Source organism: Scyliorhinus canicula, chromosome 5, assembly GCF_902713615.1.
Source record: "Scyliorhinus canicula chromosome 5, sScyCan1.1, whole genome shotgun sequence".
Lineage (NCBI taxonomy): Eukaryota > Metazoa > Chordata > Chondrichthyes > Carcharhiniformes > Scyliorhinidae > Scyliorhinus > Scyliorhinus canicula.
Window position 1 is genome coordinate 196,238,622 of NC_052150.1, and position 72,089 is coordinate 196,310,710.

The following is a 72,089-nucleotide window of genomic DNA, read 5'->3' on the forward strand; positions in this document are numbered from 1 at the left end:
GTAGTGCCTTGACATGTTTTACTCTGGTAAAAGTGCTATATCAATGCAAGTTATTGTTGGTGTTTCTATGGATGCTGTTGTTCCCTGAAATGCAGAATGACACACGAACTGACTTGACTTGGTTGCCTGATTAACTATGCCTTGATTTTAAACTTCACACCCTCGCGTTCAAATTGCTTTAAGGACGCACCCCTACCTATTGCTGCAACTTCCTCTAACACTACAACCCTTCAAGATCATAGAAGTTACAGTGCAGAAGGAGACCATTGAAAGAACACCCTACTTAAGCCAGTAACTCCACCTAATCTTTGGACACTAAGGGCCAATTTAGTATGGCCAATCCACCTAACCTGCACATCGTTGAACTGTGGGAGGAAACCCGGTGGAAACCCACGTAGACAGTCATCCGAGGCTGGAATTGAACCCGGGTCCCTGGCGCAAGTGCTAAACACTGTGCCACCTTGCCTTACACACCCTCAATTTTAATCATTCCAGAACTTAAGGCTATGCTGTCAACTGCATAAACCACAAGCACTGGAACTCCCTCCCTAAACCACTTTGATTTTTTTCTGTCACTGATCCTTTACGGCATTCCTTAAAACCTACTTCTTTGACCAGGCCTTTGGTCAAATCCTCTCGTATGATTCAAGAACAAATTTTGTTCAATAAACCAGTTGAACACCTTATCATATTTTACTACATGAACTTATAAATGCTCGATATAAATGCAACTTATTATTTTCAATGGTAAGTAGATGGACCATCACTGGTATCACTCTTTGGTGTTCCAATATCCAGCCAGTGTTAAAAGTCTCTACCTTAGAACCAGCAAAAGACCAAATTTGGTGACAGGGTGATAGGACAGGATTGGGCAGCTTGCTTCATCTGTAGGGTTGAATAAAGGAGGTGAGTAACTCATGATTCGGGCTATTGACTGGACAGTCAGATTTAAGGAATTCTGAAGAAGTTATTGGCTGTGAGGTATTTGGCAAGAGGTGGTCTTGGGGAGGAAATAATAAAATCGCTTACATCTCAAATTTCACACTTCTGCAGCGAAATGGTATCTGTTCGGCCTGTATAATTAAGCAGCACAAAGGTTGGTGAGATTTTGGTATCATGTCAGTCATATGATTTATTGCTTTAAGTATATGTAATGCGTTTCAGAGTTAGTTAATTGTTATAACCTGCATGGATCCTATTGGCTGGGGACAATTGGTTACCCCTAGTTACTTGGCGAATATAAGCTCCCCCAATGCACAGTAGCATAGTGATCAGCACAGTTGCTTCACAGCTCCAGGGCCCCAGGTTCGAGTCCCAGCTTGGGTGACTGTCTGTGTGGAGTTTTCACTTTCTCCCCGTGTCCGCGTGGGTTTCCTCCGGGTGCTCCGGTTTCTTCCCACAGTCCAAAAATGTGCAGGTTAGGTGGATTGGCCATGCTAAATTGCCCTTAAGTGTCCGTAAATGTTGGGTTGGGTGGGGTTACTGGGTTACAGGGATGGAGTGGGTGTGTGGGCTTAGGTAGGGTGCTCGCTCCAAGGGCTGGTGCAGACTTGATGGGCTGAATAGCCTCCTTCTGCACTGTAAATTCTAGGTTTCTATGAATGGGGGGGAGCAATCATTAACAGTGCAGCTGTATAAATAGAGTTGGCCAGTGTTGTACTGACTGGAGAGGGAACTAGTTGTGAAGTACTGACCCTGTGCACATATTATTATAAATAAAGTTACTTTCTGTTTGCCCCTGCAAACTTGTGCTTGATTCTTTGTGGGGCCTCACAAAATTGATGTACTGTTATATTTATGCTACCTGAGGACTTGACTCTGACACTGATATGGACATTGTGGGCAAATGAAGACTTTAGCAACATACTTAATGAAGTGCTTTGAGAGGTTGATCATGAAGCGCATCACCTCCATACTCCCAGAACGCCTTGATCTACTGCAATTCGCATACCATCACAACCGGTCCACAGCAGACGCCATTTCCCTGCCCCTACACTCATCCCTAGAGCATCGTGAAAACAAGGACTCCTACATCAGACTCCTATTTATTGACTACAGCTCGCCTTCAACACCATAATCCCAGCCACGCTCATATCAAAGCACCGAAACCTAGGACTTGGCTCTCCACTCTGCAACTGGCTCCTCGACTTTCTGACCAACAGACCACAATCAGTAGGAATGAACAACAACGCCTCCTGCACAATAGTCCTCAATACCGGGGCCCCGCATGGCTGCGTACTTAGCCCCTACTCTACTCCCTGTACACACACGACTGCGCGGCACAACTTGGTTCCAACTCCATCTACAAGTTTGCTGACGATACGAGCATAGTGGGCCGGATCTCGAATAATGACGAGTCAGAATACAGGAGGGAGATAGAGAACCTAGTGGAGTGGTGTAGCGACAACAACCTCTCCCTCAATTCCAGCAAAACTAAAGAGCTGGTCATTGACTTCAGGAAGCAAAGTACTGTACACACCCCGGTCAGCATCAACGGGGCCGAGGTGGAGATGGTTAGCAGTTTCAAATTCCTCAGGGTGCACATCACCAAAAATCTGTCCTGGTCGACCCACGTCGACGCTACCACCAGGAAAGCACAACAGCGCCTTTACTTCCTCAGGAAACTAAGGAAATTTGGCATGTCCACATTAACCCTTACCAGCTTTTACAGGTGCACCATAGAAAGCATCCTATCGGGCTGCATCACAGCCTGGTATGGCAACTGCTCAGCCCAGGACCGCAAGGAACTTCAGAGAGTCGTGAATACTGCCCAGTCCATGACATGAACCTGCCTCCCATCCATTGATTCCATCTACACCTCCTGCTGCCTGGGGAAAGTGGGCAGCATAATCAAAGATCCCTCCCAGCCTGCCCACTCACTCTTCCAACTTCTTCCATCGGGCAGGACATACAGAAGTTTGAGAACATGCACGAACAGACTCAAAAACAGCTTCTTCCCCACTGTCACCAGACTCCTAAATGACCTTCTGATGGACAGACCTCATTAACACTACACCCTGTGTGCTTCATCCGATGCCGAGGCTTATGTAGTTACACTGTATATCTTGTGTTACCCGATAATGCATTTTCTTGTATTTTCTTGAATTTTGTTTAATTCCCATATACTTAATGAACTGTTGAGCTTCTCGAGGAAAAATATGTTTCACTGTACCTCGGTACACGTGACAATAAACAAATCCAATTCAATCCAATACTAAAAGTTGTGTCACTTTATGGGTGGCATGGTAGCACAGTGGTTAGCTCCGTTGCACAGGGGGTTTCTTCTCTGTGCCGGCCATGGTGGAGGGAAAGAGTGCCCCCACAGCCCAGGCCCGCCCGAAGATCAGTGGGCCCTGATCACGAGCCAGGCCACCGTGGCCCCCCCCTCTCCCGGGCCGGATCCCCCCGCGCCCATCCGAGGACTCCGCTAGCCGCCCTCCAAGCCAGGTCCCGCTGGGATGGACCATGTCTATTTCACGCCGGTGGGACTGGCCGAAATCGGATGGCCGCTCGGCACATCGGGGACCCAGAGAATTTCCAGGGGTGCCGTTGCCAAAGGCCCCCGAACGGCGCAGCGTGATCCCCATCCCCGCCTGAAAACTGGCGCCGGAGAATTCGGCAGCCAGCATCGAAGTGGCGGGGCCGGATTAACGCGCCCCAGGTGATTCTCTGGTCAGGCGGGCGGTCGGAGAATCCCGCCTGTGGTCAAAATGGATACTTTTGCATATCAGTATTACCACAGCAAATGAAGCATAGAAACAAATCCATGAATTGTTGCGTCAGTCCAATTAAATTTTGCATAATATTCAATGTTAACCAGTTTCATTATTTCATAATGACCAGAATGCTAGAATGGAAAAGGAGCCAGCACCTAATCTCAATTCCTGAAAATATACCTGCAGCTATAATTGATGCACAAGGATGGAGTTTCACTATGAACTAGTATTACACATTACTTCCTTTGGTCGATCAGCATTGCATCTGAATTATAATAAACAGCAACACTAAATTAATCAGTTTCATTCTATTTTCTTCTCTTTGAATTTCAATCGTTTATTTTCCCTGGGTCAAACTTGTCCATTTTACATTTTATGTCAGCATATTCGAAAGCCTTGGGAAGTGTACTGCTAAATAAGCTTAGTTTGAAAAAGGTTCAGCACAGTTGCTGTGCCAGGAATTCTCAGGTGAAGTGACCATATTCACAAAGCACCTCATGATCAGTGTACCATCATTTGGGGTGGCACGGTAGCACACTGGTTAGCACAACTGCTTCACAGCTCCAGGGTTCCAGGTTCAATTCCTGACTTTGGTCACAGTCTGTGTGGAGTCTCCATGTTCTCTCTGTGTCTGCGTGGGCTTCCTCCGGGTGTTCTAGTTTCCTCCCACAGTCCAAAGTTGTGCAGGTTAGGTGGATTGGCCATGCTAAATTGCCCTTAAGTGTCCAAAAAGGTTGGGTGGGTTGCTTGGTTAGGGGGAAAGAGTGAAGTTAATGGCTTGGGTGGAGTACTCTGTCCAAGGGTCAGTGCAGGCTTGATGGACCAAGTGGCCTCCTTCTGCACTGTTGAGAGACAAAAATGAATATATATATTAGTGTGGAATTTGACATAAATTTTTACATATATTGGGAGGTAGTGGCATAGCAGTAATATCAGTAGACTGTTAATCCAGAGGCCCACGTTAATGGTCTGCAGACAAGGATTTAAGTCCCACTGTTTAAATAAATTAATTTATGGAATGTGGGCTTCACTGGCAAGTCAGTATTAATTGCCCATCCCTAGTTGCACTTGAGAAGGTGGTGGTGAGCTGCTTTCTTGCACCACTGAAATCCATGGGTTATAGGTACACTCACCATGGCAGCTAGTAGAACTTAAATTCAATTAATAAAAATTTGGAATTGAAAAAAATCTAGCTCCAATAATGGTTGCCATGAAATTGTCATTGATTGTCATAAAAGCCTCTCCGGTTCACTCGTCCTTTATGGAGGAAATCTGCCACCCTGACACAGTCTGACCTAGATGTGACCCCAGACCATGTAGTTGACTCTGAACTGCCCTCTGAAATGGCCTAATAAGCCACTGGGTTAGAACATAGAACAGTACAGCACAGAACAGGCCCTTCGGCCCTCGATGTTGTGCCGAGCAATGATCACCCTACTTAAACCCACGTAACCCGTATACCCGTAACCCAACAATCCCCCCATTAACCTTACACTACGGGCAATTTAGCATGGCCAATCCACCTAACCCGCACATCTTTGGACTGTGGGAGGAAACCGGAGCACCCGGAGGAAACCCACGCACACACGGGGAGGACGTGCAGACTCCACACAGACAGTGACCCAGCCGGGAATCGAACCTGGGACCCTGGAGCTGTGAAGCATTGATGCTAACCACCATGCTACCGTGAGGGTTGTACCAAAAGGCACAAAAAGTCTGCGATGTGGTGATCCTCAGGTTAAATCACCACCAGTCAGCTCTCACTCTCAAAGCGGAAAGCAGCCTGTGGTCACATGGGAGTACGGCGATTTTACTTACTTTGCAAAAAGTCAGAAATACCTAGGACACCAGATGATGGCTGCCATTGTTTGGGGCCAATCATCTCAATCCCAAGACATTGTTGCAGTAGCTCCTTAAGGCAGTGTCCGAGTCACAACCATCTTCAGCTGCCGTATTAGTGACCATCGCTCCATTAATCAGGTCAGATGTGGAGATGTTCACTGATGATTGCACAATGTATTTCGAAGAATGAGGGGGGATCTTACAGAAATATATAAAATTATGAAGGGAATAGTGCAGATAGAAGCAGGGAGGCTGGCTGGCGAAACTAGAACTCGGGGGCATAGCCTCAAAATAAGGGGGAGCAGATTTAGGACTGAGTTGAGGAGGAATTTCTTCATCCAAAGGGTTGTAAATCTATGGAATTCCCTGCCCAGTGAACCAGTTGAGGCTACCTCGTTGGATGTGTTTAAGGCAAAGGTCGCTAGATCTTTGAACAGTAAAGGGATTAAGGGTTATAGTGAGCGGATGGTTAAGTGGAGCTGAGTCCACAGAAAGATCAGCCATGCTCTTGTTGAATGGCAGACAAGCTCGAGGAGGCAGATGACCTACTCCTGCTCCTAGTTCTTATGTTCAGCACCATTTGTGACTTTTCAGATACGGAAACAGTCAGTGTCAAGACCCGGTCAATAATTGAGCTTTAGTCACACATTTGCCAAGCAATAACCATCTCCAACAAGAGAGAATCACAACATTTCCCTTTGACATTAAATGACACTGTGATTGCTGAATCCCCCCCACTATAAATTTCCCAGTGGATACCATTAACCAGAAACTTACCAGGGCTAACCGTATGAATACTGTAGCTACAAGAGCATGTCGGAGTTACTCACCCCCTGACTCCCAAAACCTGTCCACCATCTACAAGACACAAGGCAGGAGAGCGGTGGCATACTCTCCCTTTGCCTGAATGATTGGTGCGCAAACCATAATCAAACGTTCCACACCATCCAGGGCAATGCAGCCTGTTCAGTTCCCATCCACCACCATCACCATTCACTTCCTTCATCACTGATGCATAGTAGTAGCAGCGTGTACCACCTACAAGATGCACTGCAGCAAGTGACTAAGGCTCATTTATCAGCACTGTCCGAACCCACAATTTCTATCACGTAGAAGGACAAGGGCAGTAGATGCATGGGAACACCACTACCTACACATTCCCCTCCAAGCCACACACCACCATCCTGACTTGTAAATATATCACCGTCATTTCAATGTTACTGTGTTAAATTCCTGGGACTTCCTCCCCCCCCCCAACAGCACTGTGGGTACACCTACAACACATGGACTGCAGCGGATCAAGATGGCCACTCGCCACCATCTTCTCAAGGGCAATTAGGATTGGGCAACAATTGCTGACCTAGGCAATGACACCTACATCACAAGAAAGAAATAAACAAATAAAAAAATATTTTGCACACCAGTCCGGCAAACAATAAATGATTCACAGACATCTTCTTTGGACATATTTTGATAAAAACATCAAATTACAAAGTACTCAGAATTGATACTTAGAATAGCTAGGTCTCCTTATTGTACTGCTACATGGGTTCTGCTGAATAGCTGAAAATAGAAACAGAAAGCAAGGAATTCCCATTTCAGGCACACAGCAATGTTGCTGTTTTACTTTAAATGGGTGTTGCTTTAAATTTACCATCATTAGATCACCAAGTTGCGTCAGCTCAGCCTTTAACTTCCTGCAGGGCAGTTAACGTTTGCAATGAGTGAAAGTTTATTCTCTGACAACCCAGTTGCGGGTAAAGCAATTGTAAAACATCCCGACACGCTGTAACCTGCATGAAAATGTGCGAGTACATTGCACAAGCAGAGAACAGAAGTTTGGTGAGGAGATCATTTGGTTTGCAGAGACATAACTGAAATTTCTCCGCAACCTGAACATTCTTTTTTTTCCTGAAAAACATTTTATTAAAGGTGTTTTAAATATATATATAATCACAAAAAATATAAAAGCTAACCTCGGCAGCAGGTAACAAACCCCAACCAACGCCACCCAGTCAGCTCGCTGCAAAAAGTAAAATAACAACATACTTCCCCACCCCCGCTGATGACTCAATACCTCAATACCCCTTAAAGAAATCGCTACACAGCTTCCACCTTTAGGTGACCAGCCCCCCCCCCCCCCCCCCCCCCCACCCCCTCCCCCCCCCTCCCCCCGCCCGCCGAATGGCGAACATTATCTTTTTTAAATGCAGGAACTCTGCCAAATCGCTCACCCATACCGCTGCCTTCAGCGGCTCTGAGTCCCATCAATACAACAGAATCCATCTCCGGCATATTAGGGAGGCAAAGGCCAAGATGGCGGCCTCTCTCCCCACCTTTACTCCGGGATCCCCTTACACTCCAAATATCGGCACCTCCAAACTCGGAGCTATCTCTACCCCCAAAACCTTTGACATTACATCTGAAAATCCCTTCCAAAACCCCCTCAACCTCTCACACGCCCAAGACGCATGTACATGGATCACCTGCTGCTCCCCCCACGCCCGCAAAGCACCTGCACCAATCCTCCACCCCCGAAAAGAGCCGACTCACCTGGAAATACAATGTTCTTTGAAAATAAATACTCATACTTAACTTTGCTTATTTTAATAGTAATTACTGTTGGTTAAATAGACCACATGATGATGATTGATAGGCATATGCAAAGAATGGGAAAGTGACTATGTTACTGAACTAGCAACCAGAATCCTGGACTAAAGATTTCCCCATGGACTCATAGTCACAAAAAAGGTCCTTCAGCCCATCCTCCCTGCGTTGGCCATCAAGCACCATGGTAACTTAGAAATATAAGTTCAGTTAATTAAATAAATCTGGAATTAAAATGGTTAGCATCAGTAATAGTGACCATGAGACTATCAAGCTGTTGTAAAAATCCAAATGGTTTACCAATGTCCTTTAGGAAGGAATTCTGCCATCCTTCTCCAGTCTGGCCCAAATGTTACTGAAAGCGCACGGCAATATGGTTGACTCTTAAGTATCTTCGGAAGTGGCATACAGAGTCACCCAGACATCAAAAAGCTGAACACCACTCTCTACTCAAAGGTACAGGAATGGGCAATACATTCTGACATGCCATTCACATTCTGTGGATGAACAACAGAAATAAAGTTACAAATTGATCACACACAAGGTGGACCTCAATTACTCTCAGCTTCATTCCTTAGATGTGTCAGATCAATCCATCCCCAATAAATGCCCCTGTGTTCCTTATGATGATGAGAAAGGTATTTGAAAAATTATTACCAAACTATTTTATTACTGATTCATTGCTGATTTTTCAAACTATCCCCCAAAAGGGGCTGGTTTAGCACACTGGGCTAAATCGCTGGCTTTTAAAGCAGACCAAGGCAGGCCAGCAGCACGGTTCAATTCCCGTACCAGCCTCCCCGAACAGGCGCCGGAATGTGGCGACTAGGGGCTTTTCACAGTAACTTCATTGAAGCCTACTCAAGGTGACTTTCTTTCAAATTAAAATTCAAAAGCACAATTGAGTGTTTTCATTATTGAAATAATAAATACCAATGCCAAAGACTTTTAAAAAATCTTCAATTCATTCCTAGTAGACCAGACATGCTCCTGCTTAGAATCTATATAAAACATATATACGAGCAGCTCAGGAATAAATCACCTGTCTGTTGCATGCACAGAGTCAGTCAGTTGCTCGTACAGACACCATTCCAGGGTAAGGTCCCTGGGAACGTTAATTTTTAATGTCAGCAGCCAGCTGATAGATAGACCAATCTCCTCTTTACAAAGATTTAAACAAGCAGACTTTAGGATGCTTTCGAACCATTGGGAGCGGGGGGAGGTGGCGCAAAATTGAATTTGGGCAATAGTGCAAAATGAACAATATCAGCCACCCATTATACATTTCTTTCAATTTTCAGGGATTGATCTATATTGTCTGTTTTACGCAATTTTCCAAAGCCAATACAGTATTATTCCCAGTGTGTGTAAACTCTAAGCTAGTGTCACTGAATTTGGGGCCACTGTCTCTAAATCAATCTATGTGTAGCAATGCATTCAAGAGGGACTCATTGAGTTAGAGTGAGCTGAAAGTCCGGTCTGTTGACTTTACAATCTGCAGGTAGAGTTTTTGGAAGTAAAGGTTGAGTATGGATGTGGTGACATTGAGTGGTGGAGTGATAATATGTTTCGGGTAATGCTGCATTCTAGATTCATGTATCGAATGGGTGCCTGAGCTACCACTGAATTGTGTCTAAATCAGGAGGGTTAATCTTGGGGGGAAAAAAATCAGTTTCATAAGAAAGTTTGAGACAAGATATCGTAATGCTTACCAGGCCATGAATAAATGCCCAACAACTCAACATGACAACCATTACAAAATTGTGGTGCAACAGTTGAAGTTGATTGATGGGCTAAAATTAGGTAGATCCTGGCCAAATGTGATTGTCTATAATTGCCGTGAGAGAGCAGACAGCCCACTCAACAGTTCTGCGGCCTTTTATTTCTATAAATGTTGAAAATTGCAAATGCACACCATGGGTGGAAACCTAATCCGCCAATTTCTGAGTATTTTCCGCTGATTTTGGGTGGAAAATCCAGGCTCTTTTCCTGTTGGTGCCAGTTACAATGTTTACTTCCTTGACACAAATCATAAACATGTGCCAGTTTTGCATTATGTGCAACCATAATGCAATCCAAATTGGATGAACATAAAGTAGTACTGAACATGTTCTGCTTGAATCATATGAAACCTCTCTAAATTCACCATTCCATTAATAAGCAGTGACAGAAAATCTTTAGCTATTCAAAGGTATGTTTAAACTGCAGTGCCAACTTTAATGTTAAGTGTGATTACCATTGGCAACTACCTCAGCGCCCTCCCTCTTCCCCAACCCCCACCATCAACATCCTGGGGCCACCATTGAGCAGAAACTTAACTGGATCAGCCACATAAATCCATGGCTATAAGCATAGGTCAGAGGCTGGGTATTCTATGTGAGTAGCTCCAATCCAGCATCACGCCACCACGTATTGCACCCAAGGGGGCAAAGTGATGGAATTCTGCCACTTACCTGGGTGGGTCAAACTGCAACAACTCTAATGAAGCTCAACTTTATTCAGGGCAAATCAGATTGCCTGATCATCACTGCCTGAAACACCAAATTCCCTCCATCATCGGCTAAGCATGACTCAAATATGTGCAGATTATAAAACGTGATGCAGCAACTTCCCAAAGTTGCTTCAACAGCACCTTCCAAACCCACAACCTTCACTACTGACAATGACAAGAGCTGCAGCTTCATGGGGATATCAGCAAATCCATGTTCCCTCCCAAGTCACACAACATCATGACTGAGCCACACAGTGTTGTTCCTTCATTGCCACTGGTGCTTTGCAGCATTTGGAGTACCGTCATCAAATGGATTACAGTGGTTCAAGAGGAAGCCTCATCTCAGGAGCAATTAAGGGTGGACACCTGATCATTTTTGAGTGTCAGCAGTGGCTTTGTTGGCAGCACTCTGAGTCACAAGATTCTGGGTTCAAACCTCACTCTAAAGCTTGAGTACAAAAAAAATCTAAGATCACACTGCAATGCAGTAGTGACAGAGTGCTGTGCCATTGTAAGTGCTGTGTTTCCTTTGAAATTTAAACTGAGGCCCCATCTGACTTATTGGGTGAATGTAAAAAATCCTATTATATTGATTCATAGAAGAGCAGGGGAGGTTGAGATGGATAAAATGCTGGTTGGCAGACAGGAAGCAAAAAGTTGGAATAAATGGGTCTTTTTCTGATTGGCAGGCAGTGACTAATGGGGAACCGTTAGGACACCAACTGTTCGCATTATATATTAATGATTTAGATGAGGGAACTAAATGTATTACCTCTAAATTTGCAGATGATACAAAGTTAGGTAGGAGGGTGAGCTGTGAGAAAGATGCAGAGAGGCTTCAGCAGGATTTGGACAGGCTGAATGAGTGGGCACATGCATGGCAAATGCAGTATAACTTCGGTAGCAAAAATAGGAAGGCAGATTATTATTTGAATGGGTGTAAATTGAGAGAGGTAGAAACTCAGCAAGACCTTTGTGTCCTTGTGCATCAGTCGCTGATAGTAATCCTGTCGGTGCAGCGGGCAGTAAAGAAGGCATATGGTATGTTGGCCTTCATAGCGTGAGGATTTGCATATAGGAATAGAGATGTTTTACTGCAATTGTATAGGGCTTTGGTGAGGCCGCACCTGGAGTATTGTGTGCAGTTTTGGTGTCCTTATCTGAGGAACGATTTTCTTGTTTTGGAGGGAATGTGGCAAAGGTTTACCAGGCTAATTCCAGGGATGGTGGGACTGTCATATGAGGAGAGACCAATTTGATTAGTATTATACTCATTAGAGTTTAGAAGAGTGAGAGGGGATCTTATAGAAACTTACAGGATTAGACAGGGTAGATTCAGAAAGAATGTTCCGATAGCGGGGGAGTCCAGAACTAGAGGTCATAGTTTGTGGATAATGGGTAAACATTTTAGTACTGAGGTGAGGAGAAATTTCTTCACCCAGAGAGTGGTGAATCTGTGGAATTTGCTACCACAGAGAGTAGTTGAGGCCAAAGGTTGTGTAATTTGAAGAAGGAATTAATATAGCTCTTGGGGCTCAAGGGATATGGGGGAAGACAGGATCTATGTGATCCTTGGTGGTCTGGTCAAAGTTTGTCGCTCAATAATTGTCTGGAGTTCATTGTAATTGCCCTAACAGTGGTTCAATCAGGGAGTTAAAGCTGCTCAGGCACTTGTACATGCATACAGCAGTCTGGATAGCAATGGCAGAAGATCCGACATTCTTTCTTTCAAATGGGTGACCAGGAATCTCTTCCCCTCTTACTGCCGTGGGCAGGTATCCAATGAATTTTGCAGGCTGATTGTCAAACTGTTGGGTCGCACAACGAACACATCTTCCTTGGTCATCAAGTCCAGGGGTGGGATTTGAACATGGAGCTGTTGGTTCAGAGGCAGGACACTACCTACTGTGCTACAAGACCTTTGTGCAATGAAGACTGACTTCAAAAATTCAAGGCCCTGATGTGCTTTGAGCTGTAGGGTGGCCATGAAATGCGCTATATAAATGCAAGTCTGTTTTCCTTTGACGGTAAACTTTGATCACAAAAATGAATTTAGATTAAGCAAAAACAATCTCCCTATATTCGCAGTAGCATTGAAGGACTGTAACAGAACAAATCCCTGTAACAGGATTTCTAAAACCCACTGCAAAATAACAAATCTTTAATTTCAGCACAATTCCAATTCGATCTAAAGGACAGCAAAAATGAATGACAGCAAGGGTGGCATTGTAGCACAGTGGTTAGCACCGTCGTTTCACAGATCCAGGGTCCCAGATTTGATTCCCGGCTTGGGTCTCTGCGGAGTCTGCACGTTCTCCCCGTGTCTGCGTAGGTTTCCTCCCGATGCGCCGGGTTCCTCCCACAGCCCAAAGATGTGCAGTTAGGTGCATTGGCCATGATCAATTGCCCTTAGTGTCCAAAGAGGTTAGATGGGGTTACAGGGATAGGGTGGAGGTGTGGGGTTAAGTAGGGTGCTCTTTCCAAGGGCCGGTGCAGACTCCATGGGATGAATGGCCTCCTTCTGCACTGTAAATTCTATGATTCTGTGATCAACTTTCCTCCTTATTCACATTGTCACTTTCAAATATTGGCTGAAGCCTTACAAAATCACCTGCAGTCTCTGGCAGCAAATCCCATTTTACATTACAACTCTCTTCAGGGATTTGTTTCAGTTGGGTGTGACCCAGAATTGTGGTTTGGCACAAGCTCAGGACTTGGTTCGAAATTCCACCAGGGAAGGTGAGTGAAAACGGAAAGGGACAACGCCAATAGGTGGAGCCCTGTTTCATTTGATGGGAAAGCGTTCACGGTTCTGTCCACCCCATCGTCCATTAATCCCGGAATATTTTCTGTGCATTCAGAATTCTTAAAAAGAAACCCGTTAGTTTCGTTCTTAATAGTCGGCAGTGTGCGGGGGAGAAGTGTATAAAAAAGACAGCAGTCGTTATGGGTGATACAGCTCAAGAACCGACTGCCTCTCAGCACCAATTTGCAACAGGTAAGAGAGACTCCACATCGAACAATACACAAGGGCAAACTTCGGGTTCAGTTCCGTTAAATATTCAGGCTTATTTCACTTTGCTGAATATATATTTTGCAGACTCTGTAAGATGATGATGTCCTGGATGAAACTCGGCTTCCCTCTGGCTCTTCTCTACCTGTGCTCACCAAGTGCCAGTGGACATCACTCTGACCATCTCTGCATGAGGAGGACTTTCTGGCAGGAACTGATGCAAGGATTGGAAAATATAGTAAGTAGGTTGTAGAACCAAAACCTTCACGGGTATACAACCCCTCTTGCGATTCAATTCTGCAGTCACCCTGCAAAGAAATCTCTGAGTTATCAATTGGTGAATGGGCTACGATTTCAGACGTGATGTAGGATTTGGGGCTGGGATTAGAACTAGAAATTGGAACTGGGATTTGAGTGTAGGTCTAGGTCAGTAATTTGGAATATGGGGATTGGGATTTGATCTGGAGTTATTCTTGAGCGGGGACAAATCCTCTGGGGATTCCAGGTATAAGTGAAGTTATGGGGGGTCAGTTGGAGATCATTCAGAATGAGTTTGGTTCCTCTCAGAGTGACTACTTTTCTATAACTTCCAACTGATCTTAAACCTTGATTTTCTTTTCCAACAGAATCCAGTTTTTTCAGCGGAATGTCGAACTGAATATGATTTCAGCCTGAAACTTCCAACGCTTGTAAAACCGGTGAGTGAGGCAGAAACAAATGGAACAATTTCATCACATGTAAAATAACCCAAGATAAACCACCCTCCATCCACCCTTTCGTATGTTCAAATCTTGCTCTTTTCCCCCCACTTTTGGTCCAGGCGAAGCATGACAGAGGGGCAGCTATGGTTGCAATCCTGAAGGGGATTCAGAAGCTTTTCAGTCAACCCAAAGCACCTATCCCCAGAAAAGAGCGGCGGATCTTCCTCAACACTGTATCTGAAGTTCTCTCTCAACTACAGTCATGTGTAAGTACACCTCACTGTAGGCCACCTGTTTTATTCAACAGGATAGTTCACAATTCCTTTGGAAGTTAACAGAAAATGCATCAGCCTCAGAAAATAGAACAAAAAGGACCTGTTACTTTTTTATGCCGACATATTTGCTGCGTATTTCCAGCATTTATAGATTTTTATTTTAGATTTCTAGCACTAAAATTGACCTTGTTCCTTACCTGACTCTGTTCTTTTACAGGTAACATCTCCACAATCCGATTATGTTCACCAATCAAACGTACAGGAAAGATTCCAGAAACTAGAGACATTTGTCAAACACAAGGTAAAATGTTTCTGTAGAAACATATATCAGATAATAATAAATATTGATAGCAATAATAATTCCAAATAGTCTATAAGAACAATGATGCACGAGTGAATGACTTGCTTGGCCATTTCGGAGGGAACTTTGTTGTTGGTCTGTTGTTACATATAGGTCAAGCCAGGAAAGGACAACAGATTTCCTTCCCAAAAGGATATCTGTGAGCCAGATGGATTTTTTTTACAACAATTGTGCTCACCGTTATTAATTCTAGCTTTTCATTTACATTCAAATCCCTCAGCCACCGTAGTGGGATTTGAACTCATGTTCAGATCACTCGTCCAGGCTGTGCAGTCTCGATGGGCCAAAAGGCCTTTTCTGCACTATATTTTTCTGTGATTACCAGTCCAACTAACACAGTACTTCAGCTTCTCCAAAAGTAGCTGTTTTCTATGGGGACTGGTTTAGCTCAGTTGGCTGGATAGCTGGTTTGTAACGCAGAGCACGGGCAACAGCATGGGTTCAATTCCTGTACTGGCATGAGGTTATTCTCTTCCTCACCTGAGGTGTGGTGATCCTCAGGTTAAATCGCCATCAGTCAGCTCTCCCCCTCAAAGGGGAAAGCAGCCTATGGTCATCTGGGAGTATGGCAACTTTACCTTTATTGAAGTATTACATGAAATGTAAGAATAATTTAAGAATTCCACGTTCTTGAAAAATTGTATTTTAATTTTGCTTAACAATAACAGGGAAGCTTTACACTGAGAACTAATTTCTCTTTTCTCTTCACAGGGAAACAGTGGCTGTTCTTGGGAGATTGTTCATGCAATATGCAGAGACATTCTTCAAGAGTTTGCAATGCACCATGCAAGAAAATAGGGGGGAAAAGAAGAGTATAATCTTAAATTAATATATTTATAAAGAAACCAGTTTGGATTAAGTTTTAAGTATCTTCTTGTTGTATTACCTTCATTTCCGATTTTATCTCCATATTTTAAACTTGTGAAATCTCACTGCCTATTAAATTAGAATGTGTGTTCAGCGTGTAAAATTAAATAAGATGAAAACTCGTTATTTATTGTAAACTGTATTGTCTAAAGATGAAATAAAAAACTTTAAAAATTACAAATCCAATCTTCTTGCTTAATTTAGTTTCATTTCAGCTCATTGAATGCAAATTTGTGTAAAATGAATTGGCAATGCATAGAATTACATAAAATCCAAAACATAGAAACAGGTTTTTCAGCCCAACTGCTCTACGCCAGTGTTTATACTCCATATGAGCCTCCTTCCAATCTAATTACACCTTCCTACCCTATCCCTGGATCTTTTTATTCACTTTGCCATAGGTATATATCAAGTTTCCCCTTAGGTGCTGTGAGGCAGCTGTGCTAACCACTGTGCCACTGTGACATCCCATTCTACTCAATCGAAGGCTTTCTCAGCGTCCAGGGAGACAATCACCTCTGGTGTCCTCTCCCTGGATGGGATCATTATTACATTCAGCAGACCTATTGTCGAAGTCAATATTTTTCCCGCTTCTGGACTGTGATAGAAAGATTCAACAACGCTCGTTAAGAAAGCAAAAAGCTTTATTTACGAATTACAGCTGCATGCAGAAATGGCTGAAACTTGAAGTCAGAGAGCAGTCAGTAAAAACTGCTGTTTCCTTCTCAAGTCCGCGCTTTCACAGAGAGTCCGCTCAATATTTATACATTACCAGAATCAGGATTACGTGACTACAGCTTGGTCAGGAATTCGATCAGAAGTAAAAACATAAGCAATATCATAAAACAGGCATCACCTTGCTGACCTTTCAGGACTCTGGGTCTCATACCATTATCTTGTCATTTAAAAAAAAAAAATTTTTATTGGAATTTTTTACAGAAAATATAAAACATAACGACAAACAATGAAATGCAACAAAATAACCCATAATAACTGTAACACCCCCCAGACCATATCGACGCATGTATCACATCCCCCCACCCCCCCACCCCAATGAACAACAAAATAACTTAAAAATAAATTAAAATTAAATAAACAAACATAGTCATCGTTCCCCCCCCCCCCCCTTTTCCCTCCCCCTTCACCCCCTCCCCCCCGGATTGCTGCTGCTACTGTCCCCGTACCCTATCGTTGAGCCAGAAAGTCGAGGAAAGGTTGCCACCGCCTAAAGAAGCCTTGTACCGACCCTCTCAGGGTGAATTTGACCTTCTCTAGCTTAATGAAACCCGCCATGTCATTGATCCAGGTCTCCACGCTTGGGGGCCTCGCATCATTCCATTGTAGCAAGATCCTTCGCTGGGCTACTAGGGACGCAAAGGCCAGCACACCGGCCTTTTTCGCCTCCTGCACTCCCGGCTCCACCCCAACCCCAAAAATCGCGAGTCCCTATCCTGGCTTGACCCTGGATCCCACCACCCTCGACACCGTCCTCGCCACCCCCCTCCAGAATTCCTCCAGTGCCGGGCATGCCCAGAACATATGGGCATGGTTTGCTGGACTCCCCGAGCACCTGACACACCTGTCTTCACCCCCAAAGAACCTACTCATCCTCGTCCCAGTCATGTGGGCCCGGTGCAGCACCTTGAATTGGATGAGGCTAAGCCGCGCACACGAGGAGGAAGAATTAACCCTCTCCAGGGCATCAGCCCATGTCCCATCTTCGATCTGTTCCCCCAGTTCGCCCTCCCACTTAGCTTTCAGCTCCTCTAATGATGCCTCCTCCGCCTCCTGCATAACCTTGTAGAAATCAGATATCTTCCCTTTTCCGACCCAGACCCCCGAAAGCACCCTGTCACTCACCCCCCTCGCGGGAAGCGAAGGGAATCCCTCCACCTGCCGTCTAGCAAATGCCTTTACCTGCAGATACCTGAACATGTTTCCCGGGGGGAGCCCAAATTTCTCCTCCAACTCCCCCAGGCTCGCAAACCTCCCATCAATAAACAGGTCCCTCAGCTGTCTGATGCCCGCTCTGTGCCAACAATGAAATCCCCCATCAATGTTCCCTGGGACGAACCTATGGTTCCCCCTTAACGGAGCCTTCATCGAGCCCCCCACTTCTCCCCTATGTCGCCTCCACTGCCCCCAAATCTTGAGGGTAGCTGCCACCACCAGACTCGTGATATACCTCGTAGGAGGGAGCGGCCACGGCGCCGTTACCAGGGCCCCCAGGCTTGAATCTCCACAGGACGCCCTCTCCATCCGTTTCCATGCTGCCCCCTCCCCCTCCATTACCCACTTGCGCACCATCGACACATTGGCCGCCCAATAATACCCCGAGAGACTGGGTAACGCCAGCCCCCCCCATCTCTACCCCGCTCCAAGAAGACCCTCTTCACCCTCGGGGTCCCATGCGCCCAAACAAAGCTCATGATGCTGCTAGTCACCCTTCTAAAAAAGGCCCTAGGGATAAAGATAGGCAAACACTGAAAAAGGAACAAGAACCTCGGGAGAACCGTCATTTTGACGGACTGCACTCTACCCGCCAACGATAGCGGCACCATGTCCCACCTTTTAAATTCCTCCTCCATCTGCTCCACCAGCCTGGTAAAATTAAGCTTATGGAGAGTCCCCCAACTCCTGGCGACCTGCACCCCCAGGTATCTGAAACTCTTCACTGCCCTCTTAAATGGGAGTCTCCCAATTCCCTCCTCCTGATCACCCGGGTGTACTACAAATACCTCGCTCTTGCCTAAATTTAACTTATAGCCCGAGAAGCCCCCAAATTCCGCTAACAGCTCCATCACCCCCGGCATTCCCCCTTCTGGATCTGCCACATACAACAGCAGGTCGTCCGCATACAGCGATACACGATGTTCCTCCCCACCCCGCACCAGACCCCTCCATCTCCCTGACTCCCTCAATGCCATAGACAAAGGTTCAATCGCCAGTGCAAAGAGCAAGGGGGGCAGGGGGCACCCCTGCCTGGTCCCACGGTAGAGCCTAAAGTACTCCGATCTCCTTCCATTGGTAACTACACTTGCCATCGGAGCCGCGTAGAGCAGCCTCACCCATTTGATGAATCCCTCCCCGAATCCGAAACCGCTCCAGCACCTCCCACAGGTACCCCCACTCAACTCTATCAAACGCTTTCTCCGCATCCAGCGCCACCACTATCTCCGCCTCCCCCTCCACTGCCGGCATCATAATAACATTTAGCAGTCTCCGCACATTCGTGTTGAGCTGCCGTCCCTTGACAAATCCTGTCTGATCCTCGTGTATCACCCCTGGCACACAGTCCTCTATCCTGGTGGCCAGGATCTTCACCAGCAACTTAGTGTCAACATTGAGGAGCGAGATAGGCCTGTATGATCCACACTGCAAGGGGGTCCTTATCCCGCTTCAGGATCAGAGAGATCAGTGCCCGCGACATTGTCGGGGGCAAAGCCCCCACCCCCCCCCCCCATGCCTCATTGAAGGCTCGCACCAACAGGGGGCCCACCAGATCCGCATACTTTTTATAAAATTCCACCGGGAACCCGTCCGGCCCCGGCACCTTACCTGGCTGCATTTGTCCAATCCCCCTGACTAGCTCCTCCAACTCTATCGGCGCCCCCAGCCCCTCTACCAGCTCCTCTTGAACCCTTGGGAAACATAGCCTGTTCATGAAGCTCTCCATCCCCCCTCTCCCCATCGGAGGTTCCGACCGGTACAGTTCCTCGCAGAAGTCCCTAAAGACCCCATTTACTTTTGTCCCCTTCTGCACTACATTCCCACACCTATCCGTCACTCCACCAATTTCCCTAGCCGCATCTCGACTGCGGAGCTGATGCGCCAACATCCTGCTCGCCTTCTCCCCATACTCATATACCGCGCCCTGCGCCCTCCTCCACTGTGTCTCCGCCTTTCTGGTGGTCAACAAGTCAAATTTGGCCTGCAAACTACGCCGTTCCCCCAGCAACCCCTCCTCCGGTGCCTCCGCGTATCTCCTGTCCACATCCAGGAGCTCCCCCGCCAGTCTCTCCCTCTCCTTCCTCTCCCTCCTTTCCCTATGGGCCCGGATGGAGATCAGCTCCCCCCGGATCACTGCTTCAGAGCCTCCCAGACCATCCCCACCCGGACCTCCCCCGTGTCGTTGGTATCAAGATACCCCTCAATACTTCCCCGGACCCTCCTACACACCTCCTCATCAGTCAGCATCCCCACATCCAGGCGCCAGAGCGGGCGCTGGTCCCGCGCCTCCCCCATCTCCAGATCAACCCAGTGCGGGGCATGGTTTGAAATCGCTATGGCCGAATACTCGGCATCCTGCACCTTCGGGATCAATCCCCTGCTCAGGACGAAATAATCTATTCGGGAATAGACCCAATGGACATGGGAGAAAAAGGAATACTCCTGCGCTCTCGGCCTCCCAAACCTCCAGGGATCCACCCCTCCCATCTGGTCCATAAACCCCCTCAGCACTTTGGCCGCTGCCGGTCTCCTACCCGTCCTTGAACTGGACCGGTCCAGTGGGGGATCCAGAACTGTGTTAAAGGTTCCCCCCATCATCAGGCCCCCTGCCTCCAGGTCCGGAATGCGGCCCAACAAGCGCCTCATGAAGCCGGCATCATCCCAATTCGGGGCATATACATTAACCAGAACCACCTTCTCTCCCTGCAGCCTACCCTTCACCATAATATATCTGCCCTCCTTGTCCGACACCACCTCAGCCGCCTCGAATGCCACCCTCTTCCCCACCAGAATCGCCACCCCCCCGGTTCTTCGCGTCCAATCCTGAGTGAAAAACCTGCCCCACCCACCCCTTCCTCCGACGAACCTGGTCCGCCACCTTCAAGTGGGTCTCCTGGCGCATAGCCACGTCCGCCTTCAGCCCCTTCAGATGAGAAAATACCCTAGTTCTCTTAACCGGCCCTTTCAGCCCCCTCACGTTCCAGGTAATCAGCCGGATCAGAGGGCAACCCGCCCCCCCTCCCCCGCCGGCTAGCCATAGCTTATCGACTGCTCGCCCCAGGCCAGCTCGTCCCGCCTGACCTGTTCCCCATGGCGATAACGCCTCTCCTCTACCCCCCCGGCCCACACCAGCTCCTTCCTGGCCATTCCAGCAGCAACCCGGTATCCCCCCCCATCCCCCCCACCCCCCCAGGCTAGGACCCCTCCTAGCCGCGACACACCCTCCATGGTACTTCCGTGAGTCAGCTGACTTCTGCTGACCCGGCAGCTCCCGCCAAAACCCATCCCTTCCCGGCATGGGGTCATCCCCCTCTTGCCACACCTCCTTGGCACCGCTTCAACGCGGGAAAGAAAACCAGTAGAGGCCACGCCCCCACCTCCAGCTCCGCCCCCCTCGCCCCACAGCGCGGGAAACCAGAGGAAAGCCCGCGCTTTCACACTGCCACACTCCACCCTTCTGACGCAGCTCCCCAAAATCCAGTTTCACCCCAACCCCCAGCCATGTTCAGAAGAGAACACATAAAGCACATACCCCCAACGTTCCTCACATACCCCACACTCATACCCAACAGACAAACCCACCCGGAAACAGAGCAAAAAGAAAACCAGCATAAAAAAAAACACGTGTCAAAATTGAAGAACAGCAACAGCGAAAACAGCAACGGCCATAGTGTGTCCCCAGACCATAGTTCGAGTCCAGCTTCTCCGCCTGTACAAAGGCCCACGCCTCCTGCGGGGACTTGAAGTAGTGGTGCCGGTCCATATATGTCACCCACAGACGCGCAGGCTGCAGCATTCCAAATCTGACCTGCTTGGCATGCAGCACCGCCTTCGTCCGGTTGAACCCGGCCCGCCGCTTTGCTACCTCCGCACTCCAGTCCTGGTAGATTCGCACTACCGAATTCTCCCACTTGCTGCTCCTCTCTTCCTTGGCCCAGCGCAGCACACACTCCCGGTCACTAAATCGATGGAACCGCACCAGCACCGCCCGCGGGGGTTCATTTGCCTTAGGCCTCCTGGCCAGCACTCTGTGAGCTCCCTCAAGCTCCAGGGGCAAATGGAAGGACCCCGCTCCCATCAACGAGCTCAACATCGTGGTCACATACGACGGGAGATCCGACCCCTCCAGCCCCTCCGCCAGGCCCAGGATCCTCAAATTCTTTCGCCTCGTGCGAACGTCCAGCTCCTCCAAGCGGTCTTGCCACTTTTTGTGAAGTGCCTCGTGCAACTCCACTTTCCCCACGAGGACCACGGCCTCCTCCTCCCGCTCAGCGGCCTGCTGCTGCAACTCCCGAATGGACACCTCCTGGGCCGCCTGGGTCCCAAGCAGCTTGTTGGTAGTCGCATTCAGGGAGTCCAGCAACTCAGCCTTCAGCTCCGCAAAACAGCGCAGAAGAGAGGCTTGCTGCTCCTGCGCCCACTTCCACCAGTCCTCGGGTGTTCCGCCGGCCGCTATTTTGTCCTTCTTCCCCCGCTTTTCTTGGGGAGCTGCTGCAGTTTTTTCCTTTGCCCCACTCCGGGTGAGCACCATAAATTGTGGGGAATGCTCCTCTAGACACATTCCACCACCAGGATTCGTCGAGATAGCGCCGTTTGGGGCCCTCAAATCGGCCCAAAAGTCCTTAAGTAGCGGGAGCTGCGGTGCGGCTTAGCTCCGCATAGCCGCAACCGGAAGTTTCCAAAGCCGATTTTCTGACCGCTCCACTCCTAGTCCAGGCCATCCACCAGTGGAGAATCTGAGAAGGAGTGTTCCCACACGGGGAAAAGTCCAAACAGCACCACTACGAGCCCTTAAAAGAGCCCCAAAGTCCGAAAATAGTGGGAGCCACTGAACATGCGGCTTAGCTCCGCATCACCGCTACCGGAAGTCCGTCCCCGCTTCTTCAATGGCCTTTGTGAGATCTTTTCACAGTTCTTCCCTCTGCTGCTAGAATTCAGCTTTCATAAAGGCCCTCAAGTCAGCTTGAGGCCTCGAAGCTGGCCCTTCCCCCACCTGCATGCTTGCAGAGGCTTTTGTCTGCTGCTGCTTCAGCCCAATCTTGCACTGTTTCTGAGGGTCTGATAACCAAGAAACATACTATTCCTGGGGGAAAGTACTCCTCGAACATTCACCTACGCCTTTTCATCGAAATTCCAACCTGTGCCGCCCAAAAAAGAGCTCTTTACTGTAACCTTGGGCAGGAGCTGCCTCTGTGTGATCACTCACTCCATGGTGCACACCGGAAGTCCTCCATTATCTTGTCTTTTGATCGCATGTTTAAGAATCGGAGGAGACGCGTTCTGGCCCTATCTTGTCGTATTTAGACTGTTATGATGAGTTAGTCTTGTCAGAATTTACAGAGCCCAGGCATTTCGGAACAACTTGACCTTCTCTGATCTTATTCATGCTTTAGGTTATGCGAGGTCAGTTTTTCTTTCATTGTACCCAGTAGTTGACCACTTTTCCCAGAATGCCATTATTTACTTCTTACAACATCACATTCCCTCCTTTTGTCATATCATGACAACTAGATAAATAGGTATATCCATGACTCGATTGAAAATGCATTTACACAAGCAACCAAGCAATCCTATCCCTAGTAGCATTAGTAGCAGTAGAATGAAGACCTTAAAGATCCAGTCAAATAATCCATGATTAGCCAACCCAGCTGGTTATGGTCGTGAAATTCACTGCCAATCTCTTGAATTTGAACAGCCTGTCTCTTAATATGGTCGGCCAGGTTAGTGATATTTTCAGTGCCATCTGGAATATAAGTACAGCGCTCCTGACCTATGATAGCGCACATTCCTCCCTGTGAGGCTAACAGATAATCCAAAGCCAGTCGATTTTGTAATGCCACGGTCCGGACAGCCACTAGCTCAGCTGAGACCTCGGCCAGTGCCTGTCCAGTGTCCCTGACTTCTGTTGCCGTTACGTTTGACAGATGTTCCAATGCTGAGGCCATGTTGATCAGTTCGTTGGATGCCTTGCCCGTTCCATACAAGGGAAAGGCCATCATAAAGAACTGTTCCATTTTAGAAATAGTCCTTTTTGCTCGCGAGGGGGAGTGCTTAAGGGTGGGTAGGTGACGCATTTGGGGTACGACATATACCAAAAAGCAGGATCCTGTCCAATCAATGGGGAGCCACAGATATGCTTTAGTGCCGCATATGAAATAGATTCCATTATAGGCCGTACAACCATCAGCTAATGTCATCCAGGGGATTGGGGATATCTGTCCCCATGAACTGTTAGGGGTTATATTCCATACCCTGGACCAATCACAGTTAAACATGCCCTTGTTGGATATGCCTGGTTCCGGTCCTTGCCAGTCAACTGTAAGGTTGCATCTACTTTGCCCCATTAACTTTCCTTTCCCTGATTTATTAAAACATATGGAACCTTGAACATTATACGAGTGGACAGTGAGGGAGGGTGGAGTCAAGGCATGATTATAGGTAGGTTGATACGAAGCTGAAAATTTAGTCATGTCATAGCCAGCAGATCTCCATATTTACATATCCCCCCTATCTCCCCTGATCCCTGTTTGATTTTGTCGTAAAATCCATTCAATGGTGTAGCCACTGAAATTGGCTATTCCCTAAATACAAAATGGAGGAACGCAAAGCTTGCAGGTTAAAATGGACAATGTTTGCAGCACAAGCAGGCTGCACCAAGCCAATGTGTATTCTGTCTGCTAAGAGAGCAGACAGCACCGAAACAAACATTCCGCATACTAATGAGGCAATCTCCGGGATAGTTAACATAGCAATGGAACGATCCCAGGGACAATGGACACAAATAGGGAAGTGATTGCAACAGTGTATGGGAAACCAGACACCCCGGCACCAGCGGGGTTCGAAAACAAAGCACCGGAAGGCCCGCCCAGTAGCCGAGAGATAGCCTCAGTATTGGGGGGATTCAAACAAATCGATTGGGAAGAGACCCAATCGATTCCCAGCAGGAAAAGAGTCCGCCCAAAATGGCGCAAAGCCCTGGGACCTATAAAAGACAGTTCCCACACTTCGTTCACTCTCCGGGTTTGATCACTGGATATCGAGGGACGGCTGTCCCTGCCGTTACTGGGAGATGTGCCTGTTTTACCTGTGAGTGGAGAAACTTCAGAGAAAGTGTTAATTGCTTCAAATAGTTCTGTATTTGTTCCCCCAAGTTCCTCGTTAGTATAGTGGTTAGTATCCCCGCCTGTCACGCGGGAGACCGGGGTTCAATTCCCCCACGGGGAGTTTGTACCTCTCCTGGAAGAAAACGACAATCCTTCCAGGGGCTGTTTAGCTCACAGGGCTAAATCGCTGGCTTTGAAAGCAGACCAAGGCAAGCCAGCAGCACGGTTCGATTCCTGTAACGCCTCCCCGAACAGGTGCCGGAATGTGGCGACTAGGGGCTTTTCACAGTAACTTCATTTGAAGCCTACTCGTGACAATAAGCGATTTTCATTTCATTTCATTTTTTCATTTCATTCATCACATGGAGGTCTACTCCCTCTAGGGGTTTTTCATGGGCATCCCAGGGAGTCCTCATTGGCCGACCATAGACTATCTCTGCAGCTGACAGTCCGGTCCGCGAATGGGGAGTCACTTGCATGTGAAACAGTGCCAAGGGTAATACATTTAGCCAATTTAACCCAGTTTCTTCAGTTAATTTAGATAATTTTTATTTTAAAGTCCCGTTGGCTCTTTCCACAATTCCTGGTGCCTGCGGGTGATACGCGCAGTGCAGTTGCTGTTTAATTATGAGTACTTCGTACAATTCAGTATTGAACTGAGCTACAAAATGTGGTCCATTGTCTGAGCTCACCATTTTTGGTACCCCAAAACGAGGAATGACTTCCGTTAACAACAACTTCACTACCGTATATGCCATACAATTAGTGGTGGGGAAGGCTTCAATCCATTTACTAAACACATTGATTATTACTAAACAATATTTATAGCACTGTGCTTTTGGCAATTCGATAAAATCAAGCTGTATACAGGCAAAAGGGCCATCTGGCAAGGGAGTGGTTCCTGGAGGGCATTTAATACCTTTACCCTTATTATGTTTCATGCAAATGACGCATCGATCCTGCCGCGTTTGCGCTGCTGTAGTCAAATCTGGATGCCACCAAGTTTTTAGGAGTAGCTGCACCATTCCCTCCTTGCCAAGATGGGTACAAGAATGCAAATAATCAACAAGTACCGGCAATAAAGAATTCGGAATGCAAGCTTCACCAAAGGGAGTAAGCCAGAGGTCTCGTGTCAAGGAGTGCGAACACCTCATTGACTTCCATAGTGCTTGCTCGGAATCAGAGGCATCCCTCTGTAAATTTTGAACCTCAGTTATCTCTGCCATGCCCTTCATTCCTAATGCAGGTACCTGGTTTAGAGTCTGATTAGCCCCACTGGGAACAATTAAAGAGGTTGATGAAGCTGCAGCTTTAGCAACTAAATCAGCACAGGCATTCCCTAATTGAACAGGAGTGTCCACCTTCATGTGCGCAACACATTTAATAATTGCCAATTGACGGGGAGGCTGAATAGCATTGAGGAGATTTTTAACCCAAAGAGCATTTTGAATGGGAGTTCCCGCAGAGGTGAGAAAGCTTCGCTGTTGCCAGAGGCGGCCGAAATCATGGGTCACGCCAAAGGCATACCTAGAATCAGTGTAAACATTAGTACTTTTATCTGTGGCCAAAATACATGCTCGAGTAAGGGCGAATAGCTCGGCTTTTTGTGCAGAGACAGGGGTCTGGAAGGCTGCTGCTTCTTGCACGTCAGTGTCGGTTACCACGGCATATCCTGACTGTGAGATGCCAGTGAGCGAAATGGAGGAACTGCCATCAACATAAAAAATTAGATCTGGATTATCAATAGGCGGGTCCGTTAAATCCGGGCGAGGCGCAGTAAGGAAGTGATTCCGAAGCAAACAATCGTGTGGCGGGTCCGCAAGGTTATCGGGGGGCTGTACGAGGAACACAGCAGGATTTAAGGTAGAACAGTAATGAAAAGAGAGGTAGGGGTTTTGCAATAGCGCGCTTGAGTCAGATGCTGGGTTTGCTGAGACGTTAGGAGAGCCACAATAGAGTGCGAGGTATGCACTTGTACTGGCTGGTGAAGGGTCAGATTACAGGCTGCCTGTGCTACAAATGGACAGCCGTAAGAATATGGGTGCAGGGAGGTAGACCGCAAGCTACAGGATCTTATTTCGTAGAATAGCAGGTGACCGGGCGATGCCGGTCACCGTGGGCGAAATTCTCCGCCCCCCACGACGGGTGGGAGAATAGCGGGAGGGCCTTCCCGACATTTGTGCCGCCCTCCCGCTATTCTCCCCCCCCCCCCCCCCCCCGCCGAAGTCCCGACCCGAATCGCTGCCGCCGTTTTTTTACAGCCGGCAGCGATTCTCAGCTGTTAGATGGGCCGAAGTCCCAGCCCTTTCCGCCGTTTTTACGAACGGCAAACACACCTGGTCTTGCCGTTCGTAAAACCGGCGTCACAAACTCGCTATTAATAACCATGGCACCGATTGGCACGGCCGTACCACGGCCGTGCCAAGGGTGCCATGGGCCCGCGATCGGTGGGCACCGATCGCGGGCAGCGGGCCCGATGCCCGCGCACTACTTGTCCTTTCGCCGCCCCACAGTATCCATTTGCGGGGCGGCTGAGGGGCAACCCGGCCCGCGCATGCGCAGGTTTCGCGCAAAAACGCGATGACGTCTTCCAAACTGCGCATGCGCGGCTGACGTCATATGACGCGTCAGCCGGCGCTAACTCCGGCAAGCGGGCTTAACGATTTTCGTTAAGCCCGTCTTGTCGGAGCCTACGGCGTCGGGCTGCTAGCCCCGACCGGGGACCAGAATCGGTCCCCCGTCGGGAAGGGGCAGCTTTACGATTTCTCCCGTTTTGGGAGAATCTCGCCCCGTGTTCTTGTGTAAGAACACCAGTGGCACATTTATCAAGAACATTAACGTACAGCTGAAAGGATCTGTCATACATAGGTCGTCCTAGCGCTGGGGCGGTAGCAAGGGCGTTTTTTCAGAGTAATGAAAGATTGCTTTCCTGAATCAGGTAGTTCAAACTTAAGAGGAGCATTTTGAGAGGAGTACGGAGTTAAAACTTTAGTATGTACAGTAACATTCGGAATCCATTGTCTGCAAAAGTTCACCAATCCTAAAAAAGCTTGCACCTGCTTGGGCGATGTAGGAAATGGGGTCTGCAGTATAGGAGTAATGCGTTCCTGAGTAAGGGAGCGATCCGTTGCACTTATTAGGACCCCTAAAAATTTGACCTGCTGTTGGCCTTGATGAACTTTAGCGGGCGGGATTACATAACCCCACGAATGGAGACGGGTGAGCAGGTAAACGGTGTCACGCTGGTTAGCGATGGAATCAGGGATGGCAAGGAGTAAGTCATCAACATATTGGATGATGGTGGAGCCACCAGGAGGTGCTAATGTTGCTAACTGGGAGTGCAATGCCTGTGAGAAAAGGGTTGGAGAATGAATGAAGCCCTGTGGGAGCCTAGTCCAAGTGTATTGGTTGCCCTTAAATGTAAAGGCAAACAAGTATTGCGATTCAGGGACAAGGGGTATCGTAAAAAGGACATGCTGTAAATCAACAAGGGTGAAAATAGTCGCTTCCGGTGGGACATTACTAAGTATTGTCGCCGGGTTTGGGACAATAGGATGTAAGGGTTCCACTATTTGATTAATACGTCGGAGGTCTTGGACCAAACGCCATTCGGATGGTCTTCCTATCTTAGGAACTGGAAGAATCGGGGTGTTACAGGGCGATTGGCATGGTATCAAAATTCCCTGTTGAAGGAACGATTGAATCATAACCGAGACTCCTTCTTCAGCCTCGGGGCGCAAAGGGTACTGTAAAATCGAGGGCAAGGGCATGTGAGGTTAACTTTAATAACAACGGGAGGGACATTAGTGAGACCAACTTCGTGTTTGGAGGCCGCCCATAAATCTGCGGGTAGTTCAGAAGTCGTAGATTGGACTGAACGATGGTGGTTCAGTGTGCCAATGAGGACAAATGGGCGATGAAACTATTCTAAAGTGCCTGCGGGTAAGGTTTGACTTCCATTAAGAAAAGGATCAGCTTGTCCTCGTAGTGCAGCTGCCAGAAATCCCAAGGACTTGGCACTGTAGCCTTCGTTGACAGATAGGGTCACATGGGGTGACACAAGTCTCGACTGACGCCAGAGGCCGTGGGGTAAATCGACAAGAAAGGCAGACCCTTATTTTCCCTTAGCGAGGCCAACAAAGGAAAAGGATTGTAGAGAACCGAGGGCGTCTTGGTAAATAGTCTCCAAACCAGGCGAGCATCCTGTATGATCGTAGCAAAGAGTGACATGTGGACAGGGAATATCTAAGGAAGGTGAAAAGTGTGAGGGATCAAAATCAATCGACCACCACTCTGGAGTAGTGAATAGGGGGAAGTTCCGAAGCTGGGCTTGTGGGATAGGTGATATAGTAATGCCATTATCGAGGCAAACTATCTCCACCTGTAAGGGTCACAGCAAATCACGTCCGGCCAGGTTGACACCGAGGACGTGAGTAACCGTGAAAGGAATGCAACATTCCCGGCCCTCAAATTGAACTGAGAGTGGCTTCGTAAGTGGGTAAACAGCACCTTCCCCCATGAAACCAGCAAGTTCCACATGCTTATCTGAAAGGGGAAAGCTATGGTTCTGAATTAATGTCCAGTCCAATGTAGAATAAGTAGCACCTGTGTCAATCAAAAAGGAGATGGGCACGCCTTCTATGTAAATCGTTGCTGTGGGCTCGTCAGAGTGGTCCGCTGAAAGGACGGGAAAGTTCGATCGGGCTAGTCAATAGGGGTTGGAGACAGTGAAGGGTGTCTGCCGACGGGGTGGAAATCTACCTTGTCGTCGGGGTGATGGGCAATCCCTAGCGTAGTGGCCTGGCCGTTGGCAGTTGAAGCAAGTGACATCGTATTTATAAATTGTATGCGTGCTCATACCAAGCTGTGCAATGGGTCACTATATTCTCTCATCTGGACTCTATCAGGTGTTTTAATAGCTGTGCCCAAGGGTCATTAATCTTTTGTAAGACTTCCTGCAGTTTTTAGTTTTTTTTTTAACAGTGGTATTCTAAGGGTTAACGTTCAGCAGCCAGTATAGAACACAGACACAGAACACAGAATTAAATTTTGCAGCTGGTGAGCTCGTATTTGAGACAGTTCTATAAACATTCCATTATCAGTGCAATGTATTACCGCTCCTAATTTGCAGAGTGTCTGTCTGCCTAATAGGGTCAGGTGTCGCTAGTTGCGGTACATCCTTCCTGGGAGGGGGCTATGAATAGTACATATTTAAGTCAATTTCCAATGATTGATTTTATAGGCATTGGCTATTCTTAGAGACGTATATTTTTTGTTTGTCAATTCTAAAAGGTCAACTGTCTGCTGAAATGGTTAATGTTTCCTACAGAATCTAAGGGGCGGAGAACTTGGAGTGATACCATTTACGTCTTTTCACATAATCTAAAAACGTATTCATATTCAATTACTTTTATTCGTAAAGGCACTGTGAAAGGCACTTTCTTTTAAACTGATATAGTGGGAATTAAACAACTTTGAAGAGATACAGCTTGGGAACATTTGCAAGAGGAAATATGAATGTTTTACCCTTAGTTTAAAAACAATTCAAGTACGCATTTTGTTGTCCTTGAGAAGAACCACTTTTTATCATAATAAGGCCAGTACAACATACCAAGCAGTATTTAGTTTACATTATCTGACTTACTAAATTTCGCTCAAAAGCAGTGTTAAAATATAGGCAATATTCCCAGCATGCTTCTAAATTGGTAACTCATTAACTTCCCTTCCACAATTCCCTTCTTGTGGATCTTTTAATCAACACCTTTTAGTAAATTATCATGTCCTCCGTAAGGAAGGGTGGTTTATAATGTGTGGAGAACGGACGTATGACAGTTCCCTGTGTGTTATAAGCCTGGCAGCAAGGAGGCAAGGTGGCTAGGGCTGTTCTCCCGTGTCAGTACAATAAAAATATCTTGCACAACTTGGGGCGGTTGCACTGACGGAGCGGGGAGTGCGGGACATAGGGGAGATCTAGGGGTCAACTCCTCCTCCTCTTCCGTATCGCCTGAATAGGGAAACATCGGCATGCCAGAGCAACTGGGAGGATCCTCCTTTCGTTTATTCTGACGGGCTAGCCCTACCTTCCTGGTGAGAGGAGGTTTCTTATTGCCGAATTGCGGTTTAGTGTTTTGACTGTTTTCTATCCCAAAGCTCACATTACAATTTTAAAGTTTCCCAATTTTTGGCTTCATCATCCACACAATCATCAATTCCTTTTCTGCGGGCTTTATCTCTCCAACTCATTAATATTGATTGTTCGTTGCGTTAAGTGGACTGTTTTTTCCACTGTGAAATTAAAGAATTCCATTTGAAGCCGGCGTTTCTCTGCCAAATAACTTTTTCAGCAACAATGCAATTATTGTAGTTCCAAGTGCCCCCTAGTGGCCAAATATCGTTACCCAATTTATTTTTCAGCGCTGCAGATAATCTCCGGAAATTAGGTTCTTGAGAAGGGTTTTCGGAACACATAAAAAACTAGAGGGGAATTGCCCCCGGTTTTGTCTAAACTCTGTCCCATAATGCCAGTAAAATGTGCCCCTGGGAAGAAATGTTCAAAAAACATCCCTGGTACCAAATCAAATTGCAGGGTCCCTGACCCACCTGAGATCACATGTAGTCCTTCAATCTCCACATACCAGTCACAGCGCCACAGCAATCCATGGTGATATATGCGGGTCTTCATTCAGCACTGCAATGGTTGTGGCCTGATCAATGGAGGAGATGCTGCCCCATCAAAATTGGCGTGAAAAAAACTTCTAGATGGAGACAACTGCTGCTCACCCCCTGCCTCTAGGACCAGTGGGTCTCCCTGATAAATCGGCGAGGTTCCAAGAGCTGGGTGGGCCACCAAACTCTCAGTTCCCCTGTCACTCTGGGCCTGATTCCCTGACCTCAGAGCTAGAGGAATGGTTTGTGACGTTTTGGGTATGCTGGGTCTGCGAGGACTGCGTTTACCATAGCAGTGAGAGAGACAGGCTTCCAACACTTGGAGAAATGCAACTCGATTTTATTGAACTCTAAACTATTAAACATGCTTTAACTGTGGGTTGACACTATGCTGAGTTGACTGGAGACCTGAGGCTAACCTGACCAGACAATCTTACTACCACATGGTGCATGTTCTAGTTGTTGCTCACAGGCTCTGACTGTCTCAGAGGCTGCATCCCACTAGAGCCCTCTGGCTTTATAGTGGCCGTGTCCTGTCTGGTGATTGGCTGCTGTGCTCTGTGTGTTCATTGGTCATCCTGTGTGTCATTCAATATCTATCTGTGCACCATCATATACTTGTGTGTATATTATGACAGTTTGTAGGTCAGAGCACATTCTGACAATTGCCTCTGCAATGCGCTTGTTTTGCTCCTCCGGAATTTAGTGCGAATTAAAAACTGGTGTGAAAATGGAAGAAGGAATTAATCCTGAAATAAATGCCCAAGATGAAATACACTTTAAAAACAGAGACCAACCACTGGCCTGACTTTGAGAAGAATGTATCAGAATGAGTCCTCAAACCATCTCATAGTTATCAGAAATGCACTTAAGCGGACAATGAAACCCTGAGTCCAGCAAAGATTTTGGAGCAACAGCTTGTTGGGGGAACTGCTTTAAGGAACAAGAATGCCCATTCTTGCGGCAGAAGGTCAGGATCGCTCAGAGAATATCAAAGCATCGAACGCAAAGAGGCAAGAGTCCAGTGCCCTTTGGTCCTTTCAACTTTTCAACACTCTGCACTTCTGGCCAGGTCTTCTGAACCAGATTTCTAAAAAAATGCAGAGCATACAGTCCACCATCACTATAGCTGCGGGGGAGAACCAGGTACACCCACTTGTCTGATGCTAGCAGCGTAAGACAAGTTTAAATGTTCAGTGTGAAGGTTAGCGAAGGGGTGAATGGATCAATGTTAGTGGATGGGCAGGGGGGTGGGGTAGCTGAGGCGGTGGGTGGCTGAGGTGGTAGGTGGATAGCCTGAGATATAGGCGGGATGGCTAGTGGTCGAGCTGATATGTGAGAGGTGGCAAGGTGGGTGGCAGGTGAATGAGGGTAGGGTGGCAGGGATTAGTGTGGCAGGTGAGAAAGGTGGCAGATGGATAATGTAGCAGCGGATGGGTAACATGGTAGGTGGGGAGGATATAGGTGGGAGGGTGGCTGATAGCTCTGAGCTTTGTACATCGTGACCAACACATGGAATCAACATCTTAATGGAGCGATGGTGGAGAAAACCCAGGATAATGTTGGAAAACAATAAAAAGCTTTCGGGTTTTTCTGGATGGATCATCTGAATGACCCAACTTATCCATAATTGACATCTGATCATGCTGATTCTAAAACAAGGTGTAAGGTAGCTTCAGTTATCTGTGGGAGTACAGATCGTGATACCAGCAGAATGATTGCACAATGCACAGGAAGCTGGAAAGAAAACAGAACCAGATTCCAAATTCATGTCATTCGGTTAGCCCACCTAATGCTATATTCCCATAATATATACTTCAGGATGGAGTTTCACTATGAACTTGTGTCATGTTTAACTTTTTTTCAGAACACCCCTATCCCAGTCCCAAGTTGCAATATCTGGCATCATGCCATTTGGAATGCCAGTTTCATTCTATATTTCCCTTTGCATTTCAGTGCTAAATGTGAATCAAGCCTTTCTGTTTTAGGTTTCATTTCAGTGGAACTGAAAGTTGCTGTTCTGAAACAAATATGGATGCATTCAATAATACCGGTCCCATTACTTACATGGTCCCTCTTATCCTGGACAGCACCTATATCAGGTGAATGACACCAACCATTTTGTCATGGCGGTGTGCATCAATTACGTTTTGGACACTAGGGAAATGAGGAATATGAGGATAGTGTCGAGCTGAGGTAGAAGACAAGCAACGACCGCACTGAGTGGCAGATCAGGCTTGACAGACTTTCTGGTCTATTCCGGAACTTACTTCTTATGTCCCCATTTTTTTATGCACTTAAACCACATTGTGCACGCTGGCTAATTTTGGCGGGTCAAGCAGCTGTTTGCATTTAAAACAAACAAATGCTGAAATGAAGATTTGAAATGTTGTTCCTGTTGTGAAAACCACCTGTAACATTTATTGTTTGAGGAGAAATGATCGTTTGTTCAAGCATTGGCAATGTTTCATAATGCATCGCTGTATGAACTCCTCTGTTGGCGAAGCCTCTGTTTCTGTTAATTCACATTTGTCTATCATTCTTCAGAATTTGACTCCAGTGCCCACTTCAAGAACTCAAGAATTAGGAGAAGGAGCGGACCATTCGGCCCCTCAAGCAGGCTCCACCGTTCAATAAGATCATGGCTGATCGGATTGAGGCCTCGACTCCGATTTTCTGTTTGACACCCCCCCCCCCCCCCGCCACCCCCCCCCCCCCCCCCCCCCCGCTGCCATAACTCCCATTTATTCTCTTGTCGATTTGTCTCAAAAGTAAACAAATTTAACTTATTAACTCACTCATCCTGTTGATTTCCATAGTGCTTGTATTACTGGAGGTTTAGCTGAGAATTCCAGAGCGGCTTTACAGCTGATGCCACCGCTGCCAATTTTAGAGCGATGAAAATTGGAGATGTTCAAGAGGCCAGCGTTAGAGGAGAGCAGATACCTTGGAGGTTTAGGGTTGGAGGGGATTATAGAGGTTGGGATGAGTGAAGCCAGGGAAAACATGTGGAAACAAGGGCGAGAATTTTAAAGTTGATGGGTAGCTGGATGGGGAATGCAGGTCAGTTAGTACAGGAAAATGAACTTGGGCATGGGTAAGAACATGGGCAGTAGAGTGTTGGGTGAGCTCAAGTTCACGGAATGTTGAATGTTGGAGGCCAGCCTCGAGTGCATTGGGATAGTCAGGTTTAAGGGTAATAAGTGCATGGTGAGCTGAGTTTGGGCCTGAATTAGGTGAAGTTACAGAGGGGGAAATCCACAATCTGTGTGATGGTGCTAGCATCTGGTCAGAAGTTCATCTTGGGGTCAATTATGACATCAAGGTTATCATGGAATTATAGAATCCCTATAATGCAGAAGGAGGCCATTTGTCCCATCGAGTCTGCACCGGCCCTTGGAAAGAACACCCAACTTTAGCCTATACCTTCATCCTATCCCCGTAACCCAGTAACCCCCGCCTAACCTTTTGGACACTAAGGGGCAATTGAGCACAACTAATCCACCTAACCTGCACATCTTTGACTGTGGGAGGAAACCGGCGTACCCTGAGGAAACCCATGCAGACCCGGGGAGAAAGTGCAAACTCCACACAGTCACCCGAGGCTGGTATTGAACCCGGGTCCCTGAAGCAGTGAGACAACAGCGCTAACCACGGTGCCACCCTGCCGCCCATGAACACTCTATTTCAGCTCTATTATCAATGCTCTATTTCAGCTTCAGATGATTGCCAGAGAGAGGAGTGGAGTTAGTGGCAAGGTAACAGAGTTTGCAACAGGAGAATGAAGGCAATCCAGTCAGTCTTACCAATATTTAGTTGGGGGAAATACCTGCTCATTCATTAGTGGATGTCAGGCAATCAGTCTGACAATATAGGGCAGTGGAGGTGTTGAGTGAGGTGGCGCTAAGAACATCAGAGCATAAGAGATAGACCATTCAGCCTGTCAGGAGATGATGGCATAGTTGTAATGTCACTCGACTAATAAGCCAGAGGCCGAGGCTAATTTCCTGTGGATATGGGTTCAAATCCTGCTATGGCAGCTGGTGGAATTTGAATTCAATTAATTAATAAACCCAGGTGATTAATTAAAAGGATGCAAACTGAGCAATGGCTGTTAAGGATAGGCAAAAAAAACACCAGCCTTGTCAGTGATGTCCACATCCCACAAAATTATTTTCAAAAACCTCCTCTGCCATTTGATATGATTGTGGCTAATCTTTTGCTTCAATTCTGCTTTCCTGCCTGCTCCCCATACCCCAGAGTAAAAATATGCCCATCCAAGGCATACATTTCAAAAATTTGTTCTTGGGAGGTGGGCATCGCTGGCTGGGCTAGCATTTGTTGCCCATTCCTAATTGCCCATGAACTGAGTGGCTTGGCTAGGCCATTTTAGACAGGAGACAACTGCATCACTGTGTGCGTCTGGAGTCACATGTAGGCCAGACCAGGTAAGGAAGGCAGATTTCTTCCCTAAAGGGCATTAATGAAACTGGTGGGTTTTTTACAACAATAAGCAATGGCTTCAGGGTCATCCTTAGACTTTTAATTGCTGATATTTATTGAATTCAAATTTCACCATCTGCCATGGCGGGATTCGAAAGCCTGGACCCTGGGTCTCTGGATTACTAGTCGAGTGACAATACCACTACACCACTGCCTCCCACTCCATGGATGTTGGAGCATCCACAACCTCTGAGGTAAAGAATTCCAAAGATCCACAACACCTTGAGTGAAGAAACATCACTTCATCTCAGTCCTATCGGATTTGCCTCTTTTCCTGAAATTGAGGCCCCATGTTCTCGATTCCTTAGCTAGAGGAACTGACACCACAGTGCGCATTAGCCAGAGGAAATGACCTTGCAGGTCTACCTTGTCAGTCCTCTTTGTATGTTTCTATGTGATCCCTTGTTATTGTTATAAACTTGAGACAATATGGACCCAATTTTCATGGCCTCTCATTATAGGACAGCTCCTCCCTGGGCCCAATCTAGTGAATCAGTACGGCCATTGAACTTGCGCATCTACCACACTCTAGCCATCTATCCAACTGAGCTAACTGATCTCCATAATGTAGAAATGCATTCCCTTCTCCAGCACATGCATCTCTCACCTCAGTAAATAGATTTGTTTTGTTCTATTCTTTCATCGGAATAAAACCTTCAATCTGTACCTCTGTACTTCTTTAACCATCAGCTAATGGGAACAGGTTTCCTTTGTCGACCTTTTGTAAACCTATCATAACCATGTATACCTCTGTCAGAATTCCACCCCCCCCACCACCTTTGCTCCAAGTAGTATATTCCCAGCCTTCTCCAGCCTTGTAATCAAATCCCCTTATCCCTGGAGGGGGTGACAATGGCAGTTTTGAAAGAGAGGAGGATAGTATCTGAAGAGAACTGCTGACATCAGTCACCATGGAAGGCAGAGGGAGGCATCAGCGTAGTGGTATTGTCGCTGCAGTCATCCATATACCCAAGGCCATGTTCTAGGGACCCGGGTTCAAATTCCACCATGAGATGATGAAATTTGATCTCAATAAAAATCTGGAATCCCATGAATGAACTAAAAATAAACAGTACCTTGGGTCACCAGCAGTTTAGTGCGAATGGGATTGAGGGAGTAGGAGGTGGACCTCAAGATGAATTGTATGAGACAAGGCAGGAGTGAAACGAGAGAAAGATGTGAGTGGGCTTCTAACTGTTGTTAGATGGTGTATCAGTTGTATCAAACAATGGGAAAGAATGCCACGTAGATAGCAATGGTTCAAGAAGCATGCTCACCACCGCATTCTCAGGGAAATTAGGCATGGGTGCTAAATGCTGGTATGCTTGAGAATTATGTTTAAAAGTGCGAACTATAGGCAGTTTTAGCAACATTGCTTTGTGTAAATCAGCACACAAACAGCTAGCAAAATCAGAAAATACTAGACATCTCAGCAGGTCTGGCAGCACCTGGGGAGAGAAAAGGGAGCTACTGTTTCGAGTCTTGATGAGCCTTTGTCAATTTGTCAAAGATTCATGCAGACTCGAAACGGTAGCTCCCTTTTCTCTCCACAGAATGCTGCCAGACCTGCTGAGATTGTCCAGTATTTTCTGCTTTTGTTTCAGATTCCAGCATCCGCAGTAATTTGTTCTATATTCACAAACAACTAACATGTTTTTTTTTGAAGAATGGGGATAGAATGATCAATTGGGGTGCCCGATGGCTTAGCTGCCATGACCCTTCCTACTTCAAAGACAATTCTTGGTTGTTAGAAGGTGATGCCAAACTAGCAGGTTCAGTGGAATCAAAAGATCTCTGACACCATTCAGGTAAGTCTACCTGTTCCATGGCTTTAATTCCATCCGCATCATAGAACATTCAAAGCTTTTGACATCAGTTGGACCAGACTGGACTTAGAATTGTTACAGAAGGAGTAGTTACAGAACATCAGAAATCATCTTGATGCCACATGTGATGTTAAGTTGTGCATGGCAGCAGTAAGTGGGCTGTGCAACTAACAGAGCAGATTAACGATAGATAACGTTTCCTCTTGAATGTTGAGCGATTAACGTGTTTTTAACATTATAAATGCTATTTATCTATTAATAATTAGTATGCAAGTGCAGCATGGCAGCACAGTGGTTAGCACAATTTCTTCACAGCTCCAGGGACCCAAATTTGATTCCCGGCTTGGGTCTCTGCGGAGTCTGCACGTTCTCCCCGTGTCTGCATAGGTTTCCTCCGGATGCACCGGTTTCCTCCCACAGCCCAAAGAGGTGCAGTCAGGTGCATTAGCCATCATCAATTGCCCTTAGTGTCCAAAGAGGTTAGAAGGGGTTACAGGGATAGGGTGGAGGTGTGGGGTTAAATAGGGTGCTCTTTCCAAGGGCCGGTGCAGACTTCATGGGATGAATGGCCTCCTTCTGCACTGTAAATTCTATGATTCTGTGATCAACATTCCTCCTTATTCCCATTATCACTTTCAAATATTGGCTGAAGCCTTACAAAATCACCTGCAGTCTCTGGCAGCAAATCCCATTTTACATTACAACTCTCTTCAGGGATTTGTTTCAGTTGGGTGTGACCCAGAATTGTGGTTTGGCACAAGCTCAGGACTTGGTTCGAAATTCCACCAGGGAAGGTGAGTGAAAACGGAAAGGGACAACGCCAATAGGTGGAGCCCTGTTTCATTTGATGGGAAAGCGTTCACGGTTCTGTCCACCCCATCGTTCCATTAATCCCGGAATATTTTCTGTGCATTCATGATTCTTAAAAAGAAACCCGTTAGTTTCGTTCTTAATAGTCGGCAGTGTGCGGGGGAGAAGTGTATAAAAAAGACAGCAGTCGTTATGGGTGATACAGCTCAAGAACCGACTGCCTCTCAGCACCAATTTGCAACAGGTAAGAGAGACTCCACATCGAACAATACACGAGGGCAAACTTCGGGTTCAGTTCCGCTAAATATTCAGGCTTATTTCACTTTGCTGAATATATATTTTGCAGACTCTGTAAGATGATGATGTCCTGGATGAAACTCGGCCTCCCTCTGGCTCTTCTCTACCTGTGCTCACCAAGTGCCAGTGGACATCACTCTGACCATCTCTGCATGAGGAGGACTTTCTGGCAGGAACTGATGCAAGGATTGGAAAATATAGTAAGTAGGTCGTAGAACCAAAACCTTCACGGGTATACAACCCCTCTTGCGATTCAATTCTGCAGTCACCCTGCAAAGAAATCTCTGAATTATCAATTGGTGAATGGGCTACGATTTCAGACGTGATGTAGGATTTGGGGCTGGGATTAGGACTAGAAATTGGAACTGGGATTTGAGTGTAGGTCTAGGTCAGTAATTTGGAATATGGGGATTGGGATTTGATTTGGAGTTATTCTTGAGCGGGGACAAATCCTCTGGGGATTCCAGGTAGAAGTGAAGTTATGGGGGGTCAGTTGGAGATCATTCAGAATGAGTTTGGTTCCTCTCAGAGTGACTACTTTTCTATAACTTCCAACTGATCTTAAACCTTGATTTTCTTTTCGAACAGAATCCAGTTTTTTCAGCGGAATGTCGAACTGAATATGATTTCAGCCTGAAACTTCCAATGCTTGTAAAACCGGTGAGTGAGGCAGAAACAAATGGAACCATTTCATCACATGTAAAATAACCAAGATAAACCACCCTCCATCCACCCTTTTGTATGTTCAAATCTTGCTCTTTCCCCCCCACTTTTGGTCCAGGCGAAGCATGACAGAGGGGCAGCTATGGTTGCAATCCTGAAGGGGATTCAGAAGCTTTTCAGTCAACCCAAAGCACCTGTCCCCAAAAAAGAGCGGCGGATCTTCCTCAACACTGTATCTGAAGTTCTCTCTCAACTACAGGCATGTGTAAGTACACCTCACTGTAGGCCACCTGTTTTATTCTACAGGATAGTTCACAATTCCTTCGGAAGTTAACAGAAAATGCATCAGCCTCAGAAAATAGAACAAAAAGGACCTGTTACTTTTTTATGCCAACATATTTGCTGCGTATTTCCAGCATTTATAGATTTTTATTTTAGATTTCTAGCACTAAAATTGACCGTGTTCCTTACCTGACTCTGTTCTTTTACAGGTAACATCTCCACAGTCTGATTATATTCACCAATCAAACGTACAGGAAAGATTCCAGAAACTAGAGACATTTGTCAAACACAAGGTAAAATGTTTCTGTCGAAACATATATCAGATAATAATAAATATTGATAGCAATAATAATTCCAAATAGTCTATAAGAACAATGATGCACGAGTGAATGACTTGCTTGGCCATTTCGGAGGGAACTTTGTTGTTGTTCTGGTGTTACATATAGGTCAAGCCAGGAAAGGACAACAGATTTCCTTCCCAAAAGGATATCTGTGAGCCAGATTAATTTTTTTTTTACAACAATTGTGCTCACCGTTATTAATTCTAGCTTTTTATTTACATTCAAATCCCTCAGTCACCGTAGTGGGATTTGAACTCATGTTCAGATCACTCGTCCAGGCTGTGCAGTCTCGATGGGCCAAATGGCCTTTTCTGCACTATATTTTTCTGTGATTACCAGTCCAACTAACACAGTACTTCCGCTTCTCCAAAAGTAGCTGTTTTCTATGGGGGCTGGTTTAGCTCAGTTGGCTGGATAGCTGGTTTGTAACGCAGAGCACGGGCAATAGCATGGGTTCAATTCCTGTACTGGCATGAGGTTATTCTCTTCCTTGCCCCTCACCTGAGGTGTGGTGATCCTCAGGTTAAATCGCCATCAGTCAGCTCTCCCCCTCAAAGGGGAAAGCAGCTTATGGTCATCTGGGAGTATGGCAACTTTACCTTTATTGAAGTACTACATGAAATGTAAGAATAATTTAAGAATTCCACGTTCTTGAAAAATTGTATTTTAATTTTGCTTAACAATAACAGGGAAGCTTTACACTGAGAACTAATTTCTCTTTTCTCTTCACAGGGAAACAGTGGCTGTTCTTGGGAGATTGTTCATGCAATATGCAGAGACATTCTTCAAGAGTTTGCCATGCACCATGCAAGAAAATAGGGGGGAAAAGAAGAGTATAATCTTAAATTAATATATTTATAAAGAAACCAGTTTGGGTTCAGTTTTAAGTATCTTCTTGTTGTATTACCTTCATTTCCGATTTTATCTCCATATTTTAAACTTGTAAAATCTCACTGCCTATTAAATTAGAATGTGTGTTCAGTGTGTAAAATTAAATAAGATGAAAACTCGTTATTTATTGTAAACTGTATTGTCTAAAGATGAAATAAAAAACTTTAAAAATTACAAATCCAATCTTCTTGCTTAATTTAGTTTCATTTCAGCTCATTGAATGCAAATTTGTGTAAAATGAATTGGCAATGCATAGAATTACATAAAATCCAAAACATAGAAACAGGTTTTTCAGCCCAACTGCTCTACGCCAGTGTTTATACTCCATATGAGCCTCCTTCCAATCTAATTACACCTTCCTACCCTATCCCTGGATCTTTTTATTCACTTTGCCATAGGTATATATCAAATTTCCCCTTAGGTGCTGTGAGGCAGCTGTGCTAACCACTGTGCCACTGTGACATCCCATTCTACTCAAACGAAGGCTTTCTCAGCGTCCAGGGAGACAATCACCTCTGGTGTCCTCTCCCTGGATGGGATCATTATTACATTCAGCAGACCTATTATCAAAGTCAATATTTTTCCCGCTTCTGGACTGTGATAGAAAGATTCAACAACACTCGTTAAGAAAGCAAAAAGCTTTATTTACGAATTACAGCTGCATGCAGAAATGGCTGAAACTTGAAGTCAGAGAGCAGTCAGTAAAAACTGCTGTTTCCTTCTCAAGTCCGCGCTTTCACAGAGAGTCCGCTCAATATTTATACATTACCAGAATCAGGATTACGTGACTACAGCTTGGTCAGGAATTCGATCAGAAGTAAAAACATAAGCAATATCATAAAACAGGCATCACCTTGCTGACCTTTCAGGACTCTGGGTCTAATACCATTATCTTGTCTTTTTAAAAAAAAAAAATTTTTTATTGGAATTTTTTACAGAAAATATAAAACATAACGACAAACAATGAAATGCAACAAAATAACCCATAATAACTGTAACACCCCCCAGACCGTATCGACGCATGTATCACATCCCCCCACCCCCCCAACCCCAATGAACAATAAAAGAACTTAAAAATAAATTAAAATTAAATAAACAAACATAGTCATCGTTCCCCCTCCCTTTTCCCTCCCCCTTCACCCCCCTCCCCCCCGGATTGCTGCTTCTACTGTCCCCGTACCCTATCATTGAGCCAGAAAGTCGAGGAAAGGTTGCCACCGCCTAAAGAACCCTTGTACCGACCCTCTCAGGGTGAATTTGACCTTCTCTTGCTTAATGAAACCCGCCATGTCATTGATCCAGGTCTCCACGCTTGGGGGCCTCACATCCTTCCATTGTAGCAAGATCCTTCGCCGGGCTACTAGGGACGCAAAGGCCAGCACACCGGCCTCTTTCGCCTCCTGCACTCCCGGCTCCACCCCAACCCCAAAAATCGCGAGTCCCTATCCTGGCTTGACCCTGGATCCCACCACCCTCGACACCGTCCTCGCCACCCCCCTCCAGAATTCCTCCAGTGCCGGGCATGCCCAGAACATATGGGCATGGTTCGCTGGACTCTCCGAGCACCTGACACACCTGTCTTCACCCCCAAAGAACCTACTCATCCTTGTCCCAGTCATGTGGGCCCAGTGCAGCACCTTGAATTGGATGAGGCTAAGCCGCGCACACGAGGAGGAAGAATTAACCCTCTCCAGGGCATCAGCCCATGTCCCATCTCTGATCTGTTCCCCCAGTTCGCCCTCCCACTTAGCTTTCAGCTCCTCTACTGATGCCTCCTCCGCCTCCTGCATAACCTTGTAGATATCAAATATCTTCCCCTTTCCGACCCAGACCTCCGAAAGCACCCTGTCACTCACCCCCCTCGCGGGAAGCGAAGGGAATCCCTCCACCTGCCGTCTAGCAAATGCCTTTACCTGCAGATACCTGAACATGTTTCCCGGGGGGAGCCCAAATTTCTCCTCCAACTCCCCCAGGCTCGCAAACCTCCCATCAATAAACAAGTCCCTCAGCTGTCTGATGCCCGCTCTGTGCCAACCCTGAAATCCCCCCTCAATGTTCCCCGGGACGAACCTATGGTTCCCCCTTAACGGAGCCTCCATCGAGCCCCCCACTTCTCCCCTATGTCGCCTCCACTGCCCCCAAATCTTGAGGGTAGCCGCCACCACCGAACTCGTGGCATACCTCGTAGGAGGGAGCGGCCACGGCGCCGTTACCAGGGCCCCCAGGCTTGTATCTCCACAGGACGCCCTCTTCATCCGTTTCCATGCTGCCCCCTCCCCCTCCGTTACCCACTTGCGCACCATCGACACATTGGCCGCCCAATAATACCCCGAGAGATTGGGTAACGCCAGCCCCCCCCATCTCTACACCGCTCCAAGAAGACCATCTTCACCCTCGGGGTCCCATGCGCCCAAACAAAGCTCATGATGCTGCTAGTCACCCGTCTAAAAAAGGCCCTTGGGATAAAGATAGGCAAACACTGAAAAAGGAACAAGAACCTCGGGAGAACCGTCATTTTGACGGACTGCACTCTACCCGCCAACGATAGCGGCACCATGCCCCACCTTTTAAATTCCTCCACCATCTGCTCCACCAACCTGGTAAAATTAAGCTTATGGAGAGTCCCCCAACTCCTGGCCACCTGCACCCCCAGGTATCTGAAACTCTTCACTGCCCTCTTAAATGGGAGTCTCCCAATTCCCTCCTCCTGATCACCCGGGTGTACTACAAATACCTTGCTCTTGCCTAAATTTAACTTATAGCCCGAGAAGCCCCCAAATTCCGCTAACAGCTCCATCACCCCCGGCATTCCCCCTTCTGGATCCGCCACATACAACAGCAGGTCGTCCGCATACAGCGATACACGATGTTCCTCCCCACCCCGCACCAGACCCCTTCATCTCCCTGACTCCCTCAATGCCATAGACAAAGGTTCAATCGCCAGTGCAAAGAGCAAGGGGGACAGGGGGCACCCCTGCCTGGTCCCACGGTAGAGCCTAAAATACTCCGATCTCCTTCCATTGGTAACTACACTTGCCATCGGAGCCGCGTAGAGCAGCCTCACCCATTTGATGAATCCCTCCCCGAATCCGAACCGCTCCAGCACCTCCCACAGGTACCCCCACTCAACTCTATCAAACGCTTTCTCCGCATCCAGCGCCACCACTATCTCCGCCTCCCCCTCCACTGCCGGCATCATAATAACATTTAGCAGTCTCCGCACATTCGTGTTGAGCTGCCGTCCCTTGACAAATCCTGTCTGATCCTCGTGTATCACCCCTGGCACACAGTCCTCTATCCTGGTGGCCAGGATCTTCGCCAGCAACTTAGTGTCAACATTGAGGAGCGAGATAGGCCTGTATGATCCACACTGCAAGGGGTCCTTATCCCGCTTCAGGATCAGAGAGATCAGTGCCCACAACATTGTCGGGGGCAAAGCCCCCCCCCCCCCATGCCTCATTGAAGGCTCGCACCAACAGGGGGCCCACCAGATCCGCATACTTTTTATAAAATTCCACCGGGAACCCGTCCGGCCCCGGCACCTTACCTGGCTGCATTTGTCCAATCCCCCTGACTAGCTCCTCCAACTCTATCGGCGCCCCCAGCCCCTCTACCAGGACTACCGGTACAGCAACAGCGAAAACAGCAACGGCCATAGTGTGTCCCCAGACCATAGTTCGAGTCCAGCTTCTCCGCCTGTACAAAGGCCCACGCCTCCTGCGGGGACTTGAAGTAGTGGTGCCGGTCCATATATGTCACCCACAGACGCGCAGGCTGCAGCATTCCAAATCTGACCTGCTTGGCATGCAGCACCGCCTTCGTCCGGTTGAACCCGGCCCGCCGCTTTGCTACCTCCGCACTCCAGTCCTGGTAGATTCGCACTACCGAATTCTCCCACTTGCTGCTCCTCTCTTCCTTGGCCCAGCGCAGCACACACTCCCGGTCACTAAATCGATGGAACCGCACCAGCACCGCCCGCGGGGGTTCATTTCCCTTGGGAAACATAGCCTGTTCATGAAGCTCTCCATCCCCCCTCTCCCCATCGGAGGTTCCGACCGGTACAGTTCCTCGCAGAAGTCCCTAAAGACCCCATTTACTTTTGTCCCCTTCTGCACTACATTCCCACACCTATCCGTCACTCCACCAATTTCCCTAGCCGCATCTCGACTGCGGAGCTGATGCGCCAACATCCTGCTCGCCTTCTCCCCATACTCATATACCGCGCCCTGCGCCCTCCTCCACTGTGTCTCCGCCTTTCTGGTGGTCAACAAGTCAAATTTGGCCTGCAAACTACGCCGTTCCCCCAGCAACCCCTCCTCCGGTGCCTCCGCGTATCTCCTGTCCACATCCAGGAGCTCCCCCGCCAGTCTCTCCCTCTCCTTCCTCTCCCTCCTTTCCCTATGGGCCCGGATGGAGATCAGCTCCCCCCGGATCACTGCTTTCAGAGCCTCCCAGACCATCCCCACCCGGACCTCCCCCGTGTCGTTGGTATCAAGATACCCCTCAATACTTCCCCGGACCCTCCTACACACCTCCTCATCAGCCAGCATCCCCACATCCAGGCGCCAGAGCGGGCGCTGGTCCCGCGCCTCCCCCATCTCCAGATCAACCCAGTGCGGGGCATGGTTTGAAATCGCTATGGCCGAATACTCGGCATCCTGCACCTTCGGGATCAATCCCCTGCTCAGGACGAAATAATCTATTCGGGAATAGACCCAATGGACATGGGAGAAAAAGGAATACTCCTGCGCTCTCGGCCTCCCAAACCTCCAGGGATCCACCCCTCCCATCTGGTCCATAAACCCCCTCAGCACTTTGGCCGCTGCCGGTCTCCTACCCGTCCTTGAACTGGACCGGTCCAGTGGGGGATCCAGAACTGTGTTAAAGGTTCCCCCCATGATCAGGCCCCCTGCCTCCAGGTCCGGAATGCGGCCCAACAAGCGCCTCATGAAGCCGGCATCATCCCAATTCGGGGCATATACATTAACCAGAACCACCTTCTCTCCCTGCAGCCTACCCTTCACCATAATATATCTGCCCTCCTTGTCCGACACCACCTCAGCCGCCTCGAATGCCACCCTCTTCCCCACCAGAATCGCGACCCCCCGGTTCTTCGCGTCCAATCCTGAGTGAAAAACCTGCCCCACCCACCCCTTCCTCCGACGAACCTGGTCCGCCACCTTCAAGTGGGTCTCCTGGCGCATAGCCACGTCCGCCTTCAGCCCCTTCAGATGAGAAAATACCCTAGTTCTCTTAACCGGCCCTTTCAGCCCCCTCACGTTCCAGGTAATCAGCCGGATCAGAGGGCAACCCGCCCCCCCCTCCCCCGCCGGCTAGCCATAGCTTATCGACTGCTCGCCCCAGGCCAGCTCGTCCCGCCTGACCTGTTCCCCATGGCGATAACGCCTCTCCTCTACCCCCCCGGCCCACACCAGCTCCTTCCTGGCCATTCCAGCAGCAACCCGGTATCCCCCCCATCCCCCCCACCCCCCCAGGCTAGGAACCCTCCTAGCCGCGACACACCCTCCATGGTACTTCCGTGAGTCAGCTGACTTCTGCTGACCCGGCAGCTCCCGCCAAAACCCATCCCTTCCCGGCATGGGGTCATCCCCCTCTTGCCACACCTCCTTGGCACCGCTTCAACGCGGGAAAGAAAACCAGTAGAGGCCACGCCCCCACCTCCAGCTCCGCCCCCCCCCGCCCCACAGCGCGGGAAACCAGAGGAAAGCCCGCGCTTTCACACTGCCACACCCCACCCTTCTGACGCAGCTCCCCAAAATCCAGTTTCACCCCAACCCCCAGCCATGTTCAGAAGAGAACACATAAAGCACATACCCCCAACGTTCCTCACATACCCCACACCCATACCCAACAGACAAACCCACCCGGAAACAGAGCAAAAAGAAAACCAGCATAAAAAAAAACACGTGTCAAAATTGAAGAACAGCAACAGCGAAAACAGCAACGGCCATAGTGTGTCCCCAGACCATAGTTCGAGTCCAGCTTCTCCGCCTGTACAAAGGCCCACGCCTCCTGCGGGGACTTGAAGTAGTGGTGCCGGTCCATATATGTCACCCACAGACGCGCAGGCTGCAGCATTCCAAATCTGACCTGCTTGGCATGCAGCACCGCCTTCGTCCGGTTGAACCCGGCCCGCCGCTTTGCTACCTCCGCACTCCAGTCCTGGTAGATTCGCACTACCGAATTCTCCCACTTGCTGCTCCTCTCTTCCTTGGCCCAGCGCAGCACACACTCCCGGTCACTAAATCGATGGAACCGCACCAGCACCGCCCGCGGGGGTTCATTTCCCTTGGGAAACATAGCCTGTTCATGAAGCTCTCCATCCCCCCTCTCCCCATCGGAGGTTCCGACCGGTACAGTTCCTCGCAGAAGTCCCTAAAGACCCCATTTACTTTTGTCCCCTTCTGCACTACATTCCCACACCTATCCGTCACTCCACCAATTTCCCTAGCCGCATCCCGACTGCGGAGCTGATGCGCCAACATCCTGCTCGCCTTCTCCCCATACTCATATACCGCGCCCTGCGCCCTCCTCCACTGTGTCTCCGCCTTTCTGGTGGTCAACAAGTCAAATTTGGCCTGCAAACTACGCCGTTCCCCCAGCAACCCCTCCTCCGGTGCCTCCGCGTATCTCCTGTCCACATCCAGGAGCTCCCCCGCCAGTCTCTCCCTCTCCTTCCTCTCCCTCCTTTCCCTATGGGCCCGGATGGAGATCAGCTCCCCCCGGATCACTGCTTTCAGAGCCTCCCAGACCATCCCCACCCGGACCTCCCCCGTGTCGTTGGTATCAAGATACCCCTCAATACTTCCCCGGACCCTCCTACACACCTCCTCATCAGCCAGCATCCCCACATCCAGGCGCCAGAGCGGGCGCTGGTCCCGCGCCTCCCCCATCTCCAGATCAACCCAGTGCGGGGCATGGTTTGAAATCGCTATGGCCGAATACTCGGCATCCTGCACCTTCGGGATCAATCCCCTGCTCAGGACGAAATAATCTATTCGGGAATAGACCCAATGGACATGGGAGAAAAAGGAATACTCCTGCGCTCTCGGTCTCCCAAACCTCCAGGGATCCACCCCTCCCATCTGGTCCATAAACCCCCTCAGCACTTTGGCCGCTGCCGGTCTCCTACCCGTCCTTGAACTGGACCGGTCCAGTGGGGGATCCAGAACTGTGTTAAAGGTTCCCCCCATGATCAGGCCCCCTGCCTCCAGGTCCGGAATGCGGCCCAACAAGCGCCTCATGAAGCCGGCATCATCCCAATTCGGGGCATATACATTAACCAGAACCACCTTCTCTCCCTGCAGCCTACCCTTCACCATAATATATCTGCCCTCCTTGTCCGACACCACCTCAGCCGCCTCGAATGCCACCCTCTTCCCCACCAGAATCGCGACCCCCCGGTTCTTCGCGTCCAATCCTGAGTGAAAAACCTGCCCCACCCACCCCTTCCTCCGACGAACCTGGTCCGCCACCTTCAAGTGGTCTCCTGGAGCATAGCCACGTCCGCCTTCAGCCCCTTCAGATGAGAAAATACCCTAGTTCTCTTAACCGGCCCTTTCAGCCCCCTCACGTTCCAGGTAATCAGCCGGATCAGAGGGCAACCCGCCCCCCCTCCCCCGCCGGCTAGCCATAGCTTATCGACTGCTCGCCCCAGGCCAGCTCGTCCCGCCTGACCTGTTCCCCATGGCGATAACGCCTCTCCTCTACCCCCCCGGCCCACACCAGCTCCTTCCTGGCCATTCCAGCAGCAACCCGGTATCCCCCCCCATCCCCCCCACCCCCCCAGGCTAGGAACCCTCCTAGCCGCGACACACCCTCCATGGTACTTCCGTGAGTCAGCTGACTTCTGCTGACCCGGCAGCTCCCGCCAAAACCCATCCCTTCCCGGCATGGGGTCATCCCCCTCTTGCCACACCTCCTTGGCACCGCTTCAACGCGGGAAAGAAAACCAGTAGAGGCCACGCCCCCACCTCCAGCTCCGCCCCCCCCGCCCCACAGCGCGGGAAACCAGAGGAAAGCCCGCGCTTTCACACTGCCACACCCCACCCTTCTGACGCAGCTCCCCAAAATCCAGTTTCACCCCAACCCCCAGCCATGTTCAGAAGAGAACACATAAAGCACATACCCCCAACGTTCCTCACATACCCCACACCCATACCCAACAGACAAACCCACCCGGAAACAGAGCAAAAAGAAAACCAGCATAAAAAAAAACACGTGTCAAAATTGAAGAACAGCAACAGCGAAAACAGCAACGGCCATAGTGTGTCCCCAGACCATAGTTCGAGTCCAGCTTCTCCGCCTGTACAAAGGCCCACGCCTCCTGCGGGGACTTGAAGTAGTGGTGCCGGTCCATATATGTCACCCACAGACGCGCAGGCTGCAGCATTCCAAATCTGACCTGCTTGGCATGCAGCACCGCCTTCGTCCGGTTGAACCCGGCCCGCCGCTTTGCTACCTCCGCACTCCAGTCCTGGTAGATTCGCTCTACCGAATTCTCCCACTTGCTGCTCCTCTCTTCCTTGGCCCAGCGCAGCACACACTCCCGGTCACTAAATCGATGGAACCGCACCAGCACCGCCCGCGGGGGTTCATTTGCCTTAGGCCTCCTGGCCAGCACTCTGTGAGCTCCCTCAAGCTCCAGGGGCAAATGGAAGGACCCCGCTCCCATCAACGAGCTCAACATCGTGGTCACATACGAGGGGAGATTCGACCCCTCCAGCCCCTCCGCCAGGCCCAGGATCCTCAAATTCTTTCGCCTCGTGCGAACGTCCAGCTCCTCCAAGCGGTCTTGCCACTTTTTGTGAAGTGCCTCGTGCAACTCCACTTTCCCCACGAGGACCACGGCCTCCTCCTCCCGCTCAGCGGCCTGCTGCTGCAACTCCCGAATGGACACCTCCTGGGCCGCCTGGGTCCCAAGCAGCTTGTTGGTAGTCGCATTCAGGGAGTCCAGCAACTCAGCCTTCAGCTCCGCAAAACAGCGCAGAAGAGAGGCTTGCTGCTCCTGCGCCCACTTCCACCAGTCCTCGGGTGTTCCGCCGGCCGCCATTTTGTCCTTCTTCCCCCGCTTTTCTTGGGGAGCTGCTGCAGTTTTTTCCTTTGCCCCACTCCGGGTGAGCACCATAAATTGTGGGGAATGCTCCTCTAGACACATTCCACCACCAGGATTCGTCGAGATAGCGCCGTTTGGGGCCCTCAAATCGGCCCAAAAGTCCTTAAGTAGCGGGAGCTGCGGTGCGGCTTAGCTCCGCATAGCCGCAACCGGAAGTTTCCAAAGCCGATTTTCTGACCGCTCCACTCCTAGTCCAGGCCATCCACCAGTGGAGAATCTGAGAAGGAGTGTTCCCACACGGGGAAAAGTCCAAACAGCACCACTACGAGCCCTTAAAAGAGCCCCAAAGTCCGAAAATAGCGGGAGCCACTGAACATGCGGCTTAGCTCCGCATCACCGCTACCGGAAGTCCGTCCCCGCTTCTTCAATGGCCTTTGTGAGATCTTTTCACAGTTCTTCCCTCTGCTGCTAGAATTCAGCTTTCATAAAGGCCCTCAAGTCAGCTTGAGGCCTCGAAGCTGGCCCTTCCCCCACCTGCATGCTTGCAGAGGCTTTTGTCTGCTGCTGCTTCAGCCCAATCTTGCACTGTTTCTGAGGGTCTGATAACCAAGAAACATACTATTCCTGGGGGAAAGTACTCCTCGAACATTCACCTACGCCTTTTCATCGAAATTCCAACCTGTGCCGCCCAAAAAAGAGCTCTTTACTGGAACCTTGGGCAGGAGCTGCCTCTGTGTGATCACTCACTCCATGGTGCACACCGGAAGTCCTCCATTATCTTGTCTTTTGATCGCATGTTTAAGAATCGGAGGAGACGCGTTCTGGCCCTATCTTGTCGTATTTAGACTGTTATGATGAGTTAGTCTTGTCAGAATTTACAGAGCCCAGGCATTTCGGAACAACTTGACCTTCTCTGATCTTATTCATGCTTTAGGTTATGCGAGGTCAGTTTTTCTTTCATTGTACCCAGTAGTTGACCACTTTTCCCAGAATGCCATTATTTACTTCTTACAACATCACATTCCCTCCTTTTGTCATATCATGACAACTAGATAAATAGGTATATCCATGACTCGATTGAAAATGCATTTACACAAGCAACCAAGCAATCCTATCCCTAGTAGCATTAGTAGCAGTAGAATGAAGACCTTAAAGATCCAGTCAAATAATCCATGATTAGCCAACCCAGCTGGTTATGGTCATGAAATTCACTGCCAATCTCTTGAATTTGAACAGCCTGTCTCTTAATATGGTCGGCCAGGTTAGTGATATTTTCAGTGCCATCTGGAATATAAGTACAGCGCTCCTGACCTATGATAGCGCACATTCCTCCCTGTGAGGCTAACAGATAATCCAAAGCCAGTCGATTTTGTAATGCCACGGTCCGGACAGCCACTAGCTCAGCTGAGACCTCGGCCAGTGCCTGTCCAGTGTCCCTGGCTTCTGTTGCCATTACGTTTGACAGATGTTCCAATGCTGAGGCCATGTTGATCAGTTCGTTGGATGCCTTGCCCGTTCCATACAAGGGAAAGGCCATCATAAAGAACTGTTCCATTTTAGAAATAGTCCTTTTTGCTCGCGAGGGGGAGTGCTTAAGGGTGGGTAGGTGACGCATTTGGGGTACGACATATCCCAAAAAGCAGGATCCTGTCCAATCAATGGGGAGCCACAGATATGCTTTAGTGCCGCATATGAAATAGATTCCATTATAGGCCGTAAAATCATCAGCTAATGTCATCCAGGGGATTGGGGATATCTGTCCCCATGAACTGTTAGGGGTTATATTCCATACCCTGGACCAATCACAGTTAAACATGCCCTTGTTGGATATGCCTGGTTCCGGTCCTTGCCAGTCAACTGTAAGGTTGCATCTACTTTGCCCCATTAACTTTCCTTTCCCTGATTTATTAAAACATATGGAACCTTGAACATTATACGAGTGGACAGTGAGGGAGGGTGGAGTCAAGGCATGATTATAGGTAGGTTGATATGAAGCTGAAAATTTAGTCATGTCATAGCCAGCAGATCTCCATATTTACATATCCCCCCTATCTCTCCTGATCCCTGTTTGATTTTGTCGTAAAATCCATTCAATGGTGTAGCCACTGAAATTGGCTATTCCCTAAATACAAAATGGAGGAGCGCAAAGCTTGCAGGTTAAAATGGACAATGTTTACAGCACAAGCAGGCTGCACCAAGCCAATGTGTATTCTGTCTGCTAAGAGAGCAGACAGCACCGAAACAAACATTCCGCATACTAATGAGGCAATCTCCGGGATAGTTAACATAGCAATGGAATGATCCCAGGGACAATGGACACAAATAGGGAAGTGATTGCAACAGTGTATGGGAAACCAGACACCCCGGCACCAGCGGGGTTCGAAAACAAAGCACCGGAAGGCCCGCCCAGTAGCCGAGAGATAGCCTCAGTATTGGGGGGATTCAAACAAATCGATTGGGAAGAGACCCAATCGATTCCCAGCAGGAAAAGAGTCCGCCCAAAATGGCGCGAAGCCCTGGGACCTATAAAAGACAGGTCCCACACTTAGTTCACTCTCCGGGTTTGATCACTGGATATCGAGGGACGGCTGTCCCTGCCGTTACTGGGAGATGTGCCTGTTTTACCTGTGAGTGGAGAAACTTCAGAGAAAGTGTTAATTGCTTCAAATAGTTCTGTATTTGTTCCCCCAAGTTCCTCGTTAGTATAGTGGTTAGTATCCCCGCCTGTCACGCGGGAGACCGGGGTTCAATTCCCCCACAGGGAGTTTGTACCTCTCCTGGAAGAAAACGACAATCCTTCCAGGGGCTGTTTAGCTCACAGGGCTAAATCGCTGGCTTTGAAAGCAGACCAAGGCAAGCCAGCAGCACGGTTCGATTCCTGTAACGCCTCCCCGAACAGGTGCCGGAATGTGGCGACTAGGGGCTTTTCACAGTAACTTCATTTGAAGCCTACTCGTGACAATAAGCGATTTTCATTTCATTTCATTTTTTCATTTCATTCATCACATGGAGGTCTACTCCCTCTAGGGGTTTTTCATGGGCATCCCAGGGAGTCCTCATTGGCCGACCATAGACTATCTCTGCAGCTGACAGTCCGGTCCGCGAATGGGGAGTCACTTGCATGTGAAACAGTGCCAAGGGTAATACATTTAGCCAATTTAACCCAGTTTCTTCAGTTAATTTAGATAATTTTTATTTTAAAGTCCCGTTGGCTCTTTCCACAATTCCTGGTGCCTGCGGGTGATACGCGCAGTGCAGTTGCTGTTTAATTATGAGTACTTCGTACAATTCAGTATTGAACTGAGCTACAAAATGTGGTCCATTGTCTGAGCTCACCATTTTGGGTACCCCAAAACGAGGAATGACTTCCGTTAACAACAACTTCACTACCGTATATGCCATACAATTAGTGGTGGGGAAGGCTTCAATCCATTTACTAAACACATTGATTATTACTAAACAATATTTATAGCACTGTGCTTTTGGCAATTCGATAAAATCAAGCTGTATACAGGCAAAAGGGCCATCTGGCAAGGGAGTGGTTCCTGGAGGGCATTTAATACCTTTACCCTTATTATGTTTCATGCAAATGACGCATCGATCCTGCCGCGTTTGCGCTGCTGTAGTCAAATCTGGATGCCACCAAGTTTTTAGGAGTAGCTGCACCATTCCCTCCTTGCCAAGATGGGTACAAGAATGCAAATAATCAACAAGTACCGGCAATAAAGAATTCGGAATACAAGCTTCACCAAAGGGAGTAAGCCAGAGGTCTCGTGTCAAGGAGTGCGAACACCTCATTGACTTCCATAGTGCTCGCTTGGAATCAGAGGCGTCCCTCTGTAAATTTTGAATCTCAGTTATCTCTGCCATGCCCTTCATTCCTAATGCAGGTACCTGGTTTAGAGTCTGATTAGCCCCACTGGGAACAATTAAAGAGGTTGATGAAGCTGCAGCTTTAGCAACTAAATCAGCACAGGCATTCCCTAATTGAACAGGAGTGTCCATCTTCATGTGCGCAACACATTTAATAATTGCCAATTGACGGGGAGGCTGAATAGCATTGAGGAGATTTTTAACCCAAAGAGCATTTTGAATGGGAGTTCCCGCAGAGGTGAGAAAGCCTCGCTGTTGCCAGAGGAGGCCAAAATCATGGGTCACGCCAAAGGCATACCTAGAATCAGTGTAAACATTAGTACTTTTATCTGTGGCCAAAATACATGCTCGAGTAAGGGCGAATAGCTCGGCTTTTTGTGCAGAGACAGGGGTCTGGAAGGCAGCTGCTTCTTGCACGTCAGTGTCGGTTACCACGGCATATCCTGACTGTGAGATGCCAGTGAGCGAAATGGAGGAACTGCCATCAACATAAAAAATTAGATCTGGATTATCAATAGGCGGGTCCGTTAAATCCGGGCGAGGCGCGGTAAGGAAGTGATTCCGAAGCAAACAATCGTGTGGCGGGTCCGCAAGGTTATCGGGGGGCTGTATGAGGAACACAGCAGGATTTAAGGTTGAACAATAATGAAAAGAGAGGTAGGGGTTTTGCAATAGTGAAACCTCATAGCGGCTCAAGCGCGCTTGAGTCAAATGCTGGGTTTGCTGAGACGTTAGGAGAGCCACAATAGAGTGCGAGGTATGCACTTGTACTGGCAGGTGAAGGGTCAGATTAGAGGCTGCCTGTGCTACAAATGGACAGCCGTAAGAATTTGGCTGCAGGGAGGTAGACCGCAAGCTACAGGATCTAATTTTGTAGAATAGTAGGCTACCGGGCGACGCCGGTCACCGTGTTCTTGTGTAAGAACACCAGTGGCACATTCATCAAGAACATTAACGTACAGCTGAAAGGTTCTGTCATACATAGGTCGTCCTAGCGCTGGGGCGGTAGCCAGGGCGTTTTTTCAGAGTAATGAAAGATTGCTTTCCTGAATCAGGTAGTTCAAACTTAAGAGGAGCATTTTGAGAGGAGTACGGAGTTAAAACTTTAGTATGTACAGTAACATTCGGAATCCATTGTCTGCAAAAGTTCACCAATCCTAAAAAAGCTCGCACCTGCTTGGGCGATGTAGGAAATGGGGTCTGCAGTATAGGAGTAATGCGTTCCTGAGTAAGGGAGCGATCCGTAGCACTTATTAGGACCCCTAAAAATTTGACCTGCTGTTGGCCTTGATGAACTTTAGCGGGCGGGATTACATAACCCCACGAATGGAGACGGGTGAGCAGGTAAACGGTGTCACGCTGGTTAGCGATGAAATCAGGGCTGGCAAGGAGTAAGTCATCAACATATTGGGTGATGGTGGAGCCACCAGGAGGTGCTAATGTCGCTAACTGGGAGTGCAATGCCTGTGAGAAAAGGGTTGGAGAATGAATGAAGCCCTGTGGGAGCCTAGTCCAAGTGTATTGGTTGCCCTTAAATGTAAAGGCAAACAAGTATTGCGATTCAGGGGCAAGGGGTATCGTAAAAAAGACATGCTGTAAATCAACAAGGGTGAAAATAGTCGCTTCCGGTGGGACATTACTAAGTATTGTCACCGGGTTTGGGACAATAGGATGTAAGGGTTCCACTATTTGATTAATACGTCGGAGGTCTTGGACCAAACACCATTCGGATGGTCTTCCTATCTTAGGAACTGGAAGAATCGGGATGTTACAGGGCGATTGGCATGGTATCAAAATTCCCTGTTGAAGGAACGATTGAATCATAACTGAGACTCCTTCTTCAGCCTCGGGGCGCAAAGGGTACTGTGAAATCGAGGGCAAGGGCATGTGAGGTTTAACTTTAATAACAACGGGAGGGACATTAGTGAGACCAACTTCGTGTTTGGAGGTCGCCCATACATCTGCGGGTAGTTCAGAAGTCGTAGATTGGACTGAACGATGGTGGTTCAGTGTGCCAATGAGGACAAATGGGCGTTGAAACTATTCTAAAGTGCCTGCGGGTAAGGTTTGACTTCCATTAAGAAAAGGATCAGCTTGTCCTCGTAGTGCAGCTGCCAGAAATCCCAAGGACTTGGCATTGTAGCCTTCGTTGACAGATAGGGTCACATGGGGTGACACAAGTCTCGACTGACGCCAGAGGCCGTGGGGTAAATCGACAAGAAAGGCAGACCCTTATTTTCCCTTAGCGAGGCCAACAAAGGAAAAGGATTGTAGAGAACCGAGGGCGTCTTGGTAAATAGCCTCCAAACCAGGCGAGCATCCTGTATGATCGTAGCAAAGAGTGACATGTGGACAGGGAATATCTAAGGAACGTGAAAAGTGTGAGGGATCAAAATCAATCGACAACCACTGTGGAGTAGTGAATAGGGGGAAGTTCCGAAGCTGGGCTTGTGGGATAGGTGAAATGGTTATGCCATTATCGAGGCAAACTATCTCCACCTGTAAGGGACACAGCAAATCACGTCTGGCCAGGTTGACACCGAGGACGCTGGTAACCTTGAAAGGAATGCAACATTCCCGGCCCTCAAATTGAACTGAGAGTGGCTTCGTAAGTGGGTAAACAGCACCTTCCCCCATGAAACCAGCAAGTTCCACATGCTTATCAGAAAGGGGAAAGCTACGGTTCTGAATTAATGTCCAGTCCAATGTAGAATAAGTAGCACCTGTGTCAATCAAAAAGGAGATGGGCACGCCTTCTATGTAAATCGTTGCTGTGGGCTCGTCAGAGTGGTCCGCTGAAAGGACGGGAAAGTTCGATCGGGCTAGTCAATAGGGGTTGGAGACAGTGAAGGGTGTCTGCCGACGGGGTGGAAATCTACCTTGTCGTCGGGGTGATGGGCAATCCCTAGCGTAGTGGCCTGGCCGTTGGCATTTGAAGCAAGTGACATCGTATTTATAAATTGTATGCGTGCTCATACCAAGCTGTGCAATGGGTCACTATATTCTCTCATCTGGACTCTATCAGGTGTTTTAATAGCTGTGCCCAAGGGTCATTAATCTTTTGTAAGACTTCCTGCAGTTTTTAGTTTTTTTTTTAACAGTGGTATTCTAAGGGTTAACGTTCAGCAGCCAGTATAGAACACAGACACAGAACACAGAATTAAATTTTGCAGCTGGTGAGCTCGTATTTGAGACAGTTCTATAAACATTCCATTATCAATGCAATGTATTACCGCTCCTAATTTGCAGAGTGTCTGTCTGCCTAATAGGGTCAGGTGTCGCTAGTTGCGGTACATCCTTCCTGGGAGGGGGCTATGAATAGTACATATTTAAGTCAATTTCCAATGATTGATTTTATAGGCATTGGCTATTCTTCGAGACGTATATTTTTTGTTTGTCAATTCTAAAAGGTCAACTGTCTGCTGAAATGGTTAATGTTTCCTACAGAATCTAAGGGACAGAGAACTTGGAGTGATACCATTTACGTCTTTTCACATAATCTAAAAACGTATTCATATTCAATTACTTTTATTCGTAAAGGCACTGTGAAAGGCACTTTCTTTTAAACTGATATAGTGGGAATTAAACAACTTTGAAGAGATACAGCTTGGGAACATTTGCAAGAGGAAATATGAATGTTTTACCCTTAGTTTAAAAACAATTCAAGTACGCATTTTGTTGTCCTTGAGAAGAACCACTTTTTATCATAATAAGGCCAGTACAACATACCAAGCAGTATTTAGTTTACATTATCTGACTTACTAAATTTCGCTCAAAAGCAGTGTTAAAATATAGGCAATATTCCCAGCATGCTTCTAAATTGGTAACTCATTAACTTCCCTTCCACAATTCCCTTCTTGTGGATCTTTTAATCAACACCTTTTAGTAAATTATCATGTCCTCCGTAAGGAAGGGTGGTTTATAATGTGTGGAGAACGGACGTATGACAGTTCCCTGTGTGTTATAAGCCTGGCAGCAAGGAGGCAAGGTGGCTAGGGCTGTTCTCCCGTGTCAGTACAATAAAAATATCTTGCACAACTTGGGGCGGTTGCACTGACGGAGCGGGGAGTGCGGGACATAGGGGAGATCTAGGGGTCAACTCCTCCTCCTCTTCCGTATCGCCTGAATAGGGAAACATCGGCATGCCAGAGCAACTGGGAGGATCCTCCTTTCGTTTATTCTGACGGGCTAGCCCTACCTTCCTGGTGAGAGGAGGTTTCTTATTGCCGAATTGCGGTTTAGTGTTTTGACTGTTTTCTATCCCAAAGCTCACATTACAATTTTAAAGTTTCCCAATTTTTGGCTTCATCATCCACACAATCATCAATTCCTTTTCTGCGGGCTTTATCTCTCCAACTCATTAATATTGATTGTTTGTTGCGTTAAGTGGACTGTTTTTTCCACTGTGAAATTAAAGATTTCCATTTGAAGCCGGCGTTTCTCTGCCAAATAACTTTTTCAGCAACAATGCAATTATTGTAGTTCCAAGTGCCCCCTAGTGGCCAAATATCGTTACCCAATTTATTTTTCAGCGCTGCAGATAATCTCCGGAAATTAGGTTCTTGAGAAGGGTTTTCGGAACACATAAAAAACTAGAGGGGAATTGCCCCCGGTTTTGTCTAAACTCTGTCCCATAATGCCAGTAAAATGTGCCCCTGGGAAGAAATGTTCAAAAAAAATCCCTGGTACCAAATCAAATTGCAGGGTCCCTGACCCACCTGAGATCACATGTAGTCCTTCAATCTCCACATACCAGTCACAGCGCCACAGCAATCCATGGTGATACATGCGGGTCTTCATTCAGCACTGCAATGGTTGTGGCCTGATCAATGGAGGAGATGCTGCCCCATCAAAATTGGCGTGAAAAAAACTTCTAGATGGAGACAACTGCTGCTCACCCCCTGCCTCTAGGACCAGTGGGTCTCCCTGATAAATCGGCGAGGTTCCAAGAGCTGGGTGGGCCACCAAACTCTCAGTTCCCCTGTCACTCTGGGCCTGATCCCCTGACCTCAGAGCTAGAGGAATGGTTTGTGACGTGTTGGGCATGCTGGGTCTGCGAGGACTGCATTTACCATATCAGTGAGAGAGACAGGCTTCCAACACTTGGAGAAATGCAACTCGATTTTATTGAACTCTAAACTATTAAACATACTTGAACTGTGGGTTGACACTATGCTGAGTTGACTGGAGACCTGAGGCTAACCTGACCAGACAATCTTACTACCACATGGTGGATGTTCTAGTTGTTGCTCACAGGCTTTGACTGTCTCAGAGGCTGCATCCCACTAGAGCCCTCTGGCTTTATAGTGGCCGTGTCCTGTCTGGTGATTGGCTGCTGTGTTCTGTGTGTTCATTGGTCATCCTGTGTGTCATTCAATATCTATCTGTTAACCATCATATACTTGTGTGTATATTATGACAGTTTGTAGGTCAGAGCACATTCTGACAATTGCCTCTGCAATGCGCTTGGTTTGCTCCTCCGGAATTTAGTGCGAATTAAAAACTGGTGTGAAAATGGAAGAAGGAATTAATCCTGAAATAAATGCCCAAGATGAAATACACTTTAAAAACAGAGACCAACCACTGGCCTGACTTTGAGAAGTATGTATCAGAATGAGTCCTCAAACCATCTCATAGTTATCAGAAATGCACTTAAGTGGACCATGAAACCCTGAGTCCAGCAAAGATTTTGGAGCAACAGCTTGTTGGGGGAACTGCTTTAAGGAACAAGAATGCCCATTCTTGCGGCAGAAGGTCAGGATCGCTCAGAGAATATCAAAGCATCGAACGCAAAGAGGCAAGAGTCCAGTGCCCTTTGGTCCTTTCAACTTTTCAACACTCTGCACTTCTGGCCAGGTCTTCTGAACCAGATTTCTAAAGAAATGCAGAGCATACAGTCCACCATCACTATAGCTGCGGGGGAGAACCAGGTACACCCACTTGTCTGATGCTAGCAGCGTAAGACAAGTTTAAATGTTCAGTGTGAAGGTTAGCGAAGGGGTGAATGGATCAATGTTAGTGGATGGGCAGGAGGGTGGGGTAGCTGAGGCGGTGGGTGGCTGAGGTGGTAGGTGGATAGCCTGAGATATAGGCGGGATGGCTAGTGGTCGAGCTGATATGTGAGAGGTGGCAAGGTGGGTGGCAGGTGAATGAGGGTAGGGTGGCAGGGATTAGTGTGGCAGGTGAGAAAGGTGGCAGATGGATAATGTAGCAGCGGATGGGTAACATGGTAGGTGGGGAGGATATAGGTGGGAGGGTGGCTGATAGCTCTGAGCTTTGTACATCGTGACCAACACATGGAATCAACATCCTAATGGAGCGATGGTGGAGAAAACCCAGGATAATGTTGGAAAACAATAAAAAGCTTTCGGGTTTTTCTGGATGGATCATCTGAATGACCCAACTTATCCATAATTGACATCTGATCATGCTGATTCTAAAACAAGGTGTAAGGTAGCTTTAGTTATCTGTGGGAGTACAGATCGTGATACCAGCAGAATGATTGCACAATGCACAGGAAGCTGGAAAGAAAACAGAACCAGATTCCAAATTCATGTCATTAGGTTAGCCCACCTAATGCTATATTCCCATAATATATACTTCAGCATGGAGTTTCACTATGAACTTGTGTCATGTTTAACTTTTTTTCAGAACACCCCTATCCCAGTCCCAAGTTGCAATATCTGGCATCATGCCATTTGGAATGCCAGTTTCATTCTATATTTCCCTTTGCATTTCAGTGCTAAATGTGAATCAAGCTTTTCTGTTTTAGGTTTCATTTCAGTGGAACTGAAAGTTGCTGTTCTGAAACAAATATGGATGCATTCAATAATACCGGTCCCATTACTTACATGGTCCCTCTTATCCTGGACAGCACCTATATCAGGTGAATGACACCAACCATTTTGTCATGGCGGTGTGCATCAATTACGTTTTGGACACTAGGGAAATGAGGAATATGAGGATAGTGTCGAGTTGAGGTAGAAGACAAGCAACGACCGCACTGAGTGGCAGATCAGGCTTGACAGACTTTCTGGTCTATTCCGGAACTTACTTCTTATGTCCCCATTTTTTTATGCACTTAAACCACATTGTGCACGCTGGCTAATTTTGGCGGGTCAAGCAGCTGTTTGCATTTAAAACAAACAAATGCTGAAATGAAGATTTGAAATGTTGTTCCTGTTCTGAAAACCACCTGTAACATTTATTGTTTGAGGAGAAATGATCGTTTCTTCAAGCATTGGCAATGTTTCATAATGCATCGCTGTATGAACTCCTCTGTTGGCGAAGGCTCTGTTTCTGTTAATTCACATTTGTCTATCATTCTTCAGAATTTGACTCCAGTGCCCACTTCAAGAACTCAAGAATTAGGAGAAGGAGCGGACCATTCGGCCCCTCAAGCAGGCTCCACCGTTCAATAAGATCATGGCTGATCCGATTGAGGCCTCAACTCCGATTTTCTGTTTGACACCCCCCCCCCCCCCCCCCCGCCACACCCCCCGCTGCCATAACTCCCATTTATTCTCTTGTCGATTTGTCTCACAAGTAAACAAATTTAACTTATTAACTCACTCATCCTGTTGATTTCCATAGTGCTTGTATTACTGGAGGTTTAGCTGAGAATTCCAGAGCGGCTTTACAGCTGATGCCACCGCTGCCAATTTTAGAGCGATGAAAATTGGAGATGTTCAAGACGCCAGATACCTTGGAGGTTTAGGGTTGGAGGGGATTATAGAGGTTGGGATGAGTGAAGCCAGGGAAAACATGTGGAAACAAGGGCGAGAATTTTAAAGTTGATGGGTAGCTGGATGGGGAATGCAGGTCAGTTAGTACAGGAAAATGAACTTGGGCATGGGTAAGAACATGGGCAGTAGAGTGTTGGGTGAGCTCAAGTTCACGGAATGTTGAATGTTGGAGGCCAGCCTAGAGTGCATTGGGATAGTCAGGTTTAAGGGTAATAAGTGCATGGTGAGCTGAGTTTGGGCCTGAATTAGGTGAAGTTACAGAGGGGGAAATACACAATCTGTGTGATGGTGCTAGCATCTGGTCAGAAGTTCATCTTGGGGTCAATTATGACATCAAGGTTATCATGGAATTATAGAATCCCTATAATGCAGAAGGAGGCCATTTGTCCCATCGAGTCTGCACTGGCCCTTGGAAAGAACACCCAACTTTAGCCTATACCTTCATCCTATCCCCGTAACCCAGTAACCCCCGCCTAACCTTTTGGACACTAAGGGGCAATTGAGCACAACTAATCCACCTAACCTGCACATCTTTGACTGTGGGAGGAAACCGGCGTACCCTGAGGAAACCCATGCAGACCCGGGGAGAAAGTGCAAACTCCACACAGTCACCCGAGGCCGGTATTGAACCCGGGTCCCTGAAGCTGTGAGACAACAGCGTTAACCACGGTGCCACCCTGCCGCCCATGAACACTCTATTTCAGCTCTATTATCAATGCTCTATTTCAGCTTCAGATGATTGCCAGAGAGAGGAGTGGAGTTAGTGGCAAGGTAACAGAGTTTGCAACAGGAGAATGAAGGCATTCCAGTCAGTCTTACCAATATTTAGTTGGGGGAAATACCTGCTCATTCATTAGTAGATGTCAGGCAATCAGTCTGACAATATAGGGCAGTGGAGGTGTTGAGTGAGGTGGCGCTAAGAACATCAGAGCATAAGAGATAGACCATTCAGCCTGTCAGGAGATGATGGCATAGTTGTAATGTCACTCGACTAATAAGCCAGAGGCCGAGGCTAATTTCCTGTGGATATGGGTTCAAATCCTGCTATGGCAGCTGGTGGAATTTGAATTCAATTAATTAATAAACCCAGGTGATTAATTAAAAAGATGCAAACTGAGCAATGGCTGTTAAGGATAGGCAAAAAAAAACACCAGCCTTGTCAGTGATGTCCACATCCCACAAAATTATTTTCAAAAACCTCCTCTGCCATTTGATATGATTGTGGCTAATCTTTTGCTTCAATTCTGCTTTCCTGCCTGCTCCCCATACCCCAGAGTAAAAATATGCCCATCCAAGGCATACATTTCAAAAATTTGTTCTTGGGAGGTGGGCGTCGCTGGCTGGGCTAGCATTTGTTGCCCATCCCTAATTGCCCATGAACTGAGTGGCTTGGCTAGGCCATTTTAGACAGGAGACAACTGCATCACTGTGTGTGTCTGGAGTCACATGTAGGCCAGACCAGGTAAGGAAGGCAGATTTCTTCCCTGAAGGGCATTAATGAAACTGGTGGGTTTTTTACAACAATAAGCAATGGCTTCAGGGTCATCCTTAGACTTTTAATTGCTGATATTTATTGAATTCAAATTTCACCATCTGCCATGGCGGGATTCGAAAGCCTGGACTCTGGGTCTCTGGATTATTAGTTGAGTGACAATACCACTACACCACTGCCTCCCACTCCATGGATGTTGGAGTATCCACAACTTCTGAGGTAAAGAATTCCAAAGATCCACAACACCTTGAGTGAAGAAACATCACTTCATCTCAGTCCTATCGGATTTGCCTCTTTTCCTGAAATTGAGGACCCATGTTCTCGATTCCTTAGCTAGAGGAACTGACACCACAGTGCGCATTAGCCAGAGGAAATTACCTTGCAGGTCTACCTTGTCAGTCCTCTTTGTATGTTTCTATGTGATCCCCTGTTATTGTTATAAACTTGAGACAATATGGACCCAATTTTCATGGCCTCTCATTATAGGACAGCTCCTCCATGGGCCCAATCTAGTGAATCAGTACGGCCATTGAACTTGCGCATCTACCACACTCTAGCCATCTATCCAACTGAGCTAACTGATCTCCATAATGTAGAAATGCATTCCCTTCTCCAGCACAAGCATCTCTCACCTCAGGAAATAGATTTGTTTTGTTCTATTCTTTCATCGGAATAAAACCTTCAATCTGTACCTCTGTACTTCTTTAACCATCAGCTAATGGGAACAGATTTCCTTTGTCGACCTTTTGTAAACCTATCATAACCATGTATACCTCTATCAGAATTCCACCCCCCCCCCCCCCACCACCTTTGCTCCAAGTAGTATATTCCCAGCCTTCTCCAGCCTTGTAATCAAATCCCCTTATCCCTGGAGGGGGTGACAATGGCAGTTTTGAAAGAGAGGAGGATAGTATCTGAAGAGAACTGCTGACATCAGTCACCATGGAAGGCAGAGGGAGGCATCAGCGTAGTGGTATTGTCGCTGCAGTCATCCATATACCCAAGGCCATGTTCTAGGGACCCGGGTTCAAATTCCACCATGAGATGATGAAATTTGATCTCAATAAAAATCTGGAATCCCATGAATGAATTAAAAATAAACAGTACCTTGGGTCACCAGCAGTTTAGTGCGAATGGGATTGAGGGAGTAGGAGGTGGACCTCAAGGTGAATTGTATGAGACAAGGCAGGAGTGAAACGAGAGAAAGATGTGAGTGGGCTTGTAACTGTTGTTAGATGGTGTATCAGTTGTATCAAACAATGGGAAAGAATGCCACGTAGATAGCAATGGTTCAAGAAGCATGCTCACCACCGCATTCTCAGGGAAATTAGGCATGGGTGCTAAATGCTGGTATGCTTGAGAATTATGTTTAAAAGTGCGAACTATAGGCAGTTTTAGCAACATTGCTTTGTGTAAATCAGCACACAAACAGCTAGCAAAATCAGAAAATACTAGACATCTCAGCAGGTCTGGCAGCACCTGGGGAGAGAAAAGGGAGCTACTGTTTCGAGTCTTGATGAGCCTTTGTCAATTTGTCAAAGATTCATGCAGACTCGAAACGGTAGCTCCCTTTTCTCTCCACAGAATGCTGCCAGACCTGCTGAGATTGTCCAGTATTTTCTGCTTTTGTTTCAGATTCCAGCATCCGCAGTAATTTGTTCTATATTCACAAACAACTAACATGTTTTTTTGTGAAGAATGGGGATAGAATGATCAATTGGGGTGCCCGATGGCTTAGCTGCCATGACCTTTCCTACTTCAAAGACAATTCTTGGTTGTTAGAAGGTGATGCCAAACTAGCAGGTTCAGTGGAATCAAAAGATCTCTGACACCATTCAGGTAAGTCTACCTGTTCCATGGCTTTAATTCCATCCGTATCATAGAACATTCAAAGCTTTTGACATCAGTTGGACCAGATTGGACTTAGAATTGTTACAGAAGGAGTAGTTACAGAAGGTCAGAAATCATCTTGATGCCACATGTGATGTTAAGCTGTGCATGGCAGCAGTAAGTGGGCTGTGCAACTAACAGAGCAGATTAACGATAGATAACGTTTCCTCTTGAATGTTGAGTGATTAACGTGTTTTTAACATTATAAATGCTATTTATCTATTAATAATTAGTATGCAAGTGCAGCATGGCAGCACAGTGGTTAGCACAGTTGCTTCACAGCTCCAGGGACCCAAATTTGATTCCCGGCTTGGGTCTCTGCGGAGTCTGCACGTTCTCCCCGTGTCTGCATAGGTTTCCTCCGGATGCACCGGTTTCCTCCCACAGCCCAAAGAGGTGCAGTTAGGTGCATTAGCCATCATCAATTGCCCTTAGTGTCCAAAGAGGTTAGATGGGGTTACAGGGATAGGGTGGAGGTGTGGGGTTAAGTAGGGTGCTCTTTCCAAGGGCCGGTGCAGACTCCATGGGACGAATGGCCTCCTTCTGCACTGTAAATTCTATGATTCTGTGATCAACATTCCTCCTTATTCCCATTGTCACTTTCAAATATTGGCTGAAGCCTTACAAAATCACCTGCAGTCTCTGGCAGCAAATCCCATTTTACATTACAACTCTCTTCAGGGATTTGTTTCAGTTGGGTGTGACCCAGAATTGTGGTTTGGCACAAGCTCAGGACTTGGTTCGAAATTCCACCAGGGAAGGTGAGTGAAAACGGAAAGGGACAACGCCAATAGGTGGAGCCCTGTTTCATTTGATGGGAAAGCGTTCACGGTTCTGTCCACCCCATCGTTCCATTAATCCCGGAATATTTTCTGTGCATTCATGATTCTTAAAAAGAAACCCGTTAGTTTCGTTCTTAATAGTCGGCAGTGTGCGGGGGAGAAGTGTATAAAAAAGACAGCAGTCGTTATGGGTGATACAGCTCAAGAACCGACTGCCTCTCAGCACCAATTTGCAACAGGTAAGAGAGACTCCACATCGAACAATACACGAGGGCAAACTTCGGGTTCAGTTCCGCTAAATATTCAGGCTTATTTCACTTTGCTGAATATATATTTTGCAGACTCTGTAAGATGATGATGTCCTGGATGAAACTCGGCCTCCCTCTGGCTCTTCTCTACTTGTGCTCACCAAGTGCCAGTGGACATCACTCTGACCATCTCTGCATGAGGAGGACTTTCTGGCAGGAACTGATGCAAGGATTGGAAAATATAGTAAGTAGGTCGTAGAACCAAAACCTTCACGGGTATACAACCCCTCTTGCGAGTCAATTCTGCAGTCACCCTGCAAAGAAATCTCTGAATTATCAATTGGTGAATGGGCTACGATTTCAGACGTGATGTAGGATTTGGGGCTGGGATTAGGACTAGAAATTGGAACTGGGATTTGAGTGTAGGTCTAGGTCAGTAATTTGGAATATGGGGATTGGGATTTGATTTGGAGTTATTCTTGAGCGGGGACAAATCCTCTGGGGATTCCAGGTATAAGTGAAGTTATGGGGGGTCAGTTGGAGATCATTCAGAATGAGTTTGGTTCCTCTCAGAGTGACTACTTTTCTATAACTTCCAACTGATCTTAAACCTTGATTTTCTTTTCCAACAGAATCCAGTTTTTTCAGCGGAATGTCGAACTGAATATGATTTCAGCCTGAAACTTCCAACGCTTGTAAAACCGGTGAGTGAGGCAGAAACAAATGGAACCATTTCATCACATGTAAAATAACCAAGATAAACCACCCTCCATCCGCCCTTTTGTATGTTCAAATCTTGCTCTTTTCCCCCCACTTTTGGTCCAGGCGAAGCATGACAGAGGGGCAGCTATGGTTGCAATCCTGAAGGGGATTCAGAAGCTTTTCAGTCAACCCAAAGCACCTGTCCCCAAAAGAGAGCGGCGGATCTTCCTCAACACTGTATCTGAAGTTCTCTCTCAACTACAGGCATGTGTAAGTACACCTCACTGTAGGCCACCTGTTTTATTCAACAGGATAGTTCACAATTCCTTTGGAAGTTAACAGAAAATGCATCAGCCTCAGAAAATAGAACAAAAAGGACCTGTTACTTTTTTATGCCGACATATTTGCTGCGTATTTCCAGCATTTATAGATTTTTATTTTAGATTTCTAGCACTAAAATTGACCTTGTTCCTTACCTGACTCTGTTCTTTTACAGGTAACATCTCCACAATCCGATTATGTTCACCAATCAAACGTACAGGAAAGATTCCAGAAACTAGAGACATTTGTCAAACACAAGGTAAAATGTTTCTGTCGAAACATATATCAGATAATAATAAATATTGATAGCAATAAAAATACCAAATAGTCTATAAGAACAATGATGCACGAGTGAATGACTTGCTTGGCCATTTCGGAGGGAACTTTGTTGTTGGTCTGTTGTTACATATAGGTCAAGCCAGGAAAGGACAACAGATTTCCTTCCCAAAAGGATATCTGTGAGCCAGATTAATTTTTTTTTTACAACAATTGTGCTCACCGTTATTAATTCTAGCTTTTTATTTACATTCAAATCCTTCAGCCACCGTGGTGGGATTCGAACTCATGTCCAGATCACTCGTCCAGGCTGTGCAGTCTCGATGGGCCAAAAGGCCTTTTCTGCACTATATTTTTCTGTGATTACCAGCCCAACTAACACAGTACTTCAGCTTCTCCAAAAGTAGCTGTTTTCTATGGGGGCTGGTTTAGCTCAGTTGGCTGGATAGCTGGTTTGTAACGCAGAGCACAGGCAACAGCATGGGTTCAATTCCTGTACTGGCATGAGGTTATTCTCTTCCTCACCTGAAGTGTGGTGATCCTCAGGTTAAATCGCCATCAGTCAGATCTCCCCCTCAAAGGGGAAAGCAGCCTATGGTCATCTGGGAGTATGGCAACTTTACCTTTATTGAAGTATTACATGAAATGTAAGAATAATTTAAGAATTCCACGTTCTTGAAAAATTGTATTTTAATTTTGCTTAACAATAACAGGGAAGCTTTACACTGAGAACTAATTTCTCTTTTCTCTTCACAGGGAAACAGTGGCTGTTCTTGGGAGATTGTTCATGCAATATGCAGAGACATTCTTCAAGAGTTTGCCATGCACCATGCAAGAAAATAGGGGGGAAAAGAAGAGTATAATCTTAAATTAATATATTTATAAAGAAACCAGTTTGGGTTAAGTTTTAAGTATCTTCTTGTTGTATTACCTTCATTTCCGATTTTATCTCCATATTTTAAACTTGTAAAATCTCACTGCCTATTAAATTAGAATGTGTGTTCAGTGTGTAAAATTAAATAAGATGAAAACTCGTTATTTATTGTAAACTGTATTGTCTAAAGATGAAATAAAAAACTTTAAAAATTACAAATCCAATCTTCTTGCTTAATTTAGTTTCATTTCAGCTCATTGAATGCAAATTTGTGTAAAATGAATTGGCAATGCATAGAATTACATAAAATCCAAAACATAGAAACAGGTTTTTCAGCCCAACTGCTCTACGCCAGTGTTTATACTCCATATGAGCCTCCTTCCAATCTAATTACACCTTCCTACCCTATCCATGTATCTTTTTATTCACTTTGCCATAGGTATATATCAAATTTCCCCTTAGGTGCTTCAGTGTTACCTGTGAGTTCCCCATTCTTGCTTCTCTCTTTGGGCTGTTTGCCACATTGTTGTGTGTGATGTGCGGTATGATGATGAAGGGCGGCGTTTACTACATCATAGAATAAAATTCATACAATGCAGAATGAGGCCATTCGGCCCATTAAGTCTGCACCGACCCTCTGAAAGAGCACCCTACCTAGGCCCAATCTGCCCCGTAACATGTCCTATGTTTTCATGTATAGACGCATCTGCATGGACCTCACCTCAGTACACGTGACAATAAATCTAAATCTAATCTAACCCCTTAACCATAGGTAACTTGCACATCTTTGGAAACTAAGGGGCAATTTTACATGGCAAATCCACCTAAATTGCACTTCTTTTGACTTTGAGAGGAATCTAGAATACCTGAAGGAAACGCACGCAGACATGGGGAGAAAGTGCAAACTCCACACAGCCAGTCACCCACTGTGAGGCAGCTGTGCTAACCACTGTGCCACTGTGCAGTCCCATTCTACTCAATCGAAGGCTTTCTCAGCGTCCAGGGAGACAACCACCTCTGGTGTCCTCTCCCTGGATGGGATCATTATTACATTCAGCAGACATATGATCACTGTTAATTGTCTGCCCTTAACAAACCATGCCTGATCTTTGCGATCACTTTTGGCAGGCAACTCTCCAGGCACCTTGCCAATGCTTTTGCTAGCACTTTCGCATCACAGTACTCCAGGTGCGTCCTCATCAATTCTCTGTATAATTGCAGTAAAACATCTCTATTTCTAGATTCAAATCCCCTCGCTATGACGGCCAACATACCATTTGCCTTCTTTACTGCCTGCTGTGCCTGCACGCTTACTTTCAGCGGCTGATGCACGAGGACACCAATGTCTCGCTGAGTATCCACCTCTCTCAATTTACACACATTCAAATAATAATCTGCCTTCCTATTTTTGCTACCAAAGCGGATAACCTCACATTTATCCAAATTACACTGCATTTGACATGTATGTGCCCACTCACTCAGTCTGTCCAAATCCCACTGAAGCATCTCTGCATCTCAGCTCACCCTCCCACCCAACTTTGTATCATCTACAAATTTGGAGACAATACATTTAGTTCCCTCATCCAAATCATTGATATATAATGTGAACAGTTGGGGTTCTAGCACAGATCCCTGTGGTACCCCACAGGTCACTGCCTGCAAATCAGAAAAATACCCATTTATTCCAACCTTTTGTTTCCTGTCGGCTAATGAGATTTCTATCCATTTCAAGACACTATCCATAATTCCATGCACTTTAGCTTTACATATTAATCTGCTGTCTGAGACAATGTTGAAACCCTTCTGAAAGTCAAAATAAATCACATCCACTGGTTCTCCCATGTCAACTCTACTAGTTGCATCTTCAAAGAATTCTAGTAGATTTGTCAAGCATGATTTTCCTTTAGAAAATCCATGCTAGTTTACTTTCAAATGGTATTTTCATCTTCTTAATCAATTCCTTGGTTTGCCTTAAACTGTTCCCAATCCTCAGGTTTATTGCTTTTTCTTGCTAATTTGTATGCCTCTTCTTTGAATCTAATACTATCTCTAATTTCCCTTGTAAGCCCATGTTTTAGCAACAGTTCTCTTTCTACTCTTGCGTAAAATAGGAATAAACAACTTTTGGAGTTCACATATTCATTCCTTGAAAGCTTGCCATTGGCTGTATGCTGTCCTTCATCTCAGTAATCTTTCTGAGTCCTTCATAGCCAGCTCATGCCTCATACCATCATAGTTACCTTTATTGAGGTTCAGGACCCTGGTCTCAGAATCAACTACCTCACTATTCACCTTGAGAAAGAATTCTACAATATTATGATCACTCATCCCCAATGGTTCTTTCATAACTAGATTGCCAGTGAATCCTTCTTCATTGCATAACACCCAGCCCAATATTCGTGGGTGGGCGGTACTTATGTGTGAGGAGAGATTGAGTCAGTTAGGATTGTATTAACTGGATTCAGAAGAATGAGGGCGGATCTCTTTGAAACCTATAAAATTCTAACAGGGCTAGACAGGGTAGATGCAAGAAGGATGTTCCCGATGGTGGGGGTGTCCAGAAATAGGGGTCACAGTGTGAGGATATGGGGTAGACCATTTAAGACAGAGAAGAGGAGAAATCTCTTCACCGAGGGAGTGGTGAGCCTGTGGAACTCGTTACCACAGCAAGTGGTTGAGACCAAAACATTGTATGTTTTCAAGAAGCAATTATATGTTGCACTTGGCGCAAAGGGGATCAAAGGATATGGGGGAAGGCAGCATCAGACTATTGAGTTGGATGATTAGCCATGATCATAATAAATGGTGGAGCAGGTTTGAAGGGCCATATGGCCTCCTCCTGCTGCTATTTTCTATGTCCCTATGAACATCCCAAGCATAAGGGGGCAAAAGGACACCAACTACAATACAAGTGCTGGCCCGGGCCCATGCACTCTCCCACATAGCAGTCAGGATAACCAAGGATACCCACACTATGCCAAGACTCACGACCAGCCTCACTGCTCTCTAACCACAACCAAGGCAGCGTACAAGCTCCCTGACATTGTATGATTCCGTCATCCTCAACCAAGGAGACTCTGTCACCAAGGAGAAGAATCGTCAAGACAACCAACAACTGGGTGTCTCGGGAGGGGCACGATCCTACCTCCTACAACAATATTATCAGGGGCTGGTTTAGCACACTGGGCTTAATTGCTGGCTTTCAAAGGAGACCAAGGCAAGCCAGCTGCACAGTTCAATTCCCGTACCAGCCTCCCCGAAGAGGTGCCGGAATGTGGCAACTAGGGGCTTTTCACAGGAACTTCATTGAAGCCTACTCGTAACAATAAGCAATTTTCATTTCATTTCATTTGGAAAACCCCCCCAAGAGACAATACACACAATTTGGGACCTACAACAGTACGCAGAGGAACACCAGCATTAGTCAATGAATGCCAGACACGGACCAGCACCCTCCGTCACAACAAAATGGATACGAGGGGCAGAGCAGCACAGCCTCATCAGAGACGGAACCATTGCCTGCGCAGAGAGAGACCCAACTTCAAAAAAGGAGGGTATTCAGGAAGTCACTATATAAGATGACTTGGGGAGGGCACCTATCTCCC

The 72,089-nt window shown here is 47.2% G+C and overlaps 1 non-coding gene across 1 annotated transcript; it reads left to right on the plus strand.

Moving 5' to 3' along the window:
* The first annotated feature begins 24,975 nt into the window (after positions 1-24,975).
* On the plus strand, positions 24,976-25,047 carry trnad-guc. The gene has a single exon. It is a non-coding gene; the product is annotated as a tRNA-Asp (tRNA).
* Positions 25,048-72,089: the final 47,042 nt, after the last annotated feature.